Source organism: Dendropsophus ebraccatus, chromosome 12 (assembly GCF_027789765.1).
Source record: "Dendropsophus ebraccatus isolate aDenEbr1 chromosome 12, aDenEbr1.pat, whole genome shotgun sequence".
Classification (NCBI taxonomy): Eukaryota; Metazoa; Chordata; class Amphibia; order Anura; family Hylidae; genus Dendropsophus; species Dendropsophus ebraccatus.
This window is the reverse complement of record NC_091465.1, coordinates 71,206,237-71,278,325: the sequence shown is the minus strand read 5'-3', so window position 1 is coordinate 71,278,325 and position 72,089 is coordinate 71,206,237. Positions and strand designations below refer to the sequence as shown.

The following is a 72,089-nucleotide window of genomic DNA, read 5'->3' as shown; positions in this document are numbered from 1 at the left end:
CCTTGATTGCGCATATGTGACTTTTTATCACTTTTTATTACAATTTTTCTGGATTTGATGCGACCAAAAATGCACAATTTTGCACTTTAGGATTATTTTGCGCTTATGCTGTTTACCGTGCGAGATCAGGAATGAAATAAATTAATAGTTTGGGGCGATTAAGCATGCGGCAATACCAAACATGTTTATTTATTTATTTATTTTTATTTATAACATGGGAAGGGGGGGGTGATTATTTACTTTTTATGAATAATAACACTTTTTTTTTTTTTTTACCTTATACTAGAAGCCACCCTGGGGTTAGGGTTATTCCCCCTGGGGGACTTCTAGTATAAGTACAGTCTCATTGAGATCTATGCTGTATAGTTATACGGCATAGATCAATGAGATAGGCACTGGATTTCTTTCGGCTGGTGCAGCCAAAAGCAATCGAGTGCTGAGGCAGGATCAGCGGCAGACCCCGGCCGATGCCGGACGTGTGAATCGCTCCTCCGGGGGGGGGGGGGGGGGGTGACGATTTGAGAACATGTTGAAAGATCACAATGAACGATTTCTCGCTCATCGCTTGATCGTTCACTGTATTTACAGGAGTTGATTATCACTCAAATGCGATCGTTATGGCAAAAATTTGAGCGATAATCGCTCCGTGTAAATGCACCATTACTGTGACTAATGCATAGGTATAATTTATACCAGAAATCTACTCCAGCATGTACTCCAAATGAAATACATTTCTTAAGCCCCTATACACTAAATACTAAAGTCAGCTGACTATAGATGTGCATGGGGGCCTCTCTGCTGTCTACCAATAGATGATGTCAGTGGAGGAAGGGGTCAGGCATTATGGATTTTCACCACCTGACCCTTTGTGTTCCCAGAGGGATAAATAAGTGCCAGAGTACCCCTATCCCTCCCTACAGGGAACACATTAAAGTTGTATATGGGGAGAACAGGAAAGATAACTGTCAGATTCATTATCTTGAAGGTGTATAGAAACATTAAAGGGGTACTCCAGCATTTTTCTTTTCTTTCAAATCAACTGGTGTCAGAAAGTTATACAGATTTGTAATTTACTTCTATTTAAAAATCTACATTATTCCAGTACTTATTCGGTAATGTATGTCCTGCAGGAAGTGGTTTATTCTTTACATGGTGCTCTCTGCTTCCACCTGTGTCTGTGGCAGGAACTGTCCAAGGTATAGAGATTTTGGGGATCTGTTACTGCTCTGGACAGTTCTGGACAGGTGGCAGCAGAGAGCACCATGTCAGACTGGAAAGAATACACCACTTCCTGCAGGACATACAGTAGCTGATAAGTAGTGGAAGACTGGAGATTTTTAAACAGAAGTGAATTACAAATCTGTATAACTTTCTAGAATCACTTGATCTGAAAGAAAAAGTTTCCCTTCAAGGAATCCTTCACATTTATTAAGAGGCTTGTGCATCATACAAAAAAAAAATCTGATGCATCATAAAGTGTCACTGACATTTAATTTTTTTATTTTTTCAAAAATAAAAAAAATCAACAGTACAGGCGATTTTAAGAAACGTTGAAATTGGGTTTATTTGCCGTAAAATGCATTTTTGTCATGAAAAAGCAGTTTGAAGCTCCCCCCTCCCATCTTCATGGTTCTCTTATGGAGAATGGAGGGGTTGAGGGAGATCAGCCACCAAAACAGGAAAACAAAGAGTTAATTTACAGCTACATTAGCACACTATCTCCTCTGAAGTCAGCAGTGACCTCTCTGACCTCTGAATACTGGCTTTCACACAGGTCTGGGTGTGTAATCCTTTGTTCTCTGCTGGCGACTAATCTCCCTCCTCCCCCCTCCCCTCTCCATAGGTTACACAGGGCTCGACTGATGTAAAAGAGTCAAGATTTTCTGAAAATGAGCAGTGAATGAAGTCTTTTTGAATGCAGATAATGGCATATTTGCCTAATAAACCCAATTACAAATTTTCTTAAAATCGCCTGTACTATTAATTTCTGCAAAAAATAAATAAATAAATAAATAAATATGACAGTGACACTTTAAGCCACAAGGGGTATCCCATCATGTAAACTTTTGTTAGGTGCTGATAAATGCAAAATACAGCAATTTTGCAGCTATGAGAGCGTGGTCGGGCACTGACGGGATAGGTATGTTTTCACTTTTCTATGTCTCCCTCTGACATCCCACATGTTTTTAGGGCTTGGATTATCCCTGGAGGCATTTGTAAGGTCAAAGGGAGACACGGCTGATTCAGCTCAGCCCCGCTGCCTATGGTGGGGTTGTGCTCACACACAACAGCCAATCAGAACAGACAGAGCTGCAGCATGAAGCAAAACATACGGACAGCAGACTAAACTTTCAGGAATAACTCCAGACAGATGAATCAGATTCATTTACACCCCATTCAACATAACAGCTGTGGATCAAAGCTGTGTCCTAATGGAGCTAAAATAAATGACTGGGTGGTAGCTCAGAGATGCCTTTACCTCATTGACTGGAACAATGTCATCAAAAATAAGAGTACAGGTACTAAATGAGATATAAAAGCATCTTAAATTGTCACTTTGAGAAGTACATAACCTATGGGAATAAAATGGCTAGAAACAGAAGAAACCCAGGGTGGAAACATAAAAATGTAAAAGGGGGCAATAAATAACAAAAAGAAAGCTTTTAGACCGCTAATACAAGGAGACAGCGAAGACTGGTGAGAAAAAAAAAAAAAAGCTGCAAGGAAAAAATCAATTGTGTAAAAAACAGATAAAGAGAGTAAAAAAAATATTCTTCAGCTAGATCCATAGTAAAATGGTTACAAATATATGTAACGGCCTTTAAAATGTAACTAAAAAAGCAATTTTAAAAGGGTGGGGAGAAGAAAAGGGAATATGGATTTTTTTTTCTCCATTGTATAAAAGGAAAAAAATCAGGTGAAATACAGAACAATATAGTAAACTTGGCATTAAATGTAGACAATCTACAAAGAGGATACTAAGACCGGATCCAGATGGCATACACCCCTGTGTTATTGGGGAATTAAGTTATGTGATAGACAGACCCTTATGGCTTATAATAAATATATATAACCTATATTGTGGATGAAATGTTTTAAGGGTTTCGATCAGATGGTATAGTGGAGAAACTCAATGAAAATAATCGGGAGGGTCATTAGGTGTCATATATCTTGATTTTTCTCAAGGTTTTTACCCCCATTAAGGCTACGTTCATGCACCAATTTTTAAAGTGAAAAAAAATGGGCGTTTTTTTTTTAATGATGATGGCAGCAGAGAGCACTGTGTCAGACTGAAAAGAAAACAACATTTTCTTCAGGACGTACAGCAGCTGATACGTCCCTTGATAAAGCTACATTGACGAAACATACGCCGGGGTTGGCGTCAGGACAATCACAGTACGATGGGTTGAGTTATTTCACAAATTCTGAGCCATAGTGAATTCTGGCTCCCTAATTGATATGTGCAGACACTGTATAGTAATAATAGTAGGATGTACAGTACAGGTAATAGTGATTTTTGTTGGCTACATGAATGAGTAGTACAATAATACATTAAGCACTTTACTTATTACTGCTGTATCTGTTTACATATTAGGTAGAGGAATTCAATTATATACATTTGCTAATTTTATGCCTGCGCTGTGTTTTTTTTGTCCTGTTATGTTGCATTTTGGGCATTTTTTCTCTCCTTGTTTTTAATATTTATTAATGATTTTTTTTAATAAAATTAATTATTTTATGGATATTTATGCTCATAGTTTCTAGTATACAATGTTGTAAGTGAGTTTTATCCTTACTAATGGTAGGAAATGCGATGTGAATATATTTAGTAGTTCATATATAGTTTTACATCGCAGATTGGAGCTTTTTGTGTCATAATTGTTCTGTGTAATTGCAGTTAACGATCGAAAAATGGTTCTTGTGTCGTTGATCGTACATTTAGATCCTAATCGTTCGCTGTAATTCCACATTGTCCGCTGTAATTCCGCAATCGTTCACTGATCGTTCAGTGTAATTGCACATTGTTCCTTCTTTTGCTGGGATCAGATGGAGTAAACAGTCTTTTTAACCATCGTAAATAACGGCTATCGCTTTGTGGAATATGGTGAACAATTTCAGGTTAACGATAAACAATCTCATTTGTGATCGTTTATCGTTAATCACTAATTGTTAAAAATCGCTTCATCCAATAGGACCCTAATGGCCCTATTCCACGGGCCGTCTAGAGGAGCAAACGAGCGCTCTCAGTGCTCGTTTGCTCCTCGTTCCCCGCTCGCTGCCTCCGCTATTCAACGCGGCTTCAGGGAGCGGGTGAGTGCGGGAGGTGCGGCGGGGAGGTGCAGGGGGGCTGCCCGGGTGATCGCTGATCGCCCCGGCAGCCCATAGGATACAGCAGCGTCTGCTGCCGACGCTCCTATTCAACGGAGTGAGGGCAGAAGATCGTTGCTGTATCAGTCGCTTGTTTTTCAACATGTTGATCGTTGTACTCTATTCCATGGGACGATTATCGAATCGGCCGATAATCGTTCCGTGGAATAGGACCCTTAGACTTCATTCCTGACCTACATCAGATCTAAAGTGACCCAGCTGATTCCCCACCCCTGCCAAGGAGCACTCGTGTCTATATATCACCACTAGATATTATAGCTATGGTAATAAATGAACCATTGGTGGTTGGTAAGAAGAGAAGGCTTCTCATCTTTAATTCTGACATCATCTAAAATATTGTATCAGAATGCTGATGCCAGCAGAGCCGTCTATTGGACTCTTTTCAGAAATATTTGAGTAGCCAAGTGAAAACAATATTTATTACCCTTAGGTGCATATTCAACCCTTTTGGATCCTGTCCGGGCCAAGACGAGAGAGCACTTAAATTAACCAGGACTATTAATTTCACACACGGAAAAAAAAAAAATTACATTGCTTTTTTTCTTCTTCTTCTAACAGTTCAAAGGCACTTACGATAATATTATATTTCTTACGTTATGCAAGGACTTTATTCTGTGGACGGGCCAAGAGCCTGCCTGGGATTATCTGTCAGCACTAGAATCTTCTCTCTTCATGTCTCAAGAAAAGAAAGGATTCTGAAAGACAGAGATCAAACTCGGCGCTCCCCCATAGCTGTGGGCTATAAATCCTCGGATACAATAGAACCCACATGTTGGTCTTTGAAACTGTTCTCAGCCCGTAACAGGAAAGTGCAGAAGGATAGACGGCTCAGACAGAGCCATGAATCTACAGCGCGTCCCCAATGCCACTTAATATTCTGATGTGGATAAAAACATATTGATTTTTTTTTTCCACTATGCACTGCTCCGTCCCTCCCTTTCTGTACCATGAAGAGTGTTAACCAGTTATCCGCTGCAGACAAAGAAGGCGATCTGCCAGTCAGCAAATCCTTTTACGAGGCAGATAGAATTTTCCGAACCGACATCTGATATCATAAGTGTTCTCTGCGAAGACGGCAGATATTCAATCCAACGCTTTTTATTTTAATGGGCCCCGTTATAAGGAGGAAGAAAAAAAAATACGAGGCCGTAAACATCTGCCTCTGGTGGACTATATCATTTTTATCTGCAGCTTTTCAAAGTGGTGGACTTTTTTGAAGAGTTGTCATTTCATGGGCCTCGAAGGGTTGGGTGTACGGAGGGGAGGGAGACGTGTTACTATTTATGTGTATGATCGATATCCAGCTTCTAGACCTTGTAAAAGCCATCCAATAAGGTTATGAATACCAATAACTGGGCTCTCACAAGTATTACTCGAGACAGTGAAAGTTTAAGACACCCAGATGTAGAGAACCCGTATAACTTCATTCTGTCAAATGGCACAGAAACTAGATTTCTCTTAGGTGTCTTGGTGAAATAGAGGGTCGTGTTGGATCATGGGTATTAAAGGGATTTGCTGTGTTTAGGCTAATACACTTTGAGAAATAGATAATGAACAGTTTTGAAACTGTCTTCCATACTTTGTGTAGCAATTCCTCATCATATTCCAGATGTCTAGTCTACAGGTAAATGGTAAAGTGCTTACAAGTCTTATTACAGATTGATCTAGTATAGAGTAAAGCCCCTATTACACGTGGCGATTCAGAAGAGCAAACAAGCGCTGACCTATCAGGTCAGCGTTTGCTTGCTCCTTGTTCTCTGCTCACTGACGTCACTATTACATGCATCAGGAGCGAGTGGGTAAGAGCTAAGGGGGGCCGTGGGGAGCTGCAGGGGAACTGCCCGGGTGATTGTTAGATTGTCCGGGCAGCCCATAGAAGATAGCGGTGGTCTGCTGCCACTGCTCCTATTGCGCAGAGTGATGGCAGCATATTGGTGCTATCGAGATTGATAATAACAATGTTGAAAGACATCATGCACGTTGGCTGATCATTGTCTTCTATTACACAAGATCCCCAGACGATTATTGTCCGTAATGTAACTGTTGATTCAGGATGCCATTCACTTTAGGCAGTAAGCCAATTTTGCCCAAATTGGCCTTCCCGTATAAGGCCATGTTCACGGGTCACAGAACAGCTGGTCTCTGCAAAGATCATCCCCGCTGGTATTGCAGTAGTTCTGATGCGGGCGCATCCCTGCACGCCCACATCAGAACTCCCCACTGCACACTATGGAGCGAGCAGCCGGAGCAACTTGCTCCATAGTGTACACTGGATGTGTGCACGGGATACCCTCAGAAGGCAGCACTATGTAAGTTCTGTGGGAATCACTTACATTGTGTGAATATAGCCTAATAAGGTATTTCCACTGTTACAGTATTCTGTTACGTTTTGTGTACAAGTATTTGTAAATTCCCCTTCACATTAGATATGTGTCCATTGAATCCTCCAATTTTGGCAGGACCGGCAACCAATCTCCTGATTCCTGAAGGATCAGTCATTTTGAATTTCAGTCAATTGCCTGATCCTTTTGTTCTTAGAGAGATAACTTGCTGCCAGGATACCAGGATGTCAGGAAGGATAAATCAGCAGGCTAGGATGCCCTTTAGGGGCTGGAGTGTTGCTAGAAATGCTCCATTGGCCAATAATGGGCCCCTGAAAAAGTCACAGCAAGCAGCTGATTCTTGGCTGATTGCATCTTTTGAGCGGGCTTTAACCCTTAGAGGACCGGGCCAATTTCAATTTTTGCGTTTTCGTTTTTCCCTCCTTGTGCTTAAAAGGCCACAGCACTTGCATTTTTTAACCTAGAAACCAACATGAGCCCTTATTTTTCGCGCCACCAATTGTACTTTGCAATGCTCCCTCCCCATGCTCGCAGAACCCCTCTTCATGACCACATTAAATCAGTCCAGACCCAAGAGTTCATGGAAATGCAGTAGTCCATTCAAAAGCTGACTCATGGGAAAGCTTCCTCAAGAAGAGGGAAGCTTCAGTTTCCCCAGACTGCCAGCAAGATCCGCCTTCAGGTACCAGTCCGTGAATCTAAATGGGTACACTACCGACACTATTTTGGTAGGAGTGAGGAAGGCGCAAATGAAAGACCTCAACTCAGCAATAAAATGTTTCACCCTTTTATCTTTTTGTAGCTCAGTGTCTAGTTGGCCCATCTTAAGGTAGTACTTCATTTGCCCACCACCTCCGGAATCGTTGGAATAGAGGGTTGTAGCCATTTGTCCAGAAGACACCGTTTCGCTACTAAGATAAATATGTGTAAGAGGTGAGACATAGGCCTGTCTTCCCCTGAAATATGTAGTACCACTGTTTGGGGATCTATGGTCAAATGTTGATGCAACCTCCTGTCCCATAACTGTGCTAAAGTTTCCCAAAAGGGTAACACCTTAGGGCAGGTCAGCAACCCATGCAACAGGTCCGTCCCTGGAGTATGACATTTCGGTAAAGCTGTCAATCTATCCGGATGTGACGGGGATCTCGGTAAGGAGAAACCATAGGTCGCATGATGAATAATCTTAAAGTGAGTTTCTCTCCACCGTTCATTAACAATAGCCGTACAGACAGTGCCCCACCCTTTCAGGATTGGCTCAGTAAGATTGGCGCTGCCCAGTTTCCTTTCCCAATAAGCAAACATAGACGGGAGAATAGGTGATAAGGACTCCCTCTTAAGGTCACAGTAGAGAAAGGAAAGAGAGTGACAAGCTACCTCATTCATAACATAGGTGTCCAATACCCCAGGTTCTGTTTCCTTTTGCCAATTCCCAAGGCAAGAGAGTAGGGAAAGAGGAAACCTGACCATAAGATAGAAAATGATTAGGGCCCAGTCCCCACTTAGCACATAGTTCTGGGAATGTAAGCAGCCGAGGCTCTTTATCATGAAGAAGATCACGCACTATCCTTATCCCCTTGGATTTTCAGACCAGAAACATCTTATTACTGTTTCCCTCCGGAAAGGCAACATGGCCCCATAATCCCATAAATTTGCTGGCTTGGAAGGCCAGACCCATAGAAGAACGAACTGCTTTCCAAGCTGTGATCGTATCTCTAAAAAGAACACTATTCCTGATCGCAGATGGGAGAGCAGAGCACTTAGTATGGAGAAGAGAGGTTAAGGACCATGGGGAGGCTAACTCCGCCTCCAGAGCCACATTGGAGAAGCCACCCGCTTCCCTAAACCAATCAATGCAATGCCTTAAGAGGCACGCCAAATTGTATAACCTAATGTCAGGTAGATTGAGCCCCCTCTTGTCCTTAGCAAAAACCAATTTACGGTAGGCAATGCGAGGTCTTCTGCTTGCCCAGATGAACTGTACAAATGCCCTCTGAAGAGTGCTCACATCCCGGTGGCAAAGCAAAAGAGGGATAGTCTGCATCGGATATAAAAGCTTGGCAAATGACATCATTTTTAAGAGGTGACACCTGGTCAATAATGGCAAGGGGATGTGGGACCAGCGGCGGAGCTCAGCTCAGATAGTTCAGGGAATAGATAGAGTGAGGGGTTCTGCCTATTAGAATTCCTAGATATTTAATGTGATTCCTGGCTATCCGAACCGGTACAAACTATACCCCGGTGACCTTATACCCTGAATATTGCCCAAAAAGCCGTAGAGATTCAAACACTACAGGCAAGTCTGCAAATGGGTGGTAAAGAAAGAGCAATAAATCATCGTCAAAGAGTACCGATTTCACCTCTCGGTTCCCTACCTTGATTCCTCTGATCGTGGGGGTAGCAGTAAGGTATCTAGTCAGAGGTTCAATGATCAGATTAAATAGTAGCAGGGAAAGGGGGCACCACTGACGGGTCCCCTTCCTTAGAGGAAAGGTGGGAGAGAAGAACCCCGGGGTAGAGATCCTAGCCAGGGGGGATGAATACATGGCATTTATTAGTCCTTAAAAGGCCTCTGGAAAGGCCATTTTTTGCAACACTGTCTGCAGCCATCCCCAGTGCATGTTATCGAAGGCTTTCTCAGCGTTCAAAGGATGGATGCCGAGCTGGGTGCAAATGTACCTCATCCATAACCGCTATAACAGTACGTAAATTGGCTACAGACGCCCTCCCCATGACAAAACCCACCTGTGCGGTAGAGATTAAACAAGGTAAAATGCTCGCTAGGCGGTCTGTCATGATTTTGGATACAATGTTTAGATCTACATTTATAAGAGAGATAGGTCTATAGGATGCAGGATCAGTAGGATCTTTGCCAGGTTTTGGTAAGACAACTATATGGGCTGTGTTACTTTGCGGCGGAACCATCTGTCCAGACAGGTAGGCGTTGTACAGGGGCAGTAGGGCCGGGGAAATCTCATCACACAACAGTTTATAAAATTCCCCTGAAAATCCGTCAGGGCCCGGTGACTTCATGGGAGGTAGATGGGATATAGTGTTCTTCAGCTCCTCCAAGGAGATGGGGGAGTTCAGCAATAAACTCTCCTCCTCCTCTAAGGAAGGAAGAAGATCCAACCACTGTAAGGGACTATCTGGGGGGAGAGGGGGTTCAGAATATAGTTCAGAGTAGAACTCCCGGAAGATATCATTTATTTCCTCACCAACTTCCCATATTTATCTCTGAGACTAGTTATATGAGTTGGGGGGTAGGGACCTTTAGCAAATTTGGCTAACAAGCTCCCCGCCTTGTTACCAAACAGAAAAAGAAGAGCCTTGTATTTGGAGCGAGTAAAGGATTCCTTTCTCTCCAACCACTCTTCATAGTCTAATTTGGCTTGGCGCCATTTCTGTTTCGCCTCAGCACAAGGCAGGGAGAGGAAGGCGGTATAAGCATACCTCCCACTATATAATGAAAGTTTCTGCTGCGCCAGTTTTTTCTGTGATGACACATAGCCCAGTATCCGACCCCAGAGGACCGCCTTAGCCATATCCCAAAATAATTCGGGGTTGGATTGATGTGCCGCATTATCCGATGAGTATTCCATCCACCATCCCTGCAAAATAGCTTGAAAGTTACCATCTTTCGCCAGACCAAGAGGGAACTTCCATTGGAAGTCCGTCCCCCTGGGGAAAGAGTCGGCGATGTCAATACTCAACGGAGAATGGTCAGAGATTATCAACTCACCTATCTCATGGCTACATACCTTCTGTAAGACAACAAAGTCCCTAAGGGCAATATCATTCGCAGTCGCTCCTCCTCCCACCAAAGACCCTCTTTTTCTATCCTCAGCATCATAGGGCACCGCATTGAAGTCCCCCGCCACCAGGACATGAGCACGAGGACTAGCCAGCACCTGAGCAGACAGAGAGGTAAAAAAAGATTTGTTAGTATCATTCAGGCCATACACATTATGCAGTTCTATATCCTCAGTGGCTGTACGGACTAATAAGTGGCAATGCCTTCCTACCTGATCTGACCCCAACATACTCACCACCCCCCTGAAGTTTTTATGAACTAGAACCAGTACCCCAGCCTTGCGGTTATCCGAAGGGGAACCAAAAACACTACCCACCCACAATTTCTTCATCCTGTCAAATTCCGCAGTAGCCAGGTGGGTTTCCTGAAGTAAGGCTATGTCAGGGCGTAGCTTTTTAAGGTGCCTAAGAATCCTACCCCTTTTCTGAGGGGACCTCAGGCCTTTAACATTCCACGATACTACGCGGACCATTTGACAAGGGGAAGATGTCTACAGAGTGGCCACCAGATAAAGAAGTCCCGCGAGCAGACAATGAGGAGACAATAGAAGGAAAGAAAGAAAGAAAGAAACAAAATATGTCCTCATGCAGAAGGTAATGACGATCTCCGCTTCCTCTGCTCCTTAGGCGGATCAGCCCAGCTAGTAGACCCCTTCGGAGCAGTTGCACTCCACAGTAGGTGCAGCGACTTGAGACTGGCGTCTCCGGATTGTTGAGACCGAGGAGATGCACTCCGCTGGTGTGCTGGCGAGCGACCAGGCAATATGGCCGCAAGGCCTTCTGTGGCCTCTTCCAGGGTCTTGTAGATGGAAAAAGATCCGTCTGCGTGGAAAACTCGAAAGATTGCTGGGTAAATGAGAGCAAATTTCATTTTCCTCCGGTGTAAATCGGAACAGATAGGAGAAAATAATCTCCGGCGTCTTGTAGTCTCAGCCGAGAAGTCACTGAATATAAGTAACTTGGAGTTCATGTAAATCTGATGCTCTTTAGTACAGCGGAATGCCTGCAAAATCTCAACATTATCAGTGAATTTGAGATACCTCACAATGACCTGCCGTGGTCTGTTGTGTCTGAGTGAGGATGGCATCCCCGGATTCGGTGCCGGTCTAATGTCTGGCCCTAGCCTGTGAGCTCTTTCCACCACACAGTCATGAGGTACATGCAGGAGTTTTGGTACTAAGGACTCACACAAGTGAAGCAATCGAGTGCCGAGTCGGGATGCCATTACGGCGCTGACCCCGGACGGGGTAAGATGTGTGGATCACTCCTCCGGGACAATGTCCCAGAGGAGCGATCCACCCCGCTAGACACCAGGGAACGGCTGCATCAAGTAATCGGATGCAGCTGTCAACTTTGACAGCTGCATCCGATTACTTTACTAGCGGGCATGGCGATCGGACCGTGCCCGCTAATAGCCGCGTCCCGGACTACGAGCGGCACCTGTGGCTCTGAACACATGGAGGTGGCTCTGGACGTACGGGTACATCCAGGGTCGCCTAGGGGTTAAAATGTATAGTAAGGTAAAACCAAAAGGTGCCAAAAATGACCTGGAGATTGCGCTCACCACCAAACAACGTAGTAGAAACCGATGTTCACATAAAACACGATTTATTCAGTCCAACAATAACGCATTTCAGGGCTATGGCGCCCCTTCGTCAGATTCAGGACAAACATAGTATGCTCATGACACAGACCATACTTAAATACAGCAAGGAATCACAATGATTAGGCTAAAGGAGGGGCGGTCCATTTCCTCCTCCCGGGTAGTTAACCCTATACACATCAGTGCAAAATTTACATAGTCAAGGTGACATATACAGAATTCACATAAAAAAATACACATATAAAAAACCTTCATACAAAGTCCATAAAATCAATCCATATGTACATCTCCCATATAGTTCATATAAAATCAAATTCATGTGATGGTAAGTAAATCAATTCATGATGGGCAACCCAGTGTACATATATCAATTCCTAATGAACAACTCATTCACAGTTCTACATATCAACAATGTTCTATATTAGTCCACTTACCACATCTTGGAGCATAAGGGAAGGGAAAGGGGCAATTTCTCATGGATTCCCTCAGAGGCAGCAGCTGGAAGTACTTTGCATTCCAACTCATGGAGAGCAGAGAAAACAGTCATATGATCGGACCAAGAGCGGTCACATGATCAGACCACATGATCAGACCACATCACATGATCGGACCAAGAGCGGTCACACGATCAGACCACATGATCAGACCACATCACATGATCGGACCAAGAGCGGTCACATGATCAGACCACATCACATGATCGGACCAAAGCCAGGAGTCGGATCGTGTGATTACTAATCTATTGGGCATAAGTATCATGTGGCAAGAATCCTATTTGACATGAGTGTCACTAGAAATGGTAAAAATAAACATAGAATAAAGAGATATAAAATAAAATACAAATATATTACAAATATATTGTGTTGTTATAAGAACAAGGCTAAGAGGTATATGCAGACCCAATATATAAATAATAATAATAATAAAAAAAAAAACTATAACCTTACACATATATATAAAACACTACATACTGTATATCTAGATAAAATTATACAACCAACTTATTGTACTTAAACCTAATGCCTACAAATTCCACTCGAAGGCTTCATTTACTCCTAACGGCTCCATACAATTCAGCTTATAATTCCAGTACATTTCACGCTTGTGTAACATACCCAATCGATCGGTGCTGGATTTCTTTATGTGTTTAATAGGGATAACAGAAAATTCCTTAAAATTAAAATTATGGTGTTCCTTACCATGTCTTGAAACACTATGTAGCTCAAAGCCTCTTGTGACATTTAAAGGAGAAGTCCGGCGAAAAATATTTTTTTATATGTTATTACTGATGGAAAGTTATACAATTTTCTAATGTACATTAATTATGGGAAATGCTCCTATACTGCTATTTCCCTTAATTTAGTGTACCAGGAAGTGTTAGAATTCTCTCAGAAGCAGTGACGTCACGACGAAAGGTGTAATTCCTATGGAGTGTCCAGCAGGGGGCGCACTATATATAGAAGTCAATGAGTACCATTGACTTCTATATATAGTGCGCCCCTGCTGGACACTCCATTGGAATTACAATGGATGTGTATATAATGTAATATACAGTGTTTTTGATTGAATACATTTATGAAATACTTTGGGGAGCAAGGGTCCTTGCTCCCCAAAGTATTCCATAAATGTAAGCAATCAGTACATCACAGTAAGCCCGCCGCTACCGAACGCCCGCCGCTGCCGCCGCTGTGGACTACTCTCAACTACTACTCTCCCCACCTGCTCATAGCATGTGCAGGTGATGGGAGAGTAGTAGCCGGGTTATATGGCTGAGATCGCCGCCGCGATGCCGCGCAGGGGGAGCCGCTCATCACTGCAGCTATCATCCCCCTCCGATCCCCCCTCCTCCTGCTTCCGTACTCTATGTGATAGCTGACTTCCTGCCCGGCTGCCGCTCTCCGTTCACACGTGCCGGCGGCCGAGCAGGAAGTCAGCTATCACATAGAGTAAGGAAGCAGGAGGAGGGGGGATCGGAGGGGGATGATAGCTGCAGTGATGAGCGGCTCCCCCTGCGCGGCATCGCAGCGGCGATCTCAGCCATATAACCCGGCTACTACTCTCCCATCACCTGCACATGCTATGAGCAGGTGGGGAGAGTAGTAGTTGAGAGTAGTCCACAGCGGCGGGCGTTCGGTAGCGGCGGGCTTACTGTGATGTACTGAATTTGGGGACACTTGCTCCCCAAAGTATTTCATAAATGTATTCAATCAAAAACATTGTATATTACATTCCATACACATCCATTGTAATTCCAATGGAGTGTCCAGCAGGGGCGCACTATATATAGAAGTCAATGGTACTCATTGACTTCTATATATAGTGCGCCCCCTGCTGGACACTCCATAGGAATTACACCTTTCTTCGTGACGTCACTGCTTCTGAGTGAATTCTAACACTTCCTGGTACACTAAATTAAGGGAAATAGCAGTATAGGAGCATTTCCCATAATTAATGTACATTAGAAAATTGTATAACTTTCCATCAGTAATAACATATAAAAAAATAGTTTTCGCCGGACTTCTCCTTTAAGCAATGCTTATTAATCCGAGTGCGAAGTTTCATAGATGTTCTCTCAACATATTGTAAATTGCATGTACACTGTAAAATATAGATCACATACTCAGATCCACAGTTTAAATATGTTCTGATAGGGAAGCTCTCGCCTGTGGTTGTACTAGTGATGGTATTCTGTCCTTGGACAATACTAAAACAGCATTTACAACTAATACCCCCACATCTATAGGTGCCATTCTGCTTTAAGGTATTCTTAGTATTGGATGTTCCAAAATGTATAGTAAGGCTTCATTCACATGTACGTTGTTCTGTCGGCGATTGCGAGCATGCATTTGCGGAGAGAACATAAAACCAATGGTATACAATGGCCCTGTTCACACATCCGTACGTAAGTACGGGGGCGGTGATCCGTGCCACAAAAAAAAGGACGTGTTGTAATGCGGACTGCATTTTGTGGCATGGATCAGCACGGAGCACTACAGATGCATATTTGTGGTGCGGGCCGGGGGTCTGCGGTCACGGGCTACGCTACAGATGTGTGAATGTAGCCTTAAAACAGGAGATGTGTAGCTAATAACATAGGGAAATTAACAGCATGAATATGTATAAAGTGTTGTCAGTTTCCAGATCACACAAGCAGTGCATACTGAATATACCTTCTATGCTGCTGTGTGATCTGCCATTCAACTCTCCGGCTCTCCTGTCCAGCTCTGGCTGTCGCTGTATTGTCAGGCCACCTCCTCCAGAATGATAAATAGCGGGCAGGACACAAGAGAACCAGAAAGCGATGGGAGAGCTGGAGAGGGGGATGCTGGATCTCACATCAGCACTGAAGGTATGTATGCACAGCTTGTGTAATCTGGAAACTGAGAATGAGGATATATATGCATATATATTTCCATGGTCGCACAAACGATACAAGGACCAATCGTGTGGCCTGAACATTTGATTAACTGTGCCCTATGAAGGCACTGCAAACACATTTTCAGCCATGGGCGGCTAAAGATCTGTAGGAGTAAAAGGACAACTTTTTGTTCAAAATATTTTTACAATGTACTACCAATTTGTATCACTTTCCGCAGTCACACCACTGTCTAGCATAGAGTAAAAAATGTGTTAAAAATCTGCATTGCAGTTAAGGAAAAATCTATACGTTTTCCACAATAGATCCACCAGTTCAATTTTGATTGAATGTTGTTTGCTCAGGCCCCATTCAATAACATTGTACAGGACATTGTTATTGGAATTTCAGTGCTGATCCAGTCTTAGGGCCCATTCCCACTACAGAATTGGTGCCATAATTCTGCTCTGAACCCCTGCATCCCCATGCCAAATCCCATCTGCTATCTCTTTCAATGGAAGGCCTTCCGCGCCTCTCCACTGAAAGAATTGACATGTCAATTCTTCGTTGAGCGGAAAGGCACAGAGAGCAGAGGCGCAAGGCCTCCCATTGAAAGCGATAACAGGCGGGATTTGGCGTGGAGTCCGTAGGGCGAGAGTTCCAATTTGAATTTCAGTGCCGATTCCATAGTGTAAGTATAATGTTCACAAATGTATACTTATAATGATATACTATTCATACTTTTGGAATATATTATTTATTATAGGTTGTATACAGTGGCGTAGCTACCATAGAGGCAGGGTAGGCAGCTGCTATGGGGCTCGTGCAGCAGGGGGTCACCGGGGGAGAAGGTAACAGCCGCCCTGTGTCCTTCTGCAAACCCTTTATGTACTGCAGTGTGTAAGAGGCCGAGTGTTTACTCACATGCTGCAACTCAAATAAAGGATTAACAATCAGAAGGCACAGAGATCTCTGCTTCACTGCTTTGATAACCCCTGACCTCTGTTCTCCGTGCGTGCCGCATTCAAGTAGGAAAATGTGCAGAGCTCCAAACAGAGGTCAGGGAATATAAGTGCAGGAGCAGTAAAGCAGATATCTTATTGTCTTCTGAACTTTGGGTCACTTACACACTGCAGTACATAGGGGATTAAGCAGAAGGTAGTCTGCTCCTGCACCTATGTATTTAACTATAAGGGCTTCTAATGGGCCCTTATAGTTAAAAACAGGGGACTGACAAAGCAAGCCACTATTGGCTCTCTGCCCTGCCAGTCACTCTTGTGGCTGCAGCCAGGATTCTGCCTCTGGTCACAAGAGATTTTACTGCTTTAAGTTGTACGTAGGTGAGACAGGCCCCTTAAAGTTTTATGCTATGAGGCCCCATGAATCCTAGTTATGCCCCTGGTTGTGTACAAAGGGAACATAGAAATTGTCAGGGGGTGGAAAACGTGAGTGCATGTCCATAAGATAAGCTAAACAGACATCTAAAGTACATGCTGTTCTCCTTCCTTGATATCCATCATTTTGGGCTTTAGTCCACACAACAGCTTCCCCAAGAGATCTGAGGGTAAGTGTATTTACTTTTATATGCTTCTATTGTTTTGAGATTATATTATATATATATATATATATATATATATATATATATATATATATATATACATACATATACACACACACATTACAGCATTGTTAGTAAATCACAGTGCTATGCTATTTACTTAGCACTGGAAAGACTGCTGTATATTCTCAGTATTTCAGCTCCGTGTAGGTGTAATACATGCTAAAAAACAAGCTTTTAAACTTTTAAAGGATTAAAAACAAATGTGTAGATGTGTATTGCAGTATGAGACATAATTGATAGTCCGCTCTTTAGCAATGCAGGACAGATGCCATAGAGAAGATGTGGTGTTGTAGTATTGGCAGGGATTTCAGAGAGGTACAATATATTTACATGGCGCCCATCATGGTATTAGACAGATCCCTGCTCCTCACTTCATTAGCTATGCTGTCAGTATTGTTACTTACCTTATTATTAATGAAGGCTGCTGGGAAATATTTACATAAAGCAATGAATAATCAAGGAACAGCGGCCTGAATCAGAATGACATACGAGGAGTCATTTATACAGCACATAGACAGTATTGGACTGGCAATCCTGGGCCTGCCAGAGGAGATGAATCTGAGGACCGCCTCCTATCTATACAGGACCTGTCTGTCGTCTTCACATCATAACTAGGGATGAGCGAATCACTCCGAAATTCGCTTTGCGGAGTTCGCAAATTATCACACGCATTCGTGAATATTTGCAAATCGCATCAATGGTGACACTATTACAGAGTAGCGATTTTTTTTTAACAGCCGTTGCCCATGACAGTGTCAAAAGTTGGAAAATGTCTAATTTTTTAAATGTTAATCAGCCTGTCAATCATTCAATTTCCACCATGGACAGCAGTGGACGTTGGTGGATCAGCAGTGTAATATCAGTGTTCTCCCAGGACAGCAGTGGACATTGGTAAATGAGCACCCAGTGAGGTATTAAGATGGACACTGTGTTCACTGTGACTTCCTATAATGCACACCCAGCACCCAGTGACTTGGTATAACGAACAGCAGTCACCCAGTTACTTGGTATACTGGACAATGGCTTTACTGCTCCCACAGAAAACTACCCACAATCCACCCTCCTCTTCGATCTCTCTGTATTTCTCTCCCTGCTCTAACTGCCTGCTCTCCACTATACACAGGCGACTGGCCGCCTCCAGGAAGCCAATCACCTTATATAGAGGGGGAGGGGGAGGTGCTGACATGACAGTGGAGTTTGCAGCTGATTGGATGGGCGCTAGGGATGATGGATAATCCCCTGCTCCCGCCAAATGACAGTACTGTAAGCTAACATATGCGTTCGTTATTGCAAATTTGCAAAGTGAATCTGGTGAATTCACGAATCACAACGAGACGAATTAAACTCCTGATTTGCTGCGAATTGGAATTCATCAGATTCGATTTACTCATTATAGCATTTGTTGTTATTGGATGTGAAGACCACCAACAAAATTACTCTGGCTCAAAACAAGTAGATCCTTTCCAGATATTGGGGGAGATTTATCAAACATGGTGTAAAGTGAAACTGGCTCAGTTGCCCCTAGCAACCAATCAGATTCCACCTTTCATTTTCCAAAGAGTCTGTGAGGAATGAAAGGTGGAATCTGATTGGTTGCTAGGGGCAACTGAGCCATTTTCACTTTACACCATGTTTCATAAATCTCCCCCATTGTGTGTGTGTGTATATATATATATATATATATATATATATATATATATATATATATATACACAGTATATATATATATATATTTTTTTTTTTCACATTACATTGGCTCTATATCACCAATAGGCATATGACACCTGTATAGTATATTAATGCCTGCAAGTGTCCATATAGTATGCCTACATCATGGTATAGTAACCAGTTTCCAAATATCATCTTTTTTGCCAGGCGTCTGGCAGTATGGGCTCTGAAGCAGAGAATCAGTATCACCATGCTGGGTGGCTGCTTTCAATTCCCACAATGCACCAGTTCACTGCTGTACGCTTTTACTGAGAAGTCCACTACACAAACAGCTTAGCCTGCCGCCATTAAAATATCCTATACAGACCCTAGTGACCACAATTATGAAATGACTATCTTTATTGGACCTTTGTGGCCTGTTATTGTGTCATGTGTCAGAGGATCTTCTGCTATTCTGGTCAGCCAGTCCAGCTCTGCATACAGAAAACCATGGCAGCTCGGACTATATAATGGTAAGTTTGCCTAACCTCTCATTTTTCCATTTTAAATCTGACAATTTATGCGGCATCACGGGCAGGGGAGATGTACACAGTAGATTGTCCACATGTGTATTATCCCCAGACTGATAGCTCTATAGATAACACTCGTACAATTATAAGAAAACAACAATATGGTCAACGCTATTACTGGAGGTCATTTGTCTACTCTGTATACCCATATAAGTTTAAAAGCTGATAGGCGAATACTCCATCAGCCAACAACTATCCCTCTTGACCCTCCATATACATGGACACCTGACTCGGAAAGTGTGCATGTGGGGAGGAGAGAGCAAGTTGCCAGCAAACACTTCTGAGGGCCTATCTTAAAGTAGAAGTGATCAGGGGTTAATAATCCATATGCCTTTTAAATTTTTTTCCCCAATGTTATCTGTCAGGTGAAATTCTGGAAGTCCCCATGCACAGAAGATAGTTGGTTGCTTTATTTAATTATCTCTAATATGTATGGAAGCCTTAAAGGAGAACTTCTGTTATTATTATTATTATTATTATTATTATTATTATTATTATTATTATTATTATTATTATTATTATTATTATTTCAAATCAACTGAATCAACTGGTGTCAAAAAGTTATATAGATTTATAAATTACTTCTATTTAAAAATCTCAAGTCTTTCAGTAATAATCAGCTTCTGTATGTCCTGCAGGAAGTGATGGATCCTTTCCTGTCTGCCACATCGGTCTGTGTCAGGAACTGTCCAGAGCAGGACAGGTTTTCTATAGGGATTTGCTACTGCTCTGGACAGTTTTAGACATGGACAGAGGTGGCAGCAGAGAGCACTGTGTCAGACTGGAAAGAATACAACACTTCCTGCAGGACATACAGCAGTTAACAAGTACTCGAAGACTTGAGACTTTTAAGTAGAAGTAATTTACAAATCTGTATAACTTTCTGACACCAGTTGATTTGGGAAGAAAAAAAATCACGTGAGTTCCCCTTTAAGGGTTTTAAAAAAAAATTAATTACTAGTTCCATTGAAGTATACCAAGTTAAATTGCAATACCACACCCAACCTGAGGACAAGGGTGGTGCTGTTTTTAGAAGAAATTGCAGTTATTTTTCTAATCCCATATAAACCCCTTTACTCTGAATATTCAGTCTTACACAGGAGGAATGTAAAAAAAATGGAAGCTGTAGCCATAAAACACATATACACGTAGTACACGTACACAGGTTATTATTTGCAGTGATTTCCTGGTGGTGTCTGAGCTCTCGGCTCTATAAGGTCTGATAGTTCCAGCAGCTTTACTGTTTGTTGCGATTAATACTAGTAATTGGCTCTGAGATAGGAAGGCTAATAATCAATGGCACAGTCTGGCGGCTTAATATCTTTATATTAAATAAAATATAAGACTTAATTTGATGAGTGCAGACCTCTCCAAAAAAAAAAGTCACTGCATTAAAATTTGCCATTACTGCTAAGTGCTCCTGTGATATGTGGCAAAGATGGGAAATTGTTGAAAAAAAAAAGTGTATTACAAAAGATTATGCCGCTTTATACATATACGACCCGACAGACAAAGCTGGCGGCGTGCATCTAAGAGCGGGGGGCACATGGGAACGGCAGGAGGTAATGGCACAATGCTAACCCTTACATTACATTACAGGAAGGGAAATGAATCCATTGGTTTTAGATACTTCGTGTAAAGCAATTTTAGATAGATAGATAGATAGATAGATAGATAGGAGATAGATAGATGATAGATAGATAGATAGATAGATAGATAGATAGATAGATAGATAGGAGAAAGATAGATAGATAGATAGATAGATAGATAGATAGATAGATAGATAGATAGATAGATAGATAGATAGATAGATAGGACAGACAGACAGACAGACAGACAGACAGACAGACAGACAGACAGATAGATAGATAGATAGATAGATAGATAGGAGTCCTTTTACCCAGAAAGGTTATCTGATAGATTATCTGCCAAAGATTTGAAGCCAAAGCCAGAAACAGACTATAAACAGAGATCAGGTCATAAAGGAAAGCCTGAGATTTCTCCTCTTTTCAAATGCATTTCTGGCTTTGGCTTCAAATCTTTGGCAGATAATCTGTCAGATAATCTTTCTGTGTAAATGGACCCATAGATAGATAGATAGAAGATAGATAGATAGATAGATAGATAGATAGATAGATAGATGATAGATAGATAGATAGATAGATAGATAGATAGATAGATAGATAGATAGATAAACAAAAAATCGACTTGCGGCACATCCAGGCTTAAAGGTGAAAATGGTGAGAATTTATTCCATAAACATTACACAAGGAAAAACAGCGACGTTTCGCTCCTCCAATAGGAGCTTTCTCAAGCCTGGATGTGCCGCAAGTCGATTTTTTGTTTGTCTGAATAAAACACCTGTGGACCAAGGTGTGGCAGCAGGCACCTAGCAGAACCTTAACCATAGAGTGCTGCGTGAACTTTGTTTTTTCTAGATAGATAGATAGATAGATAATAGATAGATAGATAGATAGATAGATAGATAGATAGATAGATAGATAGATAGGAGATAGATAGATAGATAGGAGATAGATAGATAGATAGATAGATAGATACATAATAGATATAAAAAAAAATAGATAGATAGATAGCCATCACCTAAATGCCCTACCCCCCACCCATTACTATACCTACCCCACCAATCAATCTCTCCCTGACCCCTAACACCAACCTGCATCCATCCCCCCCCCCCCATACTGTTAACACTTTCTTCACCAAACGCCTTTTTACAGCCCCTTGCAGCAAGGCCCAATCATGTGGCCTTCCCTTAGGAGTCCCCCCCCCCTTATTTTTTACTATTTATTTCTTTTAGGTCCAGAATTCCTTGTATGGATGAAATTATGTTTTCCTGTAGCTATCACTAGGTGGAGCTCATAGCTCTATTTTTATAGGGGTCTGATCTGTGGTCTGTATTTAGAGGGTTTAGCCTGTATTTGTTTAGGAAGTCCAGTCTGCTCTCTATATTTAGGGGGTGTGGTCTAGGTTCTGTATTTAGGGGGGGTAGTCTAGGGTCTGTATTTAGGGGGTGTGGTCTAGGGTCTGTATTAAAAGGGGTTGTGTAGGGTCCGTATTAAGGGGGGTTGTGTAGGGTCTGTATTTGGGGTGGTGGTCTAGGGTCTGTATTTGGGGGGGTGGTCTAGAGTCTGTATTTAGGGGGGTGGTCTAGGGTCTGTATTTAGGGTGGTGGTCTAGGGTCTGTATTTGGGGGGGGTAGTCTAGGGTCTGTATTTTGAGGGTATGGTCTGGGATCTGTATTTGAAAGGTTTGGCCTGGGATCTGTATTCACAGAGTCTGGTGTCTGAAGTCTGTATTTGGAGGTTTAAGGCCCTATTACACGAAATGACTATTGGCCAATATCGCCCGTTACAGCCAATAATCATCTGGTGTAATAGAAGACGACAATCAGCCGACATGAAAAATGTCAGCTGATTGTTGTCTGTCGTTGTCTTTTAGGGTATAAACCCACACACCGTATAAGCAGCGTATTTACTGCTGCGATACGCAGCAAATACGCAGCAGATTATATCTAAATAACTGAACACAGCATCAAATCTGTACCAACAAATCTGCTGCGTATTTGCTGCGTATTTGTTGCGTATCTGCTGTGTATACGGTGTGTGGGTTTGTACCCTTAACATGTTGAAAGACAAACGACTAAGAGATAGCAACGATCTGCTGCCTTCACTCCGTGGAATAGGACCCCCCCCCCTTCCCTCGGCTCTTACCCGCTAGCTGCCGATGTGTGTAATAGCGCCAGCAGCGAGCGGGGAATGAGGAGCAAGCGAACACTGACAGCGCTTGTTTGCTCCTCCCCATTGCCCCATGTAATAGGGGCTTTAGTCTGTGGTCTGTATTTAGAGGGTCTGGAGTTTTTGTTTAGTGAAATATCCACCTTTTATTATACAAATGTGTTAGTTTGGAGGTGTGCTTTATATATGGGAGGGTCATGTTTACGCTTTTGTTCACATGCTGCTTTATACATTGTTTCTTATAACCTCCCTGATTTAGTAAAGTAGGCGACTACATGGCAAAGTGACCTCCTAGGAAGAATACAGGGGGCATTTGTGGTAATAAATTGGTAATAAATGGTTACTGCTCTGGCAAGCTATCAAGTCCCGGCAATACACACTGATAGAATGGAGATGCTTACTAAGCAGCAGCACAGAGACCTCCTTGTAGCCAGTAAAAGAGTGATTTATTAACTACATTACCTCCTATGGGTAAAATATGACCTTGTTTTGGCTACTAAAACATTACTTTAATGGCGCTATTTATTTGGTTTTATTATTGGTGTTTTGTGTTATAAATTGCCTGCAGTTTCACGCTGCCGAGAGACATTAGAACATGGATTACCATATTACTCACCCTCGCCTTTGTATTATAAAGAGACGCAAAATATCCCACAATTTATGAAGATGACAAACTTTGACCCAACCAGAAGTTTGCTGCAGGCTCTGGATACACAGCTCTGGAATAATACAGCTTCTCCTGGTATATCACCCCGGCCCAGAGAATCCCTATATATCCTGCAGTACAATATCTCACTGGGGAACCATGACATTTATTACACTACATCTGGCTGCGGCTATTTAATTTGCCTGTAATGTTATAGTATCATTGCCGTGTAGAGAAGGGGCCAAGGGCTGCACAAAGGCGGCATTATCGAGAGCTGGCAGCTGTAATATGGGGACTAATCGGGGCCGACTCATGTCACATCTCTACACAGGTTATTCTTAGCTGTAATTGGAGTGTTAGACTTACTTTTATTGTCTATAGTAGGAATAGGCGAGTCATTGTATCTGTAGTCACTAATTATAGGTGCTGTATACATCTGTACCTCTATAGTATACAATGCCCCAATAATACATCCACTGTCAGTTTTAGGATACGGGCCCTTGATGGGTATCTAAAATTAACCTATGACTGTGGGATAGGTAATGGGCATTGTGACTAATACTTTTATGGGTGTTCCTTTTACTTCTTTTATGATTCCACTTCTGTAGCTGCTCTTGCACGAGCATTGTGATTGCTTTTGTTATGAGGGCTCTGTAGTAGAGATGATTGAACAGTGGAAAATCTTAGGTTCTATAGAACTCGAACTTTGTTGAACCTTCCGCATTTGATTCCCGATGCCTTCCCGTTTCATGGGGAAGGAGGAGACAGCCCGGGTACTGCCTGGAATTCTGGGATTCAGCCTAGGTAATATGCTGTATCCTGGAATTCCAGGAGGTACCCAAGCTGTCTCCTCCTTCCCCACGGAACGGAAAGGATTGGGAATCAAATGCAGAAGCTTCGACAAGGTTCGAGTTCTATAGAACCTAAGATTTTCCACTGTTCGATCATCTCTTCTCTGTAGCTGCTCTTGCACAAGCATAGTGATAGTTTTTGTTATGGGGGCCCTATGGCTTCTACTATTAGACTGACACCGTGGATTATGCTGTTAGACCTTCTTGACACAACTGTATGTTGTGGTACACAGTTGGGAATCTACATTTACGGACATTGTAGGACCTGTGAAAATCTATGGGAAAATACACAGAACTGACTGCATAAAAATAGCACCTGCACTTGTATAGTTCAGGTGTATAGTCCAGGATCTATAGCACAGGTGTCAAATAGAGATGAGCGAACCTGGAGCATGCTCGAGTCCATCCGAACCAGAACTTTCGGCATTTGATTAGCGGTGGCTGCTGAAGTTGGATAAAGCCCTAAGGCTATCTAGAAAACATGATTATAGTCATTGGCTGTATCTATGTTTTCCAGACAACCTTAGAGCTTTATCCAAGTTCAGCAGCCCCAGCTAATTAAATGCCGAACGTTCAGGTTCAGATTGACTCAAACCCGAACCCGGTTCGCTCATCTCTAGTGTCAAACTGCAGCCGTCCAGCTCTTGCGCAACTACAATCACCATCATGCCTGGATAGCTTAAAGTGACACTGTCACCCCCTTTTTGTATTCTGACTTCCCTACACAGGTGTAAAGGGTAAATTTAGCAGTTTTCATACCTTATTTTATATCTTAAGTCATAGTGCTTGTTCCAGTAAAAAAAAGCATGCATGTTCCAGTAAAAAGTGATCTTTTATCATCTACGGATTGTGCTATCTGGGCGGGCCTTCAAGGTGGAAGTGCCACTTAGCCAAACCCACGATGACACCTTTGGTCCCGCCCCTAGAGACGGCATCTCTGCATAGACCACGCCCCTCGACGACCATTGAAACAGGCCAGCCTAAAATTCTAGGCCACACCGCCTCTAGGTTGGCCCATGCCAATGGCGGCAGAGGGGGCGAGGTCTATGCGCTGATGACATCATGGGGCGGTGTCAACTGGATTGTGGGTGGGGCTAAATGGTGCTCCAGCCATAAAGCCCCGCCCAGATAGCACAATCCACAAATGATAAAAGATCATTTTTTACTGGAACAAGCACCATGACGCATGTTATAAAATAAGGGATGAAAACTGCTAAATTTACCCTTTACACCTGTGTAGAGAAGTCATAATGCATTTTGACTGCTGCGGTTATGGGTACACTGTGGCTGTTACTGGTATAATAAGCATGGGAAGACTTGATATATTTTTAATTAAAGTAATTACAAATCTTCTGAAACCAGTTGATTTGAAAGAAAAAGATTTTCACCAGAGTGCCCATTTAACCCCCTCTATACAAATTCCTATTTTAGGGGGCCCTGAGTTTTCCCATTGATGTTATTATTCAGTCAATGTTTTGTGGGGGCTAAGAAGTGACATTAAGTCCGTGGATATCACTTTTTTTTTAACTTCTTGGCTGTTACATCTGCTGCTTTCTCATTGTATTGTTCTATATTGCTTTCCATTGCAATGCTGTGCCTTTTTCCTACTAATAAATAGAATGTGTAGTCAATCTTGTTCCGATCAATTCCTATTTGTGTTCTAATTCTCATCGAGTTGCCCTGGTAAAGTCTTCCAAATAATTTTGCTGGGCGTGAAAGGAGATTTCTAAAGTGACATACAGAACCTCTATTACTCAGCGGCCCGGGCTTCCTGGCATATGGCTCTTCTGCTGCCTCTACAAGGTGATGTAATGAATGTATCAGCTAGGTGCTAAAGGAAGGAAATTATCTTGACAACATACAAGTGCACCTTGCATTAACCTTCATCACACCCCAGTGACTTTTATGTAGATCAGCAATCTATTACCGGGGCTTTCCAGCTAGTACAAAACTACAACTTTGAACTTTTCTTTACAGCTGGCCACCATGGAATGCCAGTTGTCGTAGTTTTGCAACAGAAGAAGAGCTGAAGATCACGGCCAATGACATAGATAATATACAGTGACTCTCTTTTTTCCAATGAAATTAGCCAAAATGGGAAATGTGGAGCTAGAACCATTGTGAGATCTAGCTCCGTCACAGGTAATCCCATGGATTCAGGAGATTGGGATGCCTATGCTGTATAAGATGGCCTCTATAAGATGGGCTTGATTATTAACTAGTGGGAGGGCAGATGGACAGCAAACCTAGATCACAACAGACCATAGGCCCCGCCTCTTTGACTCAGACAAATAAATAAACACACAGAATCATGTCACAAAGCTATGTCACCTATCTTGTTATTAACATATATGTAACAGTGCCAGCAGTTTTATATAGATTTCATAGGCAAAATATTTACTTTTAAGCTATTTCTTCTTTTTCTGTCTTATCTTTTTTTCTTATGTTCTTATGTTGTGTGTTGAGAAAAAAGAGAGAGAACCACACTCACAGGGAATTCCCCCAATGCTGTCACACAACAACCATGGGTAGTATGCAGGAGCACAAAAAAACGGATGTGGAATCCAGTCAGCACCATCTGTGACCAGTGGTTGAAAGGAAGGCATTAGAGCAGAAGGGCCCTTCGGCAAGAAGCGACTTCTCCAACCCCTGATGAAGATTTTAAGACTTGAGAGACAAATTGACCTCACATCGTGGACTGGAGAAACGTCAGCAGTAGTTGTACCTTGGTTGGTTAGCACAACATGCCTGTGATACCTGACTGACTGGACAGAACTGTACATGGCTCTCTCTACCCCTACTTATGGACTTCAGGGGCTGTTTCCTTATTGGCAGAAAAAGGATTAAGGTAACTCGAGCCTTGATTGGCTCAGGTCAATGAGGAGACACCCGAAAGGCCCCGATAGCCTTGGAATCAGGAATTGATCAAACATACTGTCTCTGCAAGCAGGTGGCACATTGCATCAGCAAAGAAATACAGTTAACCTGTCTACTGCACAGGTCTGCAGTATATGTTAGCTGTCAATGTATAGAAATGCAGTTTAAACATCATACACACACAATACACCTTGGACTTTGAACAAAGTGAGACAGCTAGTGCCCTACATCACACCAAAAATATTGCATAAATACACTGCCCTTATGTACTAGAACGCTGTTTACGTCAATCTCTGTGTATTTTAATATGTTTTACTCTCTCAGACAAATCAACAGGTTATATTCTTTACAAAACACAAGTCTTGAAGTTTCTTTGCTAGTAGTTTTGTATTTTTATGTACCTCTAATGGTCCTTTTACATGGAGCGATAATTCCCCCAATCAATCGTTAAACAATTTTGGAGTAACAATGTGTTTTTTATAATGATCAGCGTTTAGACAGAACGATAGATCGTTTAAAAAAATTGTTATTGCGATCGTTTTAAGATCGCTTAAGCCCATCTCACACACAGGGTAAATCGTTGAAAGACTGTTTACACAAAGCGATCTGCGATTTTTTTTGCGAACAACCAACGACGATTTGAGAACTTGTTGAAAGATCAAAATGAACGATTTCTCGCTAGTCGTTTGATCGTTTGCTGTGTTCAAATACGATCGTTATCGCAAAAATTCGAACGATAATCGTTCCATGTAAAAGCACCATTAGTGTTTAGGGTTAAATAACTGCAGATATTGGTGGTTTATTTGCAGGTGTTGCCATCAAACAAGCAAGGATGTAAAGTCTTTAAAACCTGTGTATAGACCAAAAAAAATTATTGCTGACAGCATCCACTTATTAATCTTCATTGTTATCCTCATTACATAAACGTAACAGTAACATTGTTACAAACACACTAGCCTTTAAAAAGTAAAGTCCAACATCATCTACAGTAGAAGATTAAGTTACAAGGCTTCAATTACATGTCCAAGGCAACGTTTCGATCAATGTGGTCTTTATAAAGTATACAACCCACGAACCATTGTGAAGCTCCTATCTACATGTCACTAAGGCAGCCAGAAAGAGAGCGGAGAGGCTTGTGGACTTGAGTCTAAACCTGATTCCACATAATAGTTATCCTGGTAGGCACAGAAATTACCATAGAAAGTTGATAGGAAAGACATCCAGATGCATTGTTGCCATCACAAGTATGTGGGCTGTTGGGTAAAGAGAGCAGGGGGTTTGTATGTTATCCACCACCACTACCAGTCCCCCAGATGGGGTTTAGCCAGACAGTGGTGTAGCTGCCATGGAGGCAGATCACACGACTGCTATGGGGCCCATGTGGAAGTGGGCCTGGTCCCCCTAGCCAGATATGATCTGCCTCCATGGCGGCTTTGCCTCACAGCACCCATTGGTAGGGCTCCCAGCCACACCAGTCTCTCTTGTGGCCAGAGGCAGCATTGCACCTCAATGACCTAGCAGCCGTCGAAGTCCCTCATTGTTCAGTTCTCCCGGCCTGGGAGAACGCAACGGGACTGCTCCAATCACCGGGTCATGTGAGTATGTGCATCGGTGTTGGTATGTGGGGGGGGGCACTCAGGATTCATGGGGCCCGTAAAGGTTCTTGCTATGGGGCCCCATGAATCCTGTAGCCTTGAACGTTGTAGCCCTGTGTTCACCATGGTAGGTGCAGAAAGTACCATTAAAAGTTGATGGGGCAGAGATCCAAATGCATCAGTACTATCAAAAGTACATACAATCAGGCCATAGTTTTCTAGAGTCGCCAAGGTGGTCGGGGAAAGCAGGTATGTGGGCCATCTGCCATCCCTATGTACGTGTTGAAGACATCAATACTGATTTTTATGGAATGGCATTATATACCCAACAACCGGACATCCTAGAGAGATGCTACAAGTTGTCCGGACCCCTAATATCCAGTAGTCCGGAAGTCCAGTAGTCCGGACCCCTAATGTTGAGGTAGAAGCATTGACCATCTCTCTATCCAGCTACAGATCCTACTAGTTGTTTTCACTAATGTCTTATATTTCACATGACTCCTTTCCGATGATAAATTCCATTTCCTCATGGGACATGCTGTATCGGGCTCAGTATTTACTGGGAACAGACTATTCTATCTTTAAATCAGGTCTAATTATCCATTATTTAACCACAGCTGACATCCTAAACAAATTATTACCTTGTGAAAAGTCTAATTTTCTCAGTTTCATGCTTGTTTGTCAGGAACATTTTGTTTATGTTCTAAAGTACTATTTATATCTGTTTTTCTCTACTTTGACATTTCATTAGGGGTTTTATCTTATGTTTAGCCTCTAATTTATGTTTACTTCAGACAGATGAGTCAAATTCAGACAAATCCAGCCATAGTTGCTTGTTACTTCTGGGCATCAACCAGAGTCACCAGTAACTTCCCTTTATAAGCTAAACTTGTCAGCTTTGTAGTTCCCCCATATTCTTTCCACTTTGTTATATTGGATTTAGTGATATTCTGATGGATGTCCAAGAGCTGATTGGAGGTATTTTTGGTCTTCGTGTTACTTGACTAGTGGTAGTTCAGACTCAGGGACCCCTCAGAACATGATGCAAACAACCTCCAACTCCAGACTACACGGATTATGGGGCGCAGGTCCAACTTGAGATCGAGGCACAGTGAGTAATAAAAATATATTTTATTGTGGAGACTCAACGCGTTTCGGAACCGCACCGGTTCCTTTCTCAAGAGTCATGATACTGATAAAACAGAACAGCACTATATATCACAAACCAAGATGACATCAAAAGGGGAGGAGGACTCAGAACCTCCCACTTCAATCAACACAGACACCTGTAACACCAATAAAGAAAGGCATATAGCTATATACTACATTGCATTGAAATACAATAATATATAAAAAGAGTATATAAAACGAATATGTATATAAATAAAAATAATATGTGTAGAAAATGTATAAAAAAAAACTTAAAAAAAAAAAAAAAAACTTAAAAAAAAAAAAAAAAACCTTTAAAAAAAAAAAAAACTTATTAAAAAATTTATATATATATATATTTAAAAATAAATATATAAAGTTAAAAAATTATACCTTCGTATTTTCTAGTGTCTCATTTAAGCCATCTGGTGACAAAGAGCAAAGTTTAAAAATCCAGTATGATTCCCTATTAGTGAGCTGCTTGTATCTATTGGGAACATTCTCTCCTATACGTTCCAAAATAGTGAGTCTCAAACTACTAGGGTCAGAATTATGCTTAAGAAAAAAGTGTCGAGAGACACTATGCAATAAAAATGAATTTTTAATATTAGCTCGATGCTTGTTCATGCGGCACCGCACCGTCTGAATGGTGCGTCCCACATACTGCAGGTGACATGGGCACTCTAGGAGATAAATAACATACTGTGATGAACAAGAATACATTTCACGGACAAAAAATATCTCATTGGTGACTATAGAGGTAAATGTTGATGCTGGGGTATCTGTTATCCAATTGCAGCATAAGCACCTCGCTACATTGCAGCGTACGGTGCCCACAGATCTAGTTTTTGTATTATTATTTTTGTTTGTATTATTACTATTTTCCATATCTGAAGCATATTTTTTTTTTTTTAACGTTTTTTTTTTTTTAAAGGTTTTTTTTAAAGGTTTTTTTTAAAGTTTTTTTTTTTAAAGTTTTTTTTTTAAGTTTTTTTTTTTTTTTTTATTTTTTTTTTTTTTTTTTATACTTTTTTTATACATTTTCTACACATATTATTTTTATTTATATACATATTCGTTTTATACTCTTTATATATTATTGTATTTCAATGCAATGTAGTATATAGCTATATGCCTTTCTTTATTGGTGTTACAGGTGTCTGTGTTGATTGAAGTGGGAGGTTCTGAGTCCTCCTCCCCTTTTGATGTCATCTTGGTTTGTGATATATAGTGCTGTTCTGTTTTATCAGTATCATGACTCTTGAGAAAGGAACCGGTGCGGTTCCGAAACGCGTTGAGTCTCCACAATAAAATATATTTTTATTACTCACTGTGCCTCGATCTCAAGTTGGACCTGCGCCCCATAATCCGTGTAGTCTGGAGTTGGAGGTTGTTTGCATCATTGTTTCCTGTTGGATATCGGGAGTGGCTGCGGTCCTTGATATATACGCTACAGAGTGTTGTGCCTCCCTTTGCACAACCACATCAGGTGAGGGTTGCCGTGCACCCCCATCCCTTTTTCACCCTGCCCTTCTGATCCTCGCCATGGAGCGCTGTCGCCCTTTGTTTTTTCCCTCAGAACATGGGTATTTATGCTGACATCAACATTCAGTTTATACATATTTATACAGGGGTGTAGCTAGAATTCATGGGACAACATCTGTAAAACCTGTAAAAATGTAATAAAAGCAGCAAAAATTCACAATGAAAAGCAGGTAGCCATAGATAGCAAAAGAAACCCCCAAAAATTCTTCAAATATATTAATGCAAAAAAACCAAGGTCAGAGCATGTAGGACCCCTAAATAATGGCGACGGGGAATTAATAACTGGGGATCAGGAGAAAGCTGAGTTACTTAATGGCTTCTTCAGTTCTGTATATACAAAAGAAGAGGATGGAGCTGTGGTGGGTGGGGCCAGTACTGAGGTGGGTGGGGCCAGTGCTGCTAACACGTGTAATGTACTGAACTGGTTTACTATAGACATGGTCCAAGATAAATTAAATAAACTCAATGTAACCAAAGCTCCAGGGCCTGATGGATTGCACCCCAGAGTTCTTAGGGAACTCAGTTCTGTAATTTCTCTACCCTTGTATGAAATATTCAGTGATTCTTTGCTGACTGGTATTGTGCCGAGGGACTGGCGTAAGGCAAATGTAATGCCGATCTTCAAAAAGGGCTCTCGAACTTCCCCAGGTAACTATAGACCGTCCATTGTGGGGAAACTATTTGAGGGGCTTATAAGGGTATTATAAGTGATAACCAGCATGGTTTTACTAAGGATAGAAGCTGTCAAACCAACCTAATATGTTTCTACGAAGAGGTGAGTAGAAGCCTGGATGGGGGCGCGGCTGTGGATATCGTGTACCTGGATTTTGCTAAAGCGTTTGACACAGTTCCTCATGGACGTCTGATGGGTAAGTTAAAGTCTATCGGTTTGGAAAATTTAATGTGTAACTGGATTGAAAACTGGCTTAATAATCGTACCCAGAGAGTGGTGGTCAATGATTCCTACTCCGAATGGTCCCCGGTAATAAGTGGTGTACCCCAAGGGTCAGTACTGGGCCCTCTTCTGTTTAACTTGTTTATTAATGATATTGAGAATGGAATTAACAGTAATGTTTCTATCTTTGCAGATGACACCAAGCTTTGTAGTACAGTACAGTCTATGGAGGATGTGCAGATGTTACAGGATGACTTAGACTCACTGAGCGTTTGGGCGTCCACTTGGCAAATGAGGTTCAATGTGGATAAATGTAAAGTTATGCACCTGGGTACTAATAACCCACATGCATCATATGTCCTGGGGGGAGTTACTCTGGGAGAGTCACTGATGGAGAAGGATCTGGGTGTACTTGTAGATAATAGACTACAGAACAGCACACAATGTCAGTCAGCTGCTTCTAAGGCCAGCAGGATATTGTCATGCATTAAAACAGGCCTGGACTCTCGGGACAGGGATATAATATTACCGCTTTATAAAGCCTTGGTGCGGCCTCATCTGGAGTATGCCGTCCAGTTTTGGAACCCGATTCATAAAAAGGATGTTCTAGAGCTGGAGAGGGTACAAAGACGGGCAAATAAACTAATAAGGGGAATGGAGCATCTTAGTTATGAGGAGAGATTAAAAGAATGAAATTTGTTTAGTCTGGAGAAGAGACGTTTAAGGGGAGATATGATTAATTTATTTAAATATATAAATGGCCCCTACAAGAGATATGGGGAAAAGATGTTCCAGGTAAAACCCCCTCAAAGGACAAGAGGGCACTGCCTCCGCCTGGAGAAAAAAAGGTTCAATCTCCGGAGGCGACAAGTCTTCTTTACCATGAGAACTGTGAATCTGTGGAACAGTCTACCACAGGATCTGGTCACAGCAAAAACAGTAGAGGGCTTCAAAACAGGGCTAGACAAGTTCTTAGACCAAAATAATATAAATGCATATGTATAGAACCTATCACCCCTCCCCCTTCCCTGTATCCATCCCCTCCTTGGTTGAACTTGATGGACATGTGTCTTTTTTTCAACCGTATTAACTATGTAACTATGTAACATAGCAAGAAATTATACAGGTCCCAATGAATCCTGCTTCGGTCATGTGAGTATATTCTTTCAGGGGGCGGGGGGGGCCTCTTGTGGCAGGAGGTGCAATGCTGCCTCCAGCCACACGAAAGACTGGTAGGGAAGAGAGCCCTGCCAGTGGCTTCTGTGAGCTTTAGTTACCATAGAGGCATAGCATGTTTAGCCAGGGGGGGCCTATCTCATGGGCCCCATAGAAGTTGCGTGGTCTGCCTTCATGGCAGCTATGCCACTGTATTTATATATATTATAATTGATATATATACTTTATCTGTATACATCTACATTATAGCTATATATACACCAGTCAGCCAGGCCTGGCTCTTCACATTATGTAGTGGCCATGTTGGGCTACTAGTTCCTATAGAATTAGAGTTAAGCAACACCACCCTAGTATGGCCACTACACAACGGTTGACAATGGTGGCAGGTGTTGACACCACACTAATGAGACACTGATGGCCTATCATGGGGACAGATCTTCAGTCACTTAGCCCCGGAAAATCTTTTAAAAGGGTACTCCAGCTAAATGTTGTTTTTTTTTAATCAACTGGTGTCAGAAAGTGACAGAGATTTGCAATTTACTTCTATAAAAAAAAAATCTTCAGTCTTCCAGTACTTATCAGCTGCTGTATGCCCATCAGGAAGCAGTGTATTCTTGCCAGTCTGACACAGTGCCACCTCTGTCCATGACAGGAACTGTCCAAAGCAGGAACAAATCCCCATAGAAAACTTCTCCTGTTCTCCAGACTGGAAATAATATACCCCTTCCTGCAGGGCATACAGCAGCTGATACGTACTAAAAGAATGGAGATTTTTCAAGTGAACTAAATTACAAATCTCTGGCCCTTTTATGACACTAGTTGATTTAAAAAAAAAAAATCTGGAGTACCCCTTTAACACCTTCCTCGTATTTAACTCTTATAAGTCCTGTCTCTGTGACAACCCACGCACATGTAATTTAAAGCCCATCTTATATCACTTTCTTCTACATTATCATTCTATACAAGACATTAGCCTTCTAATAGAAACATGGCGTCTTATCTTAACCAACGAAACGCCTAATGGTTGCCCTTTAACAAAACTCCGGTTCTAAATGATTGCAGCACATTCCTTAATGGACACAACACAAATATCATCGTATTTAATGTGGAATTAGCCGTACGGAGAGTCTCCCAGCTGAAAGCCTTGCTGTTGCTTTAATCAATAGCCGCTAATGTCATAAAAACAGTTTGACTTCCCTCTGATAAAGCGATGTTTCCAGCTAATGCTGCATAATTAACAACACAAACAGGAATATTAAAACGTGCACTCGAAATCAAACCCATTGTTACAGAACTGAGCGATGAAAAGATAGACTGGGAATTAATACAATGCTCCCTAGACTTGTGCCTGCTAGAGATAAGAGGGAGGCTTGCTGAGAGCGAACACACAGCAGGGGCACCTGCCGAGATTACAAGGGGTAAAACACTTACTAAATAATTCACATAGGTTATTGCAACAAATCACTCGCTACCAAAGAGGCTGTTGGCTGCAAATGTAAATCACTCGCTCTTCTTCTGTTTCTACCAGTACCCCCCCACCCCCGGCTGACTCAGCATAGTGGTCTTGCTTCTGGTCACTTTATGACTCACATATATCACAACCTATATTACCAATGTTGACTCATATGACATAAAGGGAAACATACAGAGCCAACAGAATCCTTTCAAAAGATTAATGGAAGCATGAATGTAGGGCAATTTATTTAATGGTCTACACCCACCTCCAACCCACGGTGCGGATAGGAAGGTTTGTGTTCATCCGGTTAACCCTTGCAATCTGTATATTAAAAAAAAAAAAAAGTCCTCCCACTGTTATGGTCTGATGACATGGTACGAGTTGACTCATGGGTGCAGGGACGGCGTCAGCACACGGCTTACCTGGGCAAGTGCCGGGGCCCACAGTGTCTCTAGGGGCCCAGAGAGGGAGAGAGGCCTGGTTTTCTAATGTTCAGTCTGCTCACTGTAGTGCAGAGTGAGTGCTGAACATCAGAAGACACAAGAGCAGGACCTGCACAGAAAGAAAAAAAAGGGTGAAGGACCTGATCAAATTACAAGAAGGTCCTCAACCTCACAGTGTGAAGAGCAGCCAGACAGAGAGGAAGGGGGAGAAGACTGAGCTTTAAGTGCTGTGTGTCAGTGTTGGAGTTTATCAGTGCCAGTCAATCAGTCAGTGTCAGTTAGTCAATGTCAGTCAGTCAGTGTCTGTGTCAATGTGTGTTTGTGTATGTTAGTGGTTTCTCAAGTGATTGTGCAGTGTGTGGATGATGGATGCATAGTAGATGATGGCAAGTAGTCAACCATGGTAGATGTCAACTGCTTTATTCTTTTGTTCTCTGAGAGATAAGCTGCCATCCGAGGTGTCTGGCAGTGGCTTATCCCCCTTCTCTATTTAGGACACATGAACATTCAGAGCAGTGAGACTATGGACCTCTCTGCCAGATAAGGTGGTTAGGGTGAACTTTCCGAAGAAAATCATAAGGGGCCTGGATATATTCTGGAGTGTAATAATATCACAGGTTATAGTTACTAGATGTTGGGGAAGGGTCATTGATCCAGGAATTTATTCAGATTTACAGCCTACCTCGAGGAGTTTAAGGGGGAACCCAGAGAATGGCAGTATTATATTCAGGGGGCAGAGTGTGAGACAATATTGAGCACAGTGTATAGTAGTATGAGGAGCTTCTATTAGTATAGATGGTGTTTATCCAAAGAAGGAGTGAGAAGCAGAAGATGTATGAGCATCAAAATCTGTAGCTATAAGTCATCATAGCAGTTTGGACCAGATGGAGATGATGCTGATGTCCACCAAGTATTGTTATTGGGTCTCACTAACAGGAATCCAGTCCATGTCCAGTCCAATAGGAAGGGGAGAGGGGGGGTGATCGCCATATTGAATCTTTACCTTTGGCACATGAAATCTTCATAATTTTGCTGTTTATACCCAGCTCTGGTCTTCGATACCGGACTTCCTTACTGAATATTTAAGCCTCCAAAAATACTATTGGCCATTTGTTTTTAAGCTATAGTAAAGTCTAATCCAGAAACCATACAGAATAATGCCATATTGTAATGTTATTGTTTTTGAGTTTGTTGCAGGATCGTAGCTAGTAGGAATGGTCCGAACCTGACGAGGTTCGGGTTCTTATGAACCCGAACGCTCGGCATCAGATTCCCGCTGTCTGCCCGCTCCGTGCAGCGGGTGGATACAGCGGGAGGACCGCCAGGAAAACTGGGATACAGCCTATGGTTATGGCTGTATCCCAGTTTTCCAGGCGCTCCTCCCGCTGTATCCACCCTCTCCACGGAGCAGGCAGACATCAGGAATCATTTCCGTGACTTCGGGTTTGTACGAACCCGAACTGAAGCAGGTTCGGACCATCCCTAGTAGCTAGGATTCATAGGGCCACATAGCAAGAAACCATACAGGGCCCCATGGATCCTGTACATTCCCCCCTTCAATGTACATACTCAAATGACAGTGGCAGTCGCTTGCGTTATGTCCTCTCAGACCCCAGGTGCACGAATGACGTCACTGGTGTGCCAGGGTGCTAGAAGAATGAAACGTTGAGGGACTGTGCCAGCCACAAGAGATACTATAAGCCAAAGCCACCATGGAGGCATTAAACCATGTTTCATTAGGGGTGGCCCGGGCCTCTTCTGTCGTAAGGGCCCCTTAGCAGTTGCATGGTCTGCCTCCATGCCTCCATGACCACTTGTTTGTTGCACTGAATTACCCCCTACATATTTTGGGAGGGTGTTGCCTTCCAAAATATATAGCCTATGGTTTCAATTCCTTAGAATGATACTGTATGGATCATGTTCAGTCTGTTCTGTTCTCAAAAGTGAAGCAAAGGCTCCTTAAGTGTCCTATAAATCTTTCCTCTTCTAATGAACAGGCATTGAGTGTGCCATTGTATGTAGGTGCCTGTATGACATTTGTATTGTTTCTTTTGTTGGTGGATTTTCCACTGTCGAAAGGGCATAAAGCAAATTCTACACAAAAAGAAAGAGTACATCATTGCAATAGGTGTCATCACATTTTCCCTTCCAAACAGAGCATGAATGACCCGATCCCATTCCCTCTCTAGGGACTGGCAAAAAATAACCAGTTGCCATAGCAGCTAAATGGGTCTTTTGACAGGTTTGGTATTTTGTGTCCCTGGGTTACTGTATATCACTGATACATTACACTGAGAAAACTGCCATAAAAGCACATATTGAACAACTCGCCTCCAATTTAAGTAAAAGAGACATTATAAGATCATTACGGATTATATGGGCTCAGCAGATCGCAAGCGGCCTCCACATCACATCAAGGAATGGCAAAGGATATAAAATCTCACTTAGAATTGAAATCCTGCGATAGAGAAATTATTCATTTCCCCACAAGAGGCCTGAGGGAGCATTTCCCAGCCTTATAATGTTATCTAAGAAATGTGAACTATCATAAATGTTACAATGGGATGAAATCCATATCTGTCCATTACTTCTTCCCATTTCTAAATATAGAGTACAAAAAAGTACAATTTTTTTTAAAAAAATTTAACTTATGATGGCTAATCCAGCAATGCTACATTTTGCGAGGCTGCTCGCTAGACAAATATAGCTATTAATCGTACCCAATCCCGTTACCGTTACGTAGCGTCATAAGCCGAGTCGGCCAGGAAATCCTTCAGCTGCCATTTGAAGTAAAATGCCATTCAATTTTTTTTTTTTTAATCTTGTAATGGAGAAGTGATTCATGTCTCTCTATGGGCAGTAGATCTGAGCCGGCGTTAGCTCTCAGGCTGTGATATTATCTATAGAGCACTTGAACTATCATAAAGGTTGAAATGTGATGAGATTCATAGCTTTTCTGTGAGGTTCTCTGTGGACGTATCTTCAAATATATTTGTCCATTAAAGGGGATCGGTCACCTCCAATACAGATCCACTATGAAGCATGAAAGTAAATGGTTCTTCTTAAAGATGAAAGACAAATATAAGTCTTGAGTCTAAGGATTTCTAGATTTTCACTAATATTTAAAAGGTAGCTATCACTTTAATAAACAGGTGACATAGAAGTTTTGATCATTTAGGGCTCCGGGTGCTGAGACTCCAATCGATTGCTAAAATAAGTAGACAGACGTGCCCAGCAGAGCATTGTTTTCACTCAATTCGGCTCAGCACCTCTAATCTTAGCTCGGAATTTTAGAGGATATAGACTTTTTATAGCCATTTATAAATCTGTACACCACCCATGCCACTCTCTGAGCAGCAAAGAGAGGTGCTGACCTGAAATGAACTGACATAACGCTCAGCTGATCACTTCTTTCTGGTCATTTTAGTCCAATATTTAACTTCCAATGCTCAGCTATAGTTTCTTGGAGTGTTCACTTTTCCTGCAGTGCCTCCGCTGGGCAAATAAAACATTACACTATGCACATAAAAAATAATGGGCTGTTTATGTAGTGTATGAACATGATGAGTCTTCTAGAAGAAGACACAGTCTTTGGAGCTACCTTACTCTACCCTGGCTAGTAGAGAGGATCCATATGAAGTTCTTACACCTTTAACTCATTGTTTTAGTCCTGGTATGTTTTTAGAAAATGTGTTTTCTTAACAACCTCATTAAAAATGCCTCTAATGGCAACAAGAATCATTGTTTGTGTGGTTATTTTTCTACTTTCACTATGCTATTAGGGAATTTAAAGGGCAATACTTATGTGTCAGTTCAATAGAAAATGATTGGATCAAACAATGAATTGGTCAAACAAAAAACACAGGGGACAAGTATTGTTATGCCAGTTTCCAAAAGTCACAATCTGAATAAATATTTGTGACCTTTTGCCATTTTGTGCTTTTCTTGTAACTTTTTAAAGGTGCCGTGAACATTGGACAAGGTTTAGGGGTTGTGGCTTTCAGCAAAAAGACTTCTCAAGAATATTCAAGAAACTGCGGCAAGTTTTCTGCAGGTTCAGTCATTAGAGGACAAATACATCCTTCCGCAGAGGTGGTATAAGTTCTGCTGTTGTGAAGTATGTGAACAGAATCCATAGGATCCTATCAGTTTTGTGTAAACAGGGACTCTGTAATACAAACAGCTGCTGCTGTCCAACCAGAAGGGATCAGGGAGACAAGGACAGTGGGCCCTCCACCACAACTACCCTAAATGATAGATAACTTGGTGATGTTCCCTTCCTGCACCAAAAAGTGGATACACAAAATGTGGACAAGACAAACAAATGGATACAGAAGGCAAACAAGCCAAGGCTCAGAAACTACGGGGCAACAAATTACAAAATCAGGACCGGGAGATTAGTCAAGAGCAGTAGCAGATAGTCGGAATAAACAAGATATGAAAGACAGGAGGTAACACCGGCACGCTTAAATAGCAAGCACCAGAGTATCGACTAGCAAACTGTTTATAGTATGTAAGCAACCCCTGCGTAATTGGAATGGTCCCTCACATCCCAGCAACACACAAAAGGAACAGGAGACACATGAGGGGCAAGAAGTATGTCAATCTGGATGTCAATCACAGAAGCAAAACCCAAAGAAGACTCATCAAGAGAAGAGATGGGTGTGGTGGAGATTCAATTACTAAAGCAGAAAGGAATAGGCCTGTGTTCAGAAAAGTGTACAACAAGCTACCAAAAAGCACAAAATCATGGTCACACTTTCATCCTCTGCTGTAACTTATTGATGGCACAGAAGCCTGAACGGGTGTGGATGTTACAGACCCTCTCCAGTTCTAAAGACAATAAGAGACCAGCAGATCATATTCCCATTAATTCCCATGATTATGCAAATCTGAAAATGTAGAGTACACCTTAAGGCTAGGTTCACACTATGTAAAAACAACGGTTGGATATCATAACAACAGAGTTGTTCTGCGTTATTTGAGAAATAACGGGCGTTGTCTTTACATAGTTTGAACCAAGCCTAAATGTGCTGTCAGCAAAAAAAGTGGTAGAAGACAAATCATCTTTTGAGCAGAAGAGTTTCCTAACTCTTCTGGGTCCAAAATTGCTAAATCCATACCAGAGTCCCCCATTTACAACACTGGCAGAGGAGCCTTTGAGCTCTTCAAGAAGCAGGACCCCGGGTGTCACTGTTATCTCTGAACCCCTTACACTTCTAACTAATAAACATAAAGCCAAAGTTAAAAAATTTTTATTTGTTTGTATTCGGCTGTTAGAAAGGATAAATGGTGCATCTATCGAAAGCAAACACTGGCTGAAACCTGTTTAAAATTCCATTCACTGACTAGACCATCTGTTTGTGCTTTTAAGAGGAAATTACTCCCTATCTATCAGTGCAGTTTACATTCATTTTGTTTTTTTACAAATTCTGTGAAACACATGGGCTGATCTTTATAGATAGTAAAAGTCCTAATATTTGCATTTTTTCGGAATTTTCATTTTATTCGTCTCTATTTAAAATATGAGCTAAAAATTTAAATTAGATTCCATCTGAAATTAGTGTTTCAATTAAAGAATCGGAGAACTTGCAGAAGATCAAACCATAGCAGATGTTAGTTCATCTTTAACAAAGTGCTGAGATCGTTTAACCGAAGTAATCTGGATTTCATTGCTCCTTAAAATTTGCATTGTTTGGTCAGTTGGAGACAGCCATAAGGCAATTGCAGTTTAGCACCCATATTACAATTACATTTTCTGAAATCTCTACCCCCACCCCCTCCCCCCCGGGCTCTACGGAATCAAATTTATAGCACCATTGAGATCAAAATCAAATGAAACAACCCAAAATCCCTTTCAATGTTCACATTACTGAAATAATCTTACCAGGTGTCAAACCTGAGGCCCTCAACCTTTGGCAAAACTACAATTCCCATCATGCCTGGAGAGATAAAGCTGTCAATAGGAGAATATGAAGCTCTCTTCGCACAACAGGGCTTGAAAAAAATCGGCACAACTTGGCATCTAAAACTTTTTATGTGTTTTAAACACTTTGTGGTTTGGGTGGCAATCTAATGTCAATAGCCTATCCTGATGACAGGCTATCAATATCTGAAATTGGAAAACGCCTTTAAAATGGAAAACACTAAGGCAAGATGTGGCAAGATGTGGAATGACATAAGTTTAAAACTGAAACTAGGCGGTCTAAGGAGGGGCCAAATGTATCACATATCATGAGCCACAGTGATGATCCACTCTGTCTAGACTATTCTAAGAAGTGTACAGTATTAAAATATTTGAACCAATACATTTACATTTATGGCCTTCTTAAGGCTTTGGGTGAAAATTTGAAGAATTTTAATCTATAGTCTGAAATATAAAAATTTGGTTTCCCAACAATAGCAGTAGAGCATGCAGCTATTATGGTGACCTTGTAGAGAGGAGGCCCAGCCCTAGTTTCTCCTCTTTAGCTGATGAGGTGTTGGAAAATGTGCAGGACTGCTCTCTGTAGAGGAACCGTATTGTTAGGATACAAAGATCATGGGAGGGGTTTGGAGGATGAAACCAAAAACAGGTCCTAGGGTGCTTAGTAGCAAAGCCTGACATTAGAATTAGGCTCCTTCTGATCTTTGCCATTTGTACCTTTAATGTAGACCACTAATCAGGGGTCCACTATTACTCTATGCAAAGCACGTACAGTACACAGTGATGTTTTGTAAAAAAAATAAAAATATATATATATATATATATATATATATATATATATTCCACTCATTTATCCAATTGCCAACACAACTACTGTTGTTTTGGTTGACAATTACAGTGATACCTTGGGTTAGGAGTAACTTGGATTAAGAGTGTTTTGCACGGAGAGCTCACAGTTTTTCAAAATTTTTACTTAGTTTAAGAGCATTGCTTTGGTTAAAGAGCTCCCTGTACTGGGTGGGAGGGGAGTGGGGGAGGGGCACAGTCTGCATATCGTGGTCCACAGCAACATCCAAATCATGGCAGATCCACTTCATGTAACTCTTCTCTCCCCAGACAGAGAGAGCTGCTATACTGTGCCCACATACTGTATGTCCTGCTCATTCCTCCCTGCAGTCTCTGTCAGCCCTTGTGTTTTCTATCCTCTCCTTTCCTGCTTGCACTCACACTCAGCTATACACACTGCTGCTATAAATTGCCTGCACTCACACTCAGCCATTCACACTGCTGTATAGAAAAGTCTCTGTCACTGTCCTCCTGCACAGCTCTATGATTCTTACTTTCTGATTGGTCCATGCTGAACACATACTGCCCCCCCCCATTGCTGTCATGTGACCACACAGACCTCTGACAGCAGCCCTGCTTCTCTATTCTAGCCTGTTGTACTATGCTACTGCATTATGGGGATCTGCAGTTCCATCCTGTATCTACAAACTGCTGCTGACTTTCATTCTTATGCACTTACTATACATTAGACTCCACACCCTGATTGCTATACTGTACAGTACAGTATAGCAATCATAACTAGTAACTTATAATATGACATATTCAGCTGTTTCTCATTGTTTGTTTCATCTGTTCTACATGTTATTCACAATAAAAAAAAATCATTATTTTTGGGGTGTGGAACCAATTGTCGGTATTTTAGTGATATCTTATGGGAAAATTTGCTTTGGTTTAACAGTGGATTTGGATTACAAGCACGGTCCTGGAACGAATTATGCTCGTAATCCAAGGCACCACTGTATTAATGTTTTTTATCCAGGTCTTCCAAAAGCCAAAACATTTCTGATTTGTTTGATAGAGCTCTAGGAGGGCATATTTATCGGTCTATGTTATTTTACCTAAAGGCACCATTTAATGTATTATTTTGTTTCACTGTATATTTCTTCAATTAGACATTGATGGATCTTTATAAAGGATTTTATTTCCGCTCGCTCCGCGTTTGAATACCGGTTGTTGACTAAGTTGGATGCAGCCCTAGGGTGTCTTGGAAAACATGGATACAGCCTATGGCCTATGGCTGCATCCAACTTTAATTTTTCATAACTCCCTAGGACTGCATCCAAGTTTGTCAACAACCAGTATTTAAATGCCGAACGAGCGGACTCGAGCATTCTCAAGTCACGCTCATCTCTAATCACCACACTCTAACCAATATAAGAAATGATGCAAAAGCAATGTGGTCAAGCAACCCTCCAAAACAGCCCGCAATGTAATAAGAATGGCATGGAATGGTTTGGCATATGCTGGTTCTATACCATTTTGGGGTACATAAAACTTTTTAATTGCCATAAATGTTTTTTTAGTGGTGACCAAAACACAGCCATATTTGACTACTGGCCACCACATAGAGGCATTGCTCCAGCTGGCTGCTTATTTTTAGAGATGATCGAACAGGGACGAGGTTCAGGTTCGTACGAACCCGAACCATCGGCATTTTACTCCCGCTGCCTTCCCGTTCCGTGGGGAAGGTTGAGACAGCCCGAGTATCGCCTGTTTTCCAGGGCCGAAGTTCAGGTTCGTACAAACCCGAACCATTGGCATTTGACTCCCGCTGCCTTCCCGTTCCGTGGGGAAGGTTGAGACAGCCTGTTTACCATGCGGTTCTCGGGCTGTCTTCACCTTCCCTATGGAACGGGAAGGCAATGGGAGTCCAATGCCGATGGTTCGGGTTCGTACAAACCTGAACTTCGGCCCTGTTTGATCTTCTCTACTTATTTTACCCTCAGAGCCTGGGCCCACCAAGGTCAGTTGGTTTATTTCCACCAAATTCTATAAATATGCTCTCATCTATTAATAGAGATATCGAAAATGTCCGCAATAACATTGCAAGAGTCTTCCTGTAGCCTACAAATGGGCTGATCTAGGAGAAGATAGTAACTCTGCCTCCGTTCCCTCAAGACGACAGCTTCTCATTAGGTTCAGCTCTTTACTATTAAACTCTTCTAAATTTAGTCTCTTGATTATCAATCAACGCTTTGGTACTTTTTCAGTCGCTTGTCAAACCAGATAAATGTATGATACCAGTAATCCCGTCGTGATGGCCCCTTACGCAGCACTTTCCTTTCTGATCCCAACTGCTCAATGTTTCAGATGAGAAACTTGATTGGGGATGTAAAAATAACCTTGATTTATGCTAACACGAGATTTTTTATTTTTTTTTCTTTCTGCTCAGGTAAATTCAGTGAATCAGAATAGATTTTCCTGCCACCCACAATGAGTCATACTCACTCCCGTGTATTTTTTTTTTTCCTTTTAGATTCTGCAGTTAAGTAATATATAGGAATTTATCCCCCCGAGGGTCTGAAGATAAGGGTTTTATCTAACCACTGCCAAATTTATGCTGCCCCTCACTCTCATGTCATGTCTCTAACTATTGGAAATCTCACGGTAACAATCATAGATCATGTTGACAATTGTGGCACAAAGACTTTCATGCAAGGTATGGAGGAACATATACAATATAGTCACATCAGCCTCTGCCCTCTGGCAAGGTTCTTTAATGATTTTCTCCACCGCATTGTAGCCTGTTAGTTTCAGTGTCAATACTATATTTTAAAAATACATCTAAAATCACTGTCTATGAGAAGTTATAGACTGTAGTTGTATAAAAATAAGTGAACCCACTGGAATTTCTGCATTGATTACTAATACAAATGAGGTCTGCTTATAACTCACAATTATAGACAAGCTCAGTCTAACAGCCCTAAGTTGTACTGTGCATGCCTTTTATTTAGCATATGGAGTAAAAAATATATTTTTCTTTCAAAACAACTGGTTTCAGAACGTTATACAAACATGTAGTTTACTTCTGTTTAAAAATCTCAAGTCTTCCAGTACTTATCAGCTGCTGTATGTCCTGCAGAAGTAGTGGATTTGTTCCAGTCTGACACAGCGCTCTCTGCTGCCACCTTTGTTTGTGTCAAAAACTGTCCAGCCAGGGTAGGAAAGGTTTTCTATGGGGATTTGCTACTACCATTCTGGACAGTTCCTGACATGGAATTATCTATGTGGATATGTTGCACAATTGTTAATTTAATTAAAGCGGCACTATGAGCAGGTTCTTCCCAGAGAACCTGCTGATATGCCACAGTAGCTGCATACCTCAGTAGTACACAGCCACTACTTTAACCCCTCTGCGCCCCCGCATTGTTTGTTAAATCGCTAAATGCTCTTATGCTAATTACCTGCATAAGAGCATTTAGGGCGTTGCTCTGGGCCGGAGAGCATCGCCGCGCCCCGCCTAGCCCGCCCCCTCCCATCCTGCCCACTATGCATATTCATATTCGCATAGTGGACGGCTGCGCAGGGAAGTAGTCCCGCCGGAGACAGGCAGCTTCCCGCTGCTTCCCGCTTCGCCGCCATTCCTCCTGGAGTTCCCTACAGAGGTAAGTATAAAGTTTATCTTATACTTACATCCTGAGGGATCTCTGGGAGGATCGGCGGCGGCGGCCTGTCTCCGGCAGGACTGCTTCCCTGCACAGCCGTCTTGTATAGAGCCCACTATGCGAATATGAATATGCATAGTGGGCAGGACGGGAGGGGGCGGGCTAGGTGGGGCGCGATGATTTGATTTTTATGATAAAAAGAAATTAAATAAAGTAATTTGCATTGTTTTGCATCACCCATCATCTCTTTAACTTTAAAGGTTTTTTTTTTTTTCAATTTAAAGGGGTTTCCAAGATTAGAAATCCATAGCTTTACTTTTTATTTTCCAGAGTCACAGTGCCACTCTTGTCCTCAGTTTAGGTGCAGTTTAGCAGCCCAATCCCATTGAGGTGCACAGCTTTGAGTTGTTATACCAGATTCAAGCTGAGGTACTGTATATCCTTCATCAAAAACCCCAAATAACCTCAGTCAATATATCAAGATGAGTCTCAAATAAATAACCCCTTCAACCCCCCAAAAATCTGAAAAACACAATAATGAATAATGCATATGCAGTGTCCCAGAACAGCCCTTCTTATGCTCTCACTTTTATTATAACCAGTTCTGTTCTGGAAAGCTATGGTCCACTGCGAACTGCGTGTATTGTGTCACCCCTGCAGTGTTCAGGTCTGCTATTTTATTCATTTATTGCATGTATATTCAGGTATCAGTGTCTAATGGGATTATGTCGCCCCCCAGTGTTCAAGTATGGTACTTCTCATGTATATTTCTCTGTATATGCCTAATGGTGTGATGATGCAATGGCTGGATGTCACGTGACTGTGCCCTGCTTCCATGGTAACTCCAATGGTCATCGAGCTTTTGGCTGGGGTTACCATGTGACTTCCTGTTCTACCTCAGTCTTGTTCTCCACCTTCAGGGGACAAGTTCTGTGTCTATTCTCTCTCCCTGCTAAGAGAGAGGCCTGCGTGTGCTCTGCTGCTCCAGTTCACTGGCTGTGTTCCTGTCTGAAGTCTCAAGATTCTCATCTGGGTGTCGATTCTTCAGTCATTCTTCAGTTCCTCTCATCATCATCTTCTCGAATCATCAACAGCAAGTATTTCATTCAAGTCTCATTCCACCCAACATCTCAACTTCAGTTTCACTACTACTCCCATCATTCAGCACGCTACTCTCACAGCCTATTGCAGCATCACCCATTACTCTGCTTTATTCAAGATTGCCTTATTCCCAGTTGCATCCGGAGAGACTGTTGCTACTAGTTTCCACCGTTACAATAAATATACAACTACCGTTGTTTCTGAACCTTGGCATTGGTGTGATAATTGGTGCCCTGACGACAACAAAGAATCCCATGCCCAGTATTCCCGCATGGTCAGGAGCCCGGTATTACAGCTGTATCACCCTCGTGCCTACACCGTGACCACATTATCCTACAGCTGCCCCGGTTCCTGCCTGTTAGCACCATCTATACTGCAGAGTGGCCCCTAGGGGCCAGGGCATCGCACATACACATTTGTTATCCTAAAAAAAAAAATTAGAGCTGAGCGAATATCCACATAGCCTTTTTCCACATAGCCTTAGGGCTTTATCTAACGTCAGCAGCCACCGCTAATCAAATGCCGAACGCTCAGGTTTGGAGGAACTCCAGCATGCTCGAGGTTCGCTCATCTCTAAAAAAAAAATATATATAACACACAGTACCAATTAAAAACTGGGAGACAGAGGCAGAATAACTTTACCATAGGCCTCGGGCTGTTCACCAAGCCTGCCCCCCCCCACTGTAACTATGGCGGCACTAGCCTGGCGTTCATAGTACAGGACAGATAATCTCATGATGCCCTGATTTGTGCAAAATTGCCATAAAAAAGAGTGATTTTTTTGCAAATCATGGCGGAAGTGTAGCCAGGAGACAGTACACCACTAAAAGTATAAGTCTTTTTGGGTGGTCATGGGCCCCCCAGGAGCTCAGGGCCCCGGGCTGCCGCCCGGAACGCCCCTGTTATAATCCACTACTGCTGGGAGAAGCAAGGGCTAAAATAACTGTATTGGCTTCATATCTTATAACACATGAGAGACAATAATCCTTATGAATGGTGATTAGAAATAAGTGAACCTTAAGAACCCGAGCGTGCTGCATTTGATTACCAGTGGCTGCAGAAGTTGGATGCGGCCCTAGGGAGTCCTGGAAAACATAGATATAGTCTATGGCCTATGGCTGTATCTATGTTTTCCAGGAAGCCTTAGGGCTGCATCCAACTTTTGCACCCATGGTAAACAAATGCCGCATACTCAAGTTTTGTTCATCTCTAATAGTGATACACCTACATTTGGGTTGTGTATTGTGTCAAAGAGGTGGAGCCTATTATTCACTGGACATCCGCTTGGTAAGTGGTCAGAGGTTTACAGATTTGCTTTAAGCCTTGTAAAAGATCTTGTAAAAAAAGAGACATGCACCAGTTGGTAGAATGTAGGGCACATAATGTACTGTTTTGGTGTAATAGTTTTCTGCATATCTTGGCTAGAGAAATATGACTGGAATTCATGAGAATTAAAAAAAAAAATTACAATATGTCATGAAGGTTCATAGTGAATAACTTGCAATAATGATATTCAATTCAATTTTTAGTTTTTATAGTGACATCACTCAAACACATACTTACTGAACTATTCGGCTATCCCTTTGGTCGCAGATGAGCCGCTGTCAAAAAAAGAAAAATAATGAAAATACCAAAATGAGGAAAAAAATAAACCAGAAGACTGCAATGAGTAAAATAGGAGATCCTCCACGATCCTTCCCCTCCCCCTATAAACCATTTTTCTAAATAGGCCTTCAGGATAAATGGTGCATATGGCTTGGAGAAGATTGAGTTATCTCGGCTCTGCCTGGAATTAATCTTCCACAAATAAGGCCTATGAATGTAATGCAGCTGCTGAGGCTCCCTGGCATCTTACCTCATTAAGGTTCCTATAAAGCCGGTGAGAAGACTGCAAGGAGATGCCGTCATTAAGACCTCCCTGTGCATTGCATTTTATAATCAGTGGCATTGTAACATTGACAGTCTCTCACATGAACAGTAATTCACTATTATATTATCATTTCACATGTCATTCAAAACCTTTCTGTTCCCCGACTTAATCACTAGGTAATGTGTTTGCCATTAAAAAAAAAGCCTCTGGGTTAATCGGAGGTAACTTTAGGTTGTGCTGCAAAGGAGATAAGGAATAAATGAGAAGAAATCCGCTAATATCAGATAAAGAAATCTAATAACATCGGATAAAGTCTATCCGCCTCTCCTGCATTTGTCGTTGTCCTTAAAGGGGAACTCCATTGTTTTTTTTTTCTTTTACATCTACTGGTGTCAGAAAGTTTTACAGATTTGTAATTTACTTTAAGTACTTATCAGCTGCTGTATGTCCTGTAGGAAGTGGTGTATTCTTTCCAGTCTGACACAGTGCTCTCTGCTGCCACCTTTGTCTGTGACAGGAATTGTCCAGAGCAGCAGCAAACCCCCACAGAAAACCTCTCCTGCTCTTGACAGTTCCTTTCACGGAGTTGGCAGCAGATAGTACTGTGTCAGACTGGAAAGAACACCACTTCCTGCAGGACATTCATCAGCTGATAAGGATAAGTACTGGAAGACTTGAGATTTTTGAATAGAATTAAACATAATGTCTGTATAACTTTCTGACACCAGTTAATTTTATTTTTATTTTTTGTCAGAGTTCTCCTTTAAATTCTAAACATGGACACAACCACTACAGAACTTCATAGCAGTTTTTGTGTTAAATTTCACATCTATCGGTAGCTATATAGACTATTTATAATAAACTAGTTGTACAGCTTACACTTTATTTTCCTACAAATATACATGTAGACACAGTTTGGGCTACAAAGAATCAAACAGAAGTAGAATAGGCAGGAAGTTCACCATTGATGAGATTACTCTGGGCTCTGGCAAGAGTTTCAGCTGTGCACAATCTTCAAAAAATTCTTATCAACTGCATTGTGAAAGTGAGCAGTAAGGGCCAAGAATAATGTATTCCGTGCTGCAGGCCACATTACTCTATGATAACCTTATGGCACTGACTAGCATCAGAACTTTTGAACCTGGCTTGTTAGGCCCCAAAGGACCTAATGTGGCCTTGAAGCCCCATGGGCCCCCTTTACTGCTGTAGTTACATGACTGCCTGAGACATACGCCAAAGTGAATATAATGAGTAGTTGCATGAGCTCCTACAGACCCAAAGAAACCTATATACCTTAAATTAAAGTTGGCCAAAGCCAACTTCATCTGCCTGTATGAGATGTACGGTGACCTCCCAACTCTCCACTGACAGATGATGATGTTGATGACGAGAAGAGTAAGATGTGTTTTATTCTTTTTGCCTCACCCTCTTGTTCTGGTAGGAATAAGCTAGCACCACAGGAGTCTAATATAGACAGCATACGAATGCTCAGCCGTGCCATGCGGTTATGTGTATGGGGAGGACAGGAGAAATATCTTCTGAATTAAAGGGGTTATCCAGCTCTATGAAAACATTCCCACTTTCTTCCAGAGAAAGCACCACTCTTACCTATAGTTTGGGTGGGGTTTTATAACTCCGTTCCATTGAAGTGAATGGAGCTTTATTGCAAACCAGACATGAACTGGAGACAACAGTGGTGCTACCTCTGGAAGAAACTATTTGTATCACTGAATAACCCCTTTAACGCTTGGCCAACAGTAATTGACATCTATGGCCACATTTGCAAATGGAGTGAACCAGGGCAATAAAAGTTCCCTAACATAATAGAGACATTAAAGGGGAACAATCGGCAGACAAATCCGACAAATCTAACCTGCTGATAGCTCCTAATTGCAAATGAGGATGACTCATGTCTCTTACCTTCATCCTCTGCACAATTCTCAAGCTTTTTTTATGTAATGCTCTGTCCCGTAAATGTATTTGGAGCACTGTCCCACCCCCAGAGTGCCACTGTCCCCTGCCAGGTAACCCCTTTTAATGATTATCAGCACTCGGGGGGGGGGGGGGGGGGGGAGGGTCGGTGGCCTTACTGAACAGAGCATTTCATGAAAGCTGCAGGGAAATGGTACTGAGGATGAGGGTAGGAGACAGTGTTCTGTGTGCAATAGGTTACTTTCAGCAGGTTAGGTTCGTCTAACCTGCTGATAATCCCCCTTTAAATTTGTACTGTGAGTCACAACTAGTCGTGGCCATTGCCCATATTGTCAGTAAACTCTAGTAAAATGCCTCTTTCCCGCTCACTAATGAAGTTTATCATGGATCAATGATACAGTATGTTTTTAACCCTTCGATTCCCTATTGTGATGCGCGCACATTCCAGGTCCCGGTGTAGAATGTTTACATGTAAGTGTCCTCTGGATGTCCTTACATTAAATCAGTTAGTCACGTCTTCGGAGCATTACCACCATCCATCAGTTTCCATCATAGACCGAAAGATCTCGGGATTGCAATGTACTGTAAAAGCCATTCTTTCTGATATTTTCTTCATCTTTTATGTTTGGGTGATCTTATTATCATGGAAATGTCTGTGCTTTGTATGGCTGTATTTTTTTTTCCATAGAGAATGTAATAAATATACACATGCTCATACATAATATTGACTTGAGGGCTCAGCTCAGTCATAATTTAGCTGAATTCTGGAAGATACTGAATGCGGCTGATACAGAACAAAGCTCCTGAGACTCTCTTAATAAGAAAGGGGTAATGTAAGAAGAAAATAGATGTTTCGGTATACGCTGTCAGTCATCAGAATGAGAGTTCTGGGCTGAACCAATGCATTCAGAAATAGAAAAACCTAAAGTTTCACTTCTTTATGTGTCTTCTTATATATCCTGAGACTAGGTATTCCTATTGTCCTTGGTGTCCGTACATGTTTTTATGGTGGTTGCTAAGGGGCTTTAGGCTAGGCCGCATCCTTTAATGGCAGCCTAGCCAGCTGACACAGGTTTGGCATGCAAGAGTTCGGCTGTTAGTACAACAAACTGCCAGGACCAGGGATAATCGATGGTGGTTATGTGCCACAAATCATGTGACAAATCTCCAAGGCTTTGTAGTCCCATGGACAGCGGCCATGTTGTTCAGTACTGATGGGTTTCCATGGCAACCAGCGGCCTCCAATGGCTGCCATGTACAGTATGTGCTTGTATGCAGGCATGACAGAGGCATAACAGGCATAATACACCACCCTATTACGTTACTGCAGTGTACTATATCAGTGATCAGAGGATTGCAAGTAAAAGTCGTTTTGTGGTGCTAGTTAAAAGTAAAAAAAAAAAAAAGTATAAAAAAGATTTGAAACCTTTACTAAGCCCACAAAGTTTTCTGCCTCCTCTCAGTCTAAGACCCATCATTTTTCATTGATTTGTATGATGACTTATTCGTTGCTGGCCAAGTTTTACTTTTTAATTGTACTCTTTTTTTAATATATATATATATATATATATATATATATATATATATATATATATATATATATACACACACACACAAATTGTAGAGAAAAAAAATTCAAAAAGAAAATTTTACAAATTTGTAAAAACTGATTTAAAAATTTGTAGTTTTTTCTGAGTCACTCATGTGGTAAAACTGACATGCTTAAGGTATTCTACATGTCAGTGCAAATGTAATGATACCAAAGCTGGGTAGTTATTGTGTCGCACATTTGTGCAGCGCCGTGTTCTGACATATCTAGTTTTTGACAGTGCAACATTTAATTATTCTTTACTTTATTTTATCTGTCATATGACGTGATGCAAACAATACAGATACAGTGGGTCTGTATCTTGCCATTGCGGTGAGCTGTTGCATTTTTTTTTGTGTTTTTGTGTGTTTGCAGACAATTTAGGGTTATGTTGTTGATGGTAGGGGGTCAAGAATGTGATCATTTAACATGCCACCATATGAGAGGTATCCTTTAAATTTGTCTGACCTCCATATTGGCTTTATGGATACAATACTGAATGGGCCTAATATAACTAACACAGTTCTATAGCAACATAAAGTCTATTTGAAAAGGTCTCATGTAGCGCCACATAGTGTTCCTACAAAGCATTACTGCAGATAATTGCTCCGTGTACTAGGGCCTTAACAATGTAACTATCTGTGCAGTATGAGATAATGGGTCTTTGATTCTTAGATTATATTCTTCTTTAAATAAACTTAAAGGGGTTGGCCACTTTATAGTAAAAAATTTTTAGTGTACAGTATTAGTAAGTGTACTCACTGTATATACTGACAGCAGCTCCCTGTGTACCACAAAGAGCTAAAATCAGACTCCCCTCCTCCAGGTTGTGCTGTCCTGCTCTGTAGTGAGTCTGTCCATAAGATGGCTGACATGGAGGAGCATGTGGCCAAGCCCCGCTCCCCAAGTGTCCAACATTGAGCCTAAATGTGCCTAAGGAGGACACTAAGGGCGGGGCATGGTCCATTTCGGCCATCTTATGTACAGGCTAACCACAGAGCAGGACAGTTCAGCCTGGAGGAGGGGAGTCTGATTTTAGCTCAGTAAGTAATGTGAATACGCTTATGTATACTACACACAAGACAATTTTACTATAACGTGGCCAACCCCTTTAAGCACTACTATGGGAAATACCATATGACTTTTCAGGTATTTTTAAATTCATGTTTGTTAGTGGACAAAGAGACCCTTAGGAGTATTAAAGGTCCTCTTACTAAAATGTATGGCTTCTCTGTTAGCTAATCTTTAATTGGGGCCCACTTCTTGTCTAGGCCCTTAGGCTTCTCTCAAGCCTTAACCAGTGGCTAGTTGCCAAAGTTAAACATCAGTACTGTGCCCCTTTATGGGTAGTTAAAATCATGGTGGATTTATTGAGACTGGTATCTCATAGGCTATGTTCACACAACGTTTTTTTTCAGCTCCGTTTAAAATTATGTCCGTTATTTTGAGTCTAAAAGAACTGATGTTATTTAGCTGTCTGGCCCCCCCTAATGCAATCACTGGTGTTTGTACATTATTCTAGTTTGGGGTTACTAATTGCCCTTTGGGTGCGGTTTAATTAAAAAGTCCATTGAATTTAATAGTAAAAGCGGAGAAAGAACGGTGACAAAGAAAAACTGTGTGTGAACTACTATTGAAAAATGTCCGTTGTTTGCAAAAGACGTTCGAAAATAATGATCATGTTCATTATTTTGACGCCCGCAGCAAAAACATCCGTTATTCAATACACTGTGTGGGACATTTACTATGGAGTCTAATAAGTGCAACTATTCTAATGGGGATTAGTGTGCATTTTGTTCTAATATCTTGTGACTGATTTATTAAGATGTAGCACTGCCATAGTAAATGCATCTAAAAAAAAAAAGGCGCAACTATGAAAAAAATTGCGCAGTTTTATTCACCTGGTTCTGACCAGACTGAACTTGCGCCTGTTTATGCGACTTATTAAAAAGTCGCAAATGATAAATTGGGCGCTAATCCCGGATTATGCGAACTTTTGGGTGAATACTTAAAACAGGCAGAATAAAAAAAAGTCACATCTAAAAATATTCACCTGTCGAATACTGGTTCATAAATACAACTTAGACCAAAAATGGGTGAAAATGCAATTATTCACCAAAAATTAGGTGCAAACCCTTTGATAAATGTCCCCCTGTCAGTGGCGGATTATAACAGGTCCTTTTTGGGCGGGAGCCCGGGGCCCTGAGACTTGTACTTTCAGTGATGTACTGCCTCCTGGATACAGTTTTGCCATTATTTGCAAAAAAAATCGCTGTTTTTTTTACCGCAATTTTGCACAAAAATGGGCATCATGACATTATCTATCCTGTACTATGGACACTGCACTAGTGCAGTCAAAGTTAGAGTGGGGTGGGGGTGGAGGCCCAAGCTTGGTCAACAGCCTGGGGCCTATGGTAAAGTTAATCCGCTCCTGCCCCCTGTGTGCATTGGACGTCTGTCTTCCCATTGACTTCAATGCATTGCCATTGCAGTCAGTTAAATCTTGGAAAAAACAGACGGTTTCTTAAATATGAAAATCGAGCGCCTTTTTAATATTTTTCACGTTGTGTGAACATAGCCATATGCCAGTCTTAAGTAATATCAGTCAGAGGGAGACTGCTGTAACTAGTGAGACAGAGAGACTATATTACTGACACACCTGAACTGCAATAGTTCCTCCTAGAGGCCCTTGCTGTGTGCCCTATCTACCTATTGAAAAAACTATACATAAATATCAGTGTATGTGTAAGCCTGTGTAATTCTTTACAGGGCCAAGAAACAACAGGAAAGGGACAATGAAAATAAATCCATCAAGAAAAACTTTTTAGAAGAAGGTAAGAAGCTTGTACAGTATTACAATAATGGCTTCATTGTCACTGTCGTAATTTTCCAAATCAACAGCATATGTATATAAAGCCTGTTGGCAATTTACATTCATTAGTTTTTTTTTTTTTTAATCGTTGTCATGCTTTAAAACAAAGCTATACTTACCTGTATCTAGGTCCAGTCTCCTGAAGCTTTTTAGTCTTATTCAAGTTTAAAAAAAAAAAAAAAAAAGAGAGACTAAACACAGAAAGTCCCAGCCAGTACGGAGTGTCACGGCTCAATGTGTTCATCAATAAAATGACTGCCTTCTCTGTAAGTACAGATAACCGGGATTTCTTGTGTTTAGTCTCTTTTTTTCTGTAAAAATTGTGAATCTGCAAAAATTAAGTGAATATGGGTGAATCCATGCTGCGAAGAATAGGACATGCCCTAGTATGGGCCGTAATATGGCACATCTTCAACCATATTCACCTAATTTTTACAGATCTATAAAGTTTACAGAAAAAAGTGGATTGCGGATCCAAAAAACTACAGACAGTGTGAATAGCCCAATAGAAATCAATGGGCCCTAAATTTATCCGTAATTTTGGATCCGCAATTACAGATAAATTTACAGAACATGTGAAAAAAGGCTACGTTTTTCCAGGACAATGAAGTCCTTTACCACCTGACCTATTAACCTCATTGAGATGTACACTACATTACAAATTCTATGTACTCTAGCTGCAGTTTTCTCTAAAAAAAAATCCAATATAACCAAGTAGTTTATTATTAATGACTGAATGTAAGCTCTTACGTTTATATCCTTCCTAGACCCCAATGACCTGAAGCAAAATGTTCAGCAGCTACAATCAGAAATTGCTCTTCTGACAGAGACCATCACACACCAGAACGTCAGTCTTTCTAATATCTTGAAAACAAAGTAAGTCGCATATACAGTATATATATATATATATATATATATATAAAGAGAGAGAGAGACTTAGTAAAGAAGATTATATATGTCCTGTAAGTACTGTGCTAAAACTTGGCTTGTGTGCTTTTATATGATCAAGTTGCTATTTGGAATGACTTATATTCTTACAATTTACATAAAATACCCCAGATGACCTATGAAATTATTTATGAACTGAGGCAAGTCTGCTGGTTGCAGCAGTGAGCTGGTTAATAGCTTATGGCTACATTATGTAAATGTCTGCACTAACGTTGTAGGGGATACCACATGGAATGGATTAGATATGCTCCAGTTGGAATAGTAAACTCCAGGGCACTTATGTTTCTTCCTTTTCCAATTCTTTGATAGGGAGCGGCACCTGAAACAGATTCTTAAGAAGTACGAGAAGTTGGGCCCTGAGAAAGCGTGCACAAGAACATACCCAACACCTCCACCACCCCAGCCCCTCACTCTCTGTATGGAGAGTCCAGTAAGTACATTCAGGGTTTGTGTAACAACAAGTTAGTGGTTTCAATTGAGAAAGAAGCTGCTTTAGAGCATGGGGTTGCTTTATGAGATGTAGATGGGTTCTTGTAGCATCTACAAGTATGGCCGAAATATCCTCTTTGAGTGGATCTAAAGAAAGAATAAAATGTAAGGATATTATATGGGGTTATATCTTAAACTAAAGACCTTGGCCAACCATCTCAGCTCTACTATTTCACATATGGTAGTCATAAAATTCTTTTGATGGCTCTGATAGTAATGGAATGGCTACAAGTGGCAGTACAACGTTGGCAAGACTGTATGTAGGAATATTAGTAATGAATTTCTTAAGATACCCTTTGAAGTTGAATTGGTGGTTCGGTGCTATAGGATTCACACAAGTAAAAAAACGTTGTAATTAGGGATCGTCCGAACCTGCCAAGGTTTGGGTTCGTATGAACCTGAACTCTCAGCAATGATTCCCGCTGTCTTCCACCTCTGTGGAGAGGGTGGATACAGCCGGAGGACCGCCTGGAAAACTGGGATACAGCCTATGGCTATGGCTGTATCCCAGTTTTCCAGGTGGTCCTCCGGCTGTATCCACCCGCTGCACGGAGCGAGCAGACAGCGGGAATCATTGCCGAGAGTTCAGATTCGTTCGGACCATCCCTAGTTGTAATGTAAAATGAATGTATGGCATCAAACGAATATTTATGATACATATGTGTTTCTTAGTGTTCCTAAGACAAGTACCCCCAACATTAAAAAGTACACAAAAGTACCCCCAAGGCAACAATCATAGAATGCCCTTTGGGGTACATGGACCACCGGTTGAGGAAGTATTGGAAAAATTCATCAGAAATCTGAGGCAAGTCCTTGGATCTTAGACCTTAGATGTACAGCTTGTATGCTTGTATGGTTATGGAACCAGGTTAACCCCATTCAATAAGGCTAATCCTAATCCAGACTACCTGACTCAAAGACGTGAAGAGAAGAACAAAGGAAACCTCAGATTTTTCCTGCTTTGGAATGGAAGGATTTGGTAGTATGAATCAGCCCACTATCTTCTCTATGAAAGCCCCTTAAACCAACATGGATGATGGAAAGTCTCAGAAACTCTTAATCTTTCTGAATGGTTTGAATTTAGATACTTAGATCTAAAAAAGCACATGCATCAACCAAAATATCCTCACAGGAAAATGGTTCCAAACTAAGGAAGCACTTTAGATATTAACCTCCATTTTGGTACTAAAGATAGTACTAGTCCAATGGGAAGCCCTTATGTGTCCACATGCATTGCTACAGTATGTTCTTCCTTAATAAGAGTTAATACATCTAAGTAAAGAACGCCTTTGTTGATAGTAAACAGAAAGAAGATAAAAGCCTTACTAGATTACAGCTGGAATAACATACAATTAAGTGTATTTTTTACTTTCTTTTTCCTTGAGTCTTTTAATGTAAAAAGCTTGTAGCTGAGATGAAAGGATCCGGCTAATCACAGAAGCAGTCTGTCCCAGTAACCCGAATACCGAGCAACAGCTGCGATCATTACGGAAAACAATGACTACGACAGGCATGAGACTGTATGTGCGGTAATTACCCGACTAGAGAATGCAATGGAATAAGAATAGATCGATGTCACTGGAAGGTGAAGAATACATTCTCTGGTTCAAGCCAGAGGTCACCAACGAGATCATGACCCAACATTTCTAATTAGCTACCCAAGATTGTTCTGGAGGTCGTTTATCTAAATGAAGTTGCTAAACTTTTCTCATGGTTATACTCTCATACCGTAGACAACTTTTTTAGGTTCATTACATATTTATCAGGTCTATAAGATATTTTGAAGGCCTTGAAAAAGTTGGAAGCAGATAAGAAAACATAGTTGTAGAACAAGCTGGAGTTCATTGCAATGTTCAGGTATTATGATAGCTAGAATAACCCATAGGATGGCAAAGGGGAGCTGTCTAAAGACAGAAGACATTACATAAATCGATATTCTGTAAAGGAAAATGGACACACTAAAGTAGGCTTTAGATAACTCTTGGAGAAATTAGGATTGCAAGTTTGGAGGCAGTGCTCTACACTCTCTGGCTCAATGACCAAGGTGTCTCATTGTCGGAGACGGGCTCCATTATAAGTTGTCGGAGAGAGCAATGAGTTGGAGTGACCATAAAACCAGGGAAAGAAGCACACTGCCATTCTTTTATTCTGGCTAAATGTAGAGATGCATAGGTAATATGGCACACAGGGCCGATTCTGGGGTCTCTGCCGCCTGAGGCAAACCTCTGGCGGCCGCCCCGAGTGATGGCCGACATCGCCCCCCCTCTGCCCCCAGCCAGCCGCTCACCTGTCCCACGCCGCAGCCGGCCCACGCTCTCCGCTGTCTCCACATCCCGTCAGGTCCCGCGACGTCACCCTGCAGCTGTCACGGACCTCCAGGCTGTGGTGAGTGTGTGGGGTGATTGGGTCATGATTGGGCCCCGCGCGACCCGATCACCCCAGCGCGTCCCCCACCGACCCCAGGCACTCACCACAGCCTGGAGGTCCGTGACAGCTGCAGGGTGACGGGATGTGACCACAGGACCTGACGGGATGTGGAGAGCGCAGGCGACGGGACAGGTGAGCGGCCGCTGTCATTTTTGTTAAGTGATACTAAACAAAAATGACAGCAGGGGGGACATAATGCCGCCACCCTGCCGGACCGCAAAATCTGCCGCCTGAGGCGGAAGGCTCATTCCACCTCATGGCAGAAGCGGGCCTGACGGCACCTCCTTTCTTGGGATCAATGGGGGTCCTCACAGTCCCCCCAAATAATCAGATCCTTAATACCCAATCTCTGGATAGGTGATAAATTGTCATCTTGGGATAAACCCATTTAGCTTTGCTAATAAAAATTTTAAAAATTCCACAGTTTTACATATATAACTTTTATAAAGACCAAAACGAACTATTAGAGATGAGGGCAACTCAAGCATGCTGAAGTCTGATCATTCACCATTTGATTACCAGTGGCTGAAGAAGTTGGATGCAGCCCTAGTGAGTCTGGAAAACATGAATACACACTACGATTTTTTATGCTGCAGTCAAACACCCTTGCATGTGTCCTAGTCTATGCTTGGAACGTTACAGAAGTACAGAACAGATGAAAAAATATGGTAGAACGGTTTTCTCTATCATTTGTAACCATGGAGTCTGTTTGTCAAAGGACACTGTATCCAAATGCAATGGGTATGTACAAAATTCAATATGGAAAATATGAAGCAAAAGTGAATATAGTTTTTCCTAGACATAAATAAGGAACACCCTGGTGCCCAATAGGCAAACTGCAGCTTTTAAGGCTCCTTAAGGTGGTATTCCACGGGCCGACCAGGGCCCGATCAACTATGTAAATGATCTGCTAGATCAGCGCTCGTTTACTGGGCCTATTCCACGGCCCAACAATCGTTTAACGAGGGCTGCAGGGATACCGATGTCCTTGCAGCCTTTGTTTCATACTTAACCTGTCCAGGCTGCAGGTCTTCTCCATCTCCCGATCCCGCAGGCAGTCCCGGCCAGTGATTGGCTGAGCGCTCTGTCAGCTCAGACAGGCCGCTCCGAAGCTGCTGCGGCGCGGGACCAGGAGAAGAGCTGCAGCCTGGACAGGTAAAGTATGATGTCTGTGAAATCGTCGGTTGCCCGCCGCGCTCGCTATTCCACGTAGCAATGCGCTGGTGGCGACTGATGATTTTAGGTTTGAACCTAAATGAACAATTAGCAGATGACTCGATCATCGGCTGATTGTTCTCTCTACTCCACAGAGAAATAATTGGCCGAATCGGGTCAATTCGGCCGATTATCGCTTTGTGGGATAGGCCCCTTAGTTGCCGTGCACATTAAAATTTGCTCAACCCCACCATAAAACAGATAGCGGAAAACCTTAGCATTGCTTTATATAGTAACACTGTACAATGGACATTATACTGGCATCTTGTAGAGAGACTGTAAATGGCTGTCACTTGTGCCACTTTATTTTAGAGTAAGCAGCAGCGGCTTGGGTATTAGGCAGCCTCATTTGCAATGTACCAATATGAATAGAAAAGGGAACATCACATAAAACCTGACATATACAAGGCTTCAATCCCTTCAGCTGACACTTGCTGCAAAGCAGACAGTAAATACTAGGTGTTACATTTACCATACAATGTGGAACGCAAATAACCAGCTCAGCAGTTTGGGGGTTTTTTTTGCTTTAAAGGGGCAGTCTGAAATGAGGGAAAAAAGCGTTTTTTTTTCCTATAAACAATGTCGCTCTTATTTATTGCAAGAACCAATAACCCAGTGAGTAGGAGCTAGGTAAATAGAGCAGGAACTGTATTTGAGCAGAAGAATTACACTTAAAGTAAAAGTTTTTTTTTTTTTCTTTTAATTTGGAAACACTGTGCTTTTCAAGAAGTGTGGCTTCTAATACAAATTTTACTTGGTTAGAGGTGAAATAAAAGTTGTCCATAAATATATTAAAAACTTCACTTTAAATCTATCAGTTCACTGCAAATTTATCAGTTGAGTCTACATATTATACATAACGTCGCCTGGTTTCCATGATCTGTGCCTTTCTCTAAATATGAAAATGAGGTCACATGGTGCCCTGGAGGTGGGCCCAACTCCCCTGGTGCACCAATACCCCCTGCTCTGGATGACATGCACCTGAATGAAGTCCGACCTCGGCCTAGCTCTGCTTCAGTGCGTCAACCAAGGGGCTGTGCAGCACCCCCGCTTTAGCCTGATTTAAGAAGAATCTGCTGCATGATGGTATCATGCATGTCTCCTGTTGTGCAAAACAGTTGCCTCCGAGGGACTGCACAGAATCCAAAGGGAAACTGAATGTTAGCTTTCCCATGAAGTGATCTATCTCCTGGGTCCACCCCTGAACCACCAGGGAGACTGAATTTTCCTTCCATGAGAACATTAGATATGGTGGAACCCCTGACACATGCAACACAAGTGTGGTAGAACCCAAAACTTTGTTTTTAGTGCATCCAAGACTGTGGTTCATGCTTTGCAAGGGGGTTTCTTCTAGAATTTTAGGTCTTGAAATGGGACTGAACTGGCCTAAGGCAAGCTTGGAGCTACACCCTGATGAAACACCTAGCCCTGGATGCAGAGATTATCTATAGACCAAAGGCCAACGACCACAGGGAATATATACTGTTGTACAAGAGACTGTTACTCATTTACTATGTGACGGACAAAAATATATGTCTCTCTTCAGGAGTATAATAAAAGAGAAGTTGACTGCAACATTTACAAGAAGGGTAATGGCACCCACCACTATAAGCGTCACAACTTACAAAGCCGACAAGCAAAAATGTTTTGGTCTGAGGAAGAGGACAGGCAAGTGGGTATGGCAGCATTTTCCTGATGAACCACGGGTGGAGGATGTGTGTACAAACTATGTGTGAAGGATTGGCAGACTTGAGGTTTTGAGTCATGTATCTGTGAATGAGGATGAGCACAATGCCATCAACAATACTGTACAGATCACGGCCCTTGTTGCAAACTGCCGGAGCAGTAAGTTGTGTGCTCCGCGGTCTGGTGAGACCGGTAGGATCACTGGGACACTGTTAGGAGCAATGCCTGGCCCATAGAACCAATCCACCCCCCGACCGTCCCGTCCCTTTCTAATGATGATGGATAGAGCGGGCAGGCTAGGGGTGAGCTGCATCGGCACTATGAGGCCGGGCAGTACTCCTAGAGGGTGCTACAGTGCTCCTAACGGTTTCACCAGACCATGGAGCAGAAGATTAAAGCACCTAAACGACACTGAGAAGGAAGGTAAAAGACATACCCTCCTCCTTAGCATCTCCTGTGCAATAGGGACATACTGGCATGTTAGATTTGTCTAACCTGCTGATAGTTCCCCTTTAAGAAAACATTTAATATAAAAAATGACTTAGTTGAAAACACTAAATTTGACCTACTGAAGAAGAGCAGGGGCACATTGACTGTCTGTATTACCTGCTCCCTTTAATCCCCAGAACCTTAAGGAAGGTGACAGTACACAGAGTCCTAGAGTATTCAGGATGAGGAACCTATTGACAGATAAGATCTAGATATCATCCAAGGAAGAATACCAGTGACTATGAGGAGAACTGAGAGTGACGGAGTCAGCCACACTCCAAATAGCTTTTGTGCCACCTAAGTAGATGTTAATGCTAGTTGGAAAACAGAAAGTTCCCTATAAAAGGTGTAATTACAGAAATCGGTCAGACTAGAGAAGGAGACAGATTGTGATAATCCACAGCAAGCAACCAACTGGAATTTGAGAAAAGGTTTGGCATCAAAGAGTCTATTGCTGAACCTACAGAGAGCGAGAAAGGGTTTGTGTTCCCTGAGAACATTAAGAACATTGAGATCTATGGCACAGATGTCACATATGTGGTAGGACTCACAACTTTGTTCTGGATGCCTCAGTGTTGTGCATGCAAGAGGGGGTTTCCTTCTGAACTGGAGGCTGTGAACTACAATAAAGCTGGCCTTAGGCTGTCCTGGAGCCACGCTCAGATGAAACACCAGGCCCTAGACGCAGAGACGGGCTCTATAAGGCACAGCCCTCAGCATTGGAAAGCCACCGGATGAAACAAGTGTGTGTCAGGGCTATCATACTTGAGACTGTGGCTTAGTTATTATATGACCCTCAAGCATGTGTGCCTCTCTTCAAGAGATGAAACATAGGAGAAGTTCTTTTCTGTACTCAAGTTTTGTGTTTATGACATTAACAAGAAGATTAACCATGTTGCATGTAAGTTATATCGTTCATAAGGGATATAGGTGCAATAAACCCTAAGACAATGATAAACTTTTGACCCAAGGTTTTACGGAACGGTGGATATTTAGACATATTCAAAGACGTATTCAAATTGTCCTAGGATAAGATATTGTTTTTGTTTTTTTAGTTACGCAAGATAACGGGACAGACAGACAGAAAACGCCAATTGGAAGGACCAAGGTAGAGAAGGATATAATAGTTAACAGGAAGAAGTTAAAGCAGGTGGTGCTCTTGTAAAACAGGATTCAGGCAGCAGGTCAGAGCAGGCGGAGATCTTTCAGTAAAGAGTTTGAGCAGAAGATCTGTGCAGACGGCAGGCAGAAGGATGAGGTCAGGAACTAGCCAAGTCAATACTAATAGATAGCAAACAGCGCACACAGCTAGACTCAAATAGGACAGAAGAAAAGGACCAGCAGGCTTGGGCATAGAGGTGACCATCTGCAGAGTGATGGGGGTGAGCAGGATGCTGAGCAGAGGGCACCCGCATAGGTGAGCAGCAAGAGAGGACGAGGTGCCATGGCTCCTGTAGAGACATGACAGCAGCTGTGATACATATTGTACATACATTGAGTTTTATTCCTACCTAGGTTACCTACATACATATGGCTACACAAACATTTTAGGACAAGATCACTGTCACTTAGCAAAACTTTGTCGGAAGTTTTAAACTGTCGGTGTCTGGTGCCAAGAATCCAGTTCTCTCCACAAGAGAAATGTCTGTTATCTGAAATTGCCTGTGAGGGTCCTTGAAGGTCTTGACCCCTTTGTAGTTTGCCTAGCAGGCTCCTTTCCTGTAGTGGTGCCACTGGACTTCACAAAACCCTGCTCACCATCACGGGGGGGGGGGGGGGGGGCGACTGCATCGGAACGGAGAGGTAACATAACATGTTAGTTATGTTATCTTTTATGGCAGCAACGTGTTAAAAATGGACGAGCACCAGATAACCCCTTTAAATACCTCTCCTTCACCCTCTTTGTATAGGCCGATACTATGAGGCCTGGTCTCCAGGGGGGGGCGGGGCGCGACTGCATCGGGACACCGGAGGAGAACGGAGAGGTAACATAACATGTTAGTTATGTTATCTTTTATGACAGCAACGTGTTAAAAATGGACGAGCACCAGATAACCCCTTTAAATACCTCTCCTTCACCCTCTTTGTATAGGCCGATACTATGAGGCCTGGTCTCCAGAAGACTTCCTCCCCCATCACCGTTATTAACCAAACTAATCCAACATGGCAGCAAGACATCAGATGCAAAATGTACTGTACTAGGCAACTGTACGAAAAAAAGAATACAGCTTTTGTGATGGAAAATGTACTCCTCACCCTCATACATACATTCGATAAACCTTTTCTACCATGCAAGCAAAATTTCCCATCTTACAGTAGACAAGCACAGCTTACGTCCTCCCAATGCAACTTACTTTCTTTTTTTTTTTTTTTTGTTGTTCGCTGTCTTGGTACGAGCACGCTCTGTAGCATATCGCGAAGAAAGCGGAGCCCAAAGGGAAACTGAACTAAATGGTCTGAGTCTGTCAGTCAAGAGGACTCTGTTACCATGGAAACCGTGTCTATTATAAGTGGAGCACGCTGCATTCTATATCTGTGTCTCCATTACTTACAGTTTAAAAGGTTTGTAAGTACGGCTCACAAAAGAGCCGAAGCGGAGCCTGAATGCATGCAGATCAAATGTATTATTAGTGCTAAATTACCGACTGAGACGTATTCACTTGGCGGAATTATTTTAATGAGTTTTTTTTGCCGCGTACGGGGATAATCTGCACAAGGTCAGAAGGTTGATTTGAATTTACAGAGTCCGCTTCCCGCAGCTTTTTGAAGTTGGAATCATTAAAAGATGTTTTAGGACTAGAATAAATTAGATTTCTTCACTTTACTTTCTTTACTTTTTGGTCCTTAAACAATGGATCTGGCATCTTACCCCGGTGTCTGGGTGACACATGCGGCAGTCGGAGCTGTCGGAGATCATTACTTGTCACTTCTCGTTTCATATGAAATCTCATTAACACGTTATCTGGCACAGGAAGCCGTAGCATGTTACTGTCATGCTGTGGTGGTACTACACTTCCTATGAAGCTCCGTCTCATCCCCATTGCTCACATTTGCTGTAAGATCAGATCTACTAAACACTCAATTTAACAATTGTCCTGAAGTTAAAGAAAAACTCTACACATTTGTAATTTTTTTTTTTTTTTAAATCCAATAAAAATATATGAAAAAAAAGGGAAAACTCCAGTCTGGGTATAATAATATGCTGACCATCCTAAACAACGTTGAACATTTTTGAAAATAATTGAACAGCTTATTTCTATATTTCAAAAGTATCCCAGAATATTACAATTCCCATCATTAGTTGGCATATGATTGCCTGCAAAAGTCAAGTCAACTATAAGTAGGGGTTAGGAAAAGACAAAAAAAAGAAAAAAGTTGAGCTCCCCTTTAAAGGGAATCTGTCAGCACCTATGGAGGGGGAGCGGTGATGGCTTTGTGCCGCACTTGGGCCCGCCTCACCACCCTCACCACTACCTCCTCCCAGCTTGTATTGAATATTCATGGCACCCGTCCACCGGCCCCCTAGCGACGGCATCTGTAGCTTCCTGGTTCAGTGTAGTGCGCGCACGCTCCTGCGGGGTGATTCGCGCATGTGTGTGCGTAGTGTGTCGGAGCAGCGCAGGTGCACTGAGGGCCAAAGACTATGCCCTCAATGGCTTTGCTCAGTGCTGCTCCGCTACGGCGCATGTGCGAATCACGCTGCGGGAGCGTGCGCGCACTACACTGAACCAGGAAGCTACAGATGCCGTCGCTAGGAGGCCTGGGGATGGGCGCCATGAATATTCAATACAAGCTGGGAGGAGGTAGTGGTGAGGCGGGCCAAAGTGCGGCACGAATTGCGGCAAGAAGCCATCACCACTCCCCCTCCATAGGTGCTGACAGATTCTCTTTAAGGGAATACTAAACTTGAAAATTAAAAAGGTATGCTTTTATGCAGTCTGAACCTTGAGTCATGGAGCTGGTCCCACAGGGCTTATACCTGCCCCACCAGAACTGATTGACAAATTTTAAAGATAAGTGCAACTTGAACATGCCCAAGTCCGATCATTTGGCTGAAGAAGTTGGATGCAGATTTAGAGAGTCCGGGAAAATGTTTATGCGGCCATAGGCTGTATTCATGTTTTCCCAGACTCCCTAGGGCTACATCCAACTTCCTTAGCCACCAGTAATCAAATGCCAAATGATCAGACTCGAGCATGCCTTCCTATGTCTTCCCAAACTGCCACACAATGTTGCTGGGATCATCAACCCAGAGGAGTGGTTAACCACAAACTGGGCCTGTCTAGTCTTAGTTTACACTCTTATTTCTTGTTCGGTGTTCCTAAATTTAAGTTATACTTTTGTTTCTAATTATTTTCACCAACTAAGGTCCCTTTGGAGGGATCTATTTCTATAAATGTAAGGTACTGTGTCGCTTGCACTCCCAGGAGCTCTACCCAAAGTTGTTTAAAAAGAATCCACCCCCAATAAATCATATGGGGACAGGACCTTAAGGATTAAAGCTGGCATAGGGATACTGTAACTATCAGGGTAGCTGGTAAAGCAGCAGTGTAGCAACTAGAGATGAGCGAACCTCGAGCATGCTCGAGTCCATCCGAACCCGAACGTTCGGTATTTGATTAGCGGGGGCTGCTGAGGTTGGATAAAGCTCTAAGGTTGTCTGGAAAACATGGACACAGCCAATGCCTATATCCATGATTTCCACATAGCCTTAGGGCTTTATCCAACTTCAGCAGCCACCGCTAATCAAATCCTGAACAATCGGGTTCGGATCGACTCGAGCATGCTCAAGGTTCGCTCATCTCTAGTAGCAACCCATCTCAGAGGTAGGTGACGGATGGGGTGAAAGCAAAGGAATGGAGAAGTTGAAGTACTCAAAGCCAATGAGAGTCAAATACAAAAAATACAAGGTATATAGTAATGGTTAACTGGCCACTCTAGTGGTGCCATAATTATTTGTTACACCCCTTTGTGGGTAGAATGAAGAACCCTGCATCCCTCAATGGTGCCCTCCATCACCTACTTATATCATCCACCCTATCAGGCTGTGGTCCCTTGCTCCAGGGCACCTTGATAGTCATCACAACAAGTAACTTTTTACTTTCCCAAATGCACATTTGTCCTTTCTCTCCCAGACATAAATCACACCAGGCATGTCTATGACATTGCTTTGATGTAATCTGCTTTTTGAGATATTTTCTGCAGCTAATAAACTGTATCCGTTCCATTTCGATATTAAAAAAATAGAAAAATCCAACGGTGCAATCTCTCCTCCCAGCTCTATTAAATAAGTGTTTCTGTACCTTTCTTTCCTCCTACCAGCCAGAAAATGATTTCAGGCACTGCGATATTCTGAGAGCCATAGAACAAATTGTGCCAAAAGCCTTTGAGAAGAAGCAAGTGAACAAGATCCAGTTTGAGAACATGAACGTCATCTGTGGAACAGCGGGACGCAGAAACAGGTCACCGCAAAAATTACACTAAATAAGTGTTTACTAGGTATAAAACTCAAAAAGAAGCAATTTAGTGAGGGGAGGAATGCATTAAAGCTATTACCAGGAGAGCCTCCGCCGCTTCCTTTTATGCGGCTGGTAATTAAAATGTTGTGGCTTGAGACCAAACAATAATCTGATATTACCTCATCTAGCCGCTGCGCCGTGGAATGAGAGATCTTAAAGAGGTTAGCAATGGGAATTTTATTTCGCTTGTCCTCCCTGTGCAGAAAAGTGCAGAAAAGGGAGAGAAATAATGAAACCGGGATGTCTGGAGACGTGCGGCTCCGAACAAGGTTGACCCTCCAAAGCGTAATTGGCCATCTTTATAGAGAATAGATGAAGTTTGAGAAAAGCCGCTCTGTCTGGGTGGCAACATAATTGTGTTTTCCCTGGTGGATGTTATACTTAAACTTGGCAGTCATTTGACAAGACTTTATAGTTGTTAGAATGAAACTTTGCTCATTTTCAATATCTCGGAGGTTAGAACATGTAGTGCTTCTCTATTTAAAGGTGGACAAGATGCTGAGACATCAGGTGATCCAGGATCCTCAGAGTTCTGCTGTCCGTAAAATTGAGGGCATGCTCACTGGTGATTTTTTTTTTCCCTTCAGTCCCTCTGGGTAAAACAAAATGTTTGACTTAAAGGAAAACTATCACTTAAAGGAGTATTCCACTCAAACATAACTTTTCATATGTTACTGCCCATGGTGAGACTAACAATTTGTTTCATATTTGTTATTATGTATTCAGTCTCCTTCCCCCAGTTTTGAGCTGCCGCTTTCTACTGAAGACAGAAAAATCTGTGTGTGAGCTTTTCTCTCCATTTCCCCCCCCTCCCCCTCCTCCCTTCTAATACAGCTAATGTAAACAAGTCCCTGGCAGGCTGTATCTGCAACTTTGTAAAGCTAGGAGGGTTAATCACATTGCATTCATCAACAACTTGACCCTCCCAGCATTACAAAGAAACTACAAAGTTGCAGATAAAGACTGCCAGGGAGCTATTTACATAGTTGTCTCGGAATGGAGGGGAAAGGAGGGGGGAGACAGAGAGAAAACCTCACACACAGTTTTCTGTGTCTTCAGCAGAAAGCAGCAGCTTAGAACTGAAGGAAGGAAACTGAATAGATAATAAAAAGTATGGAATAAATTGCTATTCTCACCATGGGCAGCAACATTTCAAAATTTATGTTTAAGCAGAATATCCTTTTAAAAACTGTTATCTCTCCTTTCCTCCCCATACACATGAACGTTTAGTACAGCCAGACATTTATGTGTTCTCTAGAGGGAGGGGTAAGCCACAGCAGACTATGGTAGTGGCTTATCTCTCCGAGAACAAATGGGTCAGGCAGTGAAAATACATTCCCCCAACATCTATCTCTTCCAGTAACATCTGTCAGTGAATACTTAGGAGACACACACTTACTGACCGCTGGTGGCAGGTTCGGACAACAATAGTATAAAGTGTATGGGGAGCTTTAGACCCTGACTGATCAAAACTTTTGACATCTATCTAGGCTATATTATACTTTTTTAAAGTGACAAGGACAAGTGTTTTTCTGGAGGAAAAAAAAATATTCTCATATCAACTTGTGCTAAGAAGTTGTACCAATAAATTGATTTGAAATTAGCAAAAACTGTCATCACTGACACAAGTAGGTGTAGGGTCAAGTAAAACTGCTCTATAGTGTAAGATAGGATAGAGAAAGCCACATAGAAGACATCCCGGAATAAAACTATGCAAACTTTGGGAAATTAAAGGCTATTATGTAGTTCTTGTGGAAATAAAGCAGCAGATTATCATAATTTTTTAGCTAAAGGATCGTCACTACGCTTGATGGCCAAGTATAGACTGTCCAAGTATAGACTCTTGTCCTTGTGTGCAGTACTGCAGCTTATTTCCTTTGAATAAGTAGAGCCAAGTTGTAATACCACACACAACCTGAGGACAGGTGTGGCACTGCTTGTGGAGGAAAGCAACTTAAATCTTGGCTACGCCTATAGTGACTAAGAATTTTTTTTTATCTGTTTTCCACAGGTGGCTGATGACGACTGGAGATTTCCAGATCCGTAACCTATTACTGCAGTCTGGCCTTGAGATTGGCGGTGCCCGTTTTCCTCTACGGTGCCACGATGAGATCGTTGTCGAGGATTACAAGGTGCACTTGAGAAGTGCCCTGTCCAAGAAGAAGATTCTAGACACGCTTATTGATTCCACTGAGGCAAGCAAAACCCCATAACCTGCCATGTGTACCTTGTATTGTGTAGAGACACAATAATATTGCGTAAATTCACCTGTCAAGGCATGGAAAAAATAATAAAACTGATCAAAATTAGAAGTGATCTTACTGAGCAACATCCTACAGGTAGCAACACAATGTTTTTTCATAACATACTTTCAACTTTACATATAGTTTACCAGCATGCAGTAAGCTTGCCTTAGGCCAGAGATCCTCCTGTTCTCCAGGCTGCACCCTGTATATATATTAATGTGGTCTCTTGGTCTTCTTAGGGCCCTATTCCACGGGACGATTATCGTTCAGATTATTGTTAAATCGTTCGAATCTAAGCGATAATCGTTCATTTGAATAGCAGTTAACGATTAACTACCCAACGAGAAATCGTTGATCGTCTAATACGACCTGGACCTATTCTTATCGTTGCTCTTTCGCAATTCGGTCGCATTGAATAAGACTTTGTTTGGTTGTTCGCAGTAGTGACGAACGCAATAGCGACGACAAGACGACCGCAAGAACGATCATAAGTAACGATTATTGTTCCATGTAAATGGGTGAATGATTTCAGGTCTTTCGCAATAGCGGTCGTTTGGATCGTTTATCGTTAACGATTATGTGAACGATAATCGTCCCATGGAATAGGGCCCTTAGTTTCTATTCGTTACAAACTTTGGGAAAAGTTCGGTTCCGGACCGAACCGAACTTTGAGAAAGTTCGTTACGGATCTGGTAAAAATAACAATGGCGACGCAAAATTGTACTTTTGTCACGGAATTGACCAGGATGCAAGGGATTATTACTCCTATAATCACTTGTATCCTGGTTTTCTGTAAATAGATATGTGACGTCACCCCTGTTAGGGTGAGACCTTAAATTAGTCTCCTCAGATATACCTGGGTGCTGCCTAATCAAAAATGGAATGTGACAGCTGTCTGTGAGTATTAAAGCACACACATGACACATGAAAGACACATGAAAGCAACTTCAGTGTTCAAGCTTATTAAGAATTTATTAAGGGAAAATCAGTTAAAAAAAAAAAAAAAAAGTCCAAAAAAAAAGTCCCATCACTGTCTGAGAAACAAAAAAAGTCCAAAAAAAAAGTCCCATCACAGTCCCAAAAAAAAAAAGTAAAAAAAAAAAGTCTTATTGGCTGTCCCATCACTGCACAGTTGTGTAGAAAAATGTTGGCGACTCATTGGGATTCTTGGTGTCCAAGACCGTGCACCCCAGTGCTGATGTCTGCTCCTTTAATTATGGCCAAGGGCACTACATGTCTGTTACTGCCCATTGGGTCAACATTCCCTCAGAAGACCACCAGAAAGTTAGCCCATTCTTGCCACTGTCACCTCCCCGGTGCTTTAGGGGGCCAGTTCTGCACAAGTTCTGCCTCCACCAGCTTGCAACCATCTACCGCTTTGACTGCAGTCCAACCTGTCCTTGTGTCTTACCAACGATGTCAGGCCCGACGCTCTCAGGCTGTCATCCATTTGGTGAGCCTGGGTGAACAAAGCCACAGTGGGCAGGAGCTCCTCCGGACCATCGGGTAGGAGATATATAAATTGCTGAACCAAGGTCAACTAACGGTGGGAAGTGGTGTACCCCACAAAGGGAGGAACCTTTTCTCT

At 42.0% G+C, this 72,089-nt stretch overlaps 1 protein-coding gene across 1 annotated transcript; it reads left to right on the top strand.

Annotated features, from left to right (window-relative positions):
* The first annotated feature begins 52,203 nt into the window (after nt 1-52,203).
* C12H19orf81 (chromosome 12 C19orf81 homolog) lies at nt 52,204-70,567 on the top strand. Its single transcript, XM_069947774.1, has 6 exons — nt 52,204-52,282; nt 55,380-55,444; nt 56,250-56,358; nt 56,740-56,860; nt 68,059-68,198; nt 70,267-70,567. The coding sequence occupies exons 1-6, from the start codon at nt 52,221-52,223 to the stop codon at nt 70,466-70,468; spliced, it is 699 nt and encodes a 232-aa protein (XP_069803875.1). The 5' UTR covers nt 52,204-52,220; the 3' UTR covers nt 70,469-70,567.
* The last annotated feature ends 1,522 nt before the right edge of the window (nt 70,568-72,089 follow it).

What these genes read in the sequence shown, in the direction of transcription:
- C12H19orf81 (XM_069947774.1), top strand. Translation starts at nt 52,221, where the DNA reads ATGTTGTTCAGTACTGATGGGTTTCCATGGCAACCAGCGGCCTCCAAT. An exon ending in TCCAATGGCTGCCATGTACA is followed by an intron (nt 52,283 to 55,379) that starts GTATGTGCTTGT and finishes AATTCTTTACAG; the next exon opens with GGCCAAGAAACAACAGGAAA. An exon ending in CTCTCTGTATGGAGAGTCCA is followed by an intron (nt 56,861 to 68,058) that starts GTAAGTACATTC and finishes TCCTCCTACCAG; the next exon opens with CCAGAAAATGATTTCAGGCA.